This window comes from Watersipora subatra, chromosome 6, assembly GCF_963576615.1.
Source record: "Watersipora subatra chromosome 6, tzWatSuba1.1, whole genome shotgun sequence".
NCBI lineage: Eukaryota > Metazoa > Bryozoa > Gymnolaemata > Cheilostomatida > Watersiporidae > Watersipora > Watersipora subatra.
The window spans coordinates 61,646,751-61,718,839 of NC_088713.1; the positions used below are offsets into that span (position 1 = coordinate 61,646,751).

General features: G+C 38.1%; 1 protein-coding gene across 1 annotated transcript; it reads right to left on the reverse strand.

Moving 5' to 3' along the window:
* Nucleotides 1–4,732: 4,732 nt before the first annotated feature.
* Nucleotides 4,733–56,234, reverse strand: LOC137398431 (uncharacterized). Its single transcript, XM_068084540.1, has 7 exons — nt 56,178–56,234; nt 55,812–55,995; nt 55,309–55,499; nt 52,547–52,717; nt 50,306–50,414; nt 7,857–8,594; nt 4,733–5,395 (listed from the first exon to the last, which is right to left on the reverse strand). The coding sequence occupies exons 1-7, from the start codon at nt 56,232–56,234 to the stop codon at nt 5,244–5,246; spliced, it is 1,602 nt and encodes a 533-aa protein (XP_067940641.1). The 3' UTR covers nt 4,733–5,243.
* Between the last annotated feature and the right edge of the window lie 15,855 nt (nt 56,235–72,089).

Here is a 72,089-nt window from a genome sequence, read left to right on the forward strand (position 1 = left end):
CTCTTCTTTCTCCCTTTTGTCTCTTCTCTTCTACAGCCATAACAGTTATTTTTCTCTGGAATGGTTAAGCATTCCCTCTTCTTTCTCCATTTTGTCTCTCCTCTTCCACAGCCATAACAGTTATTTTAATCTAGAATGGTTAAGCATTTCCTCTTCTTCCTCTCTTTTGCCTCTCCTCTTTCACAGCCATAACAGTTAACTTAATGTGGAATGGTTAAGCATTCCCTCTTCTTTCTCCCATTTGTCTCTCCTCTTCCACAGCCATAACAGTCATTTTAATCTGGAATGGTTAAGCATTTCCTCTTCTTTCTCCCTTTTGTCTCTCCTCTTCCACAGCCATAACAGTTAATTTAATCTGGAATGGTTAAGCATTCCCTCTTCTTTCTCCCTTTTGTCTCTTCTCTTCTACAGCCATAACAGTTATTTTAATCTGGAATGGTTAAGCATTCCCTCTTCTTTCTCCCTTTTGTCTCTCCTCTTCCACAGCCATAACAGTTATTTTAATCTAGAATGGTTAAGCATTTCCTCTTCTTCCTCCCTTTTGCCTCTCCTCTTTCAAAGCCATAACAGTTAACTTAATGTGGAATGGTTAAGCATTTTCTCTTCTTTCTCCCTTTTGTCTCTCCTCTTCCACAGCCATAACAGTTAATTTAATCTGGAATGGTTAAGCATTCCCTCTTCTTTCTCCTTTTGTCTCTCCTCTTCCACAGCCATAACAGTTATTTTAATCTGGAATGGTTAAGCATTCCCTCTTCTTTCTCCCTTTTGTCTTTCCTCTTCTACAGCCATAACAGTTATTTTAATCTAGAATGGTTAAGCATTTCCTCTTTTTTCTCCCTTTTGTCTCTCCTCTTCCACAGCCATAACAGTTATTTTAATCTGGAATGGTTAAGCATTTCCTCTTCTTTCTCCCTTTTGTCTCTCCTCTTCCACAGCCATAACAGTTAATTTAATCTGGAATGGTTAAGCATTCCCTCTTCTTTCTCCCATTTGTCTCTCCTCTTCCACAGCCATAACAGTTATTTTAATCTGGAATGGTTAAGCATTTCCTCTTCTTTCTCCCTTTTGTCTCTCCTCTTTCACAGCCGTAACAGTTAATTTAATCTGGAATGGTTAAGCATTCCCTCTTCTTTCTCTCTTTTGTCTCTCCTCTTCCACAGCCATAACAGTTATTTTAATCTAGAATGGTTAAGCATTTCCTCTTCTTCCTCCCTTTTGCCTCTCCTCTTTCACAGCCATAACAGTTAACTTAATGTGGAATGGTTAAGCATTTCCTCTTCTTTCTCCCTTTTGTCTCTCCTCTTCCACAGCCATAACAGTTAATTTAATCTGGAATGGTTAAGCATTCCCTCTTCTTTCTCCCTTTTGTCTCTTCTCTTCTACAGCCATAACAGTTATTTTAATCTGGAATGGTTAAGCATTCCCTCTTCTTTCTCCCTTTTGTCTCTCCTCTTCCACAGCCATAACAGTTATTTTAATCTGGAATGGTTAAGCATTCCCTCTTCTTTCTCCCATTTGTCTTTCCTCTTCCACAGCCATAACAGTTATTTTAATCTGGAATGGTTAAGCATTTCCTCTTCTTTCTCCCTTTTGTCTCTCCTCTTCCACAGCCATAACAGTTAATTTAATCTGGAATGGTTAAGCATTCCCTCTTCTTTCTCCCTTTTGTCTCTTCTCTTCTACAGCCATAACAGTTATTTTAATCTGGAATGGTTAAGCATTCCCTCTTCTTTCTCCCTTTTGTCTCTCCTCTTCCACAGCCATAACAGTTAACTTAATGTGGAATGGTTAAGCATTTCCTCTTCTTCCTCCCTTTTGCCTCTCCTCTTTCACAGCCATATCAGTTAATTTAATCTGGAATGGTTAAGCATTTTTTGTTAACCTACATATATTTAACTCAAATCGGCCATTTATTTTGCTGCAAAAGCTGATCCATGCTACCAGATATCTGTCACCAGCCAGTTCTTTTTCTCTTATAAAACATAGCAATCGTGTAACACCATTACTCGGTCTAATGACTTGACTAGTTGTTAGTAAACCTACCGAGTGTTCTAAAACATTTTTTATTCATCGATGAGTTGACAATTATTTTTTATGTTTTTTTTTGTAACTTTGAACATCATTACAATTTAAACAAGGTGACATTCTTGATATTCTGTGGGCTGCATTTAATTAGTTTTGATGACGAGCAAGAAAGATCATCCGAGTCATTCAGCAGACTTTTAGATAAAAGAGACAGCAAAACGGTTCAACGAAGTCAAGCACAATGGTGTTACTAAAACCGCAGAAGCTGCTTTATTATAAAACCTCTTTTTGCTTCAAAAATTATAAGTTTATGCTCTCTGTCTAGAATGCCCACTACCAACAAGGGGTATGTTAGTTTCCTTTTAAACACAAAGTTTCTAGTTCCATAAATATTATTAAATATCATGTATACTCTCTCAGAGTGTTTACCAACGTTATGTATCTTTGTTTTTATGGTTAGTATGATAGAACAGCAGGAGTTGTTTTTGCATATCTTTTGGGATTTAACAAGGTAACAATGAATGAGTTTTTGGTTCACAAATAAGTCTGTAAAATTTGGAGTCATCCCCCGACTAATGGCGGTCCAAAACCTATTACCGTCTGTTACATCGGTTATGTCTACTATCCAACCCTTAGAAACTGCCTCAGTAAAATTACTTTCTTATATGCATGAATGTATCAATCTTAATTCTTATTGGTATAAAAACAACCCTGTTGACCGTTTAGATCTCAGACTCAACTTACCTGAGTATCACACAATAACAGCACTGCACTAACATTAAACAAGATAGAAATTTAATGTTTTATGTGCTCTAAAACATCAACATATACAAATAGTTTTATATAGTCTACTTATACTAGTCTTGTACCTTCCTAGTCAACATTATGGAACTCTGTAATTTTGGTGATTCCACGTTATAACTGTTTTATTTTAGACCAGATATTCTCATAACAATTCAATGTAATTCATTCTACAGCCAAAATATTACTTAATTTGCTTTCTCTCTTTCCAACTTTTGTCTCCCTTTTTTATGACGTCAAACTGCTAAAATAAAATAAAACAACAATCTTAATTCAAGAATTCTTATTATAAAAACTTTGCTTTTGCTACCTACATGTAGTTTACTTCCTTACTTTTCATAAAAAATTACAATTTTGAAACAATTTTACACTTAAACTTAAAAGATTGTATTTCTCCCAGCCGATTTTTAATTAAACAATTTCATTCTGACTCTAAATACAAAATTTAAAGAGCTTTTTATGCAAAGGCTTTATAGATCTAGGTAAATCGTTTTGGTTTGTAACAACAGTGGCAGATGTTTTGTTTATTTGAAAAGCGCAACAGCTCTCAATTGCATGGGTGAATAGCTAGCTATGACTGTTGTTGCAGCTTTCCAACTGTCTGAAAATATACTTAGAATGATCAGAGAGTAGTCAGTTGACCTAGTTAATGCTTTCATGTTAGGATAACTCTCTATTTCTCTTTAATTATGGTTGCTGAAATAATTCCCAATAACTGATAATAAACCGTTTAATATAGAATGCCATAAAAATTTTAAATGTGTAAAAGTTTCTTTTTGTAAAACTAAATCATTTTAACAAGAAACTATCAGTATTCTTACAATTTTGTGTTTGTGATATTTTGCTATCAATTTCATTATTGTCCTTGTTGCTGCAGATAGTAAACCCTGTCCTGCTTTTTGAGATTTTGTGCTCATACATGCTTAACATAGCTTTGTTAGAATGTTCATCATAGTTTGATGTTTGCATTGATGGAAGTCAGAGTATAAATTTACTGGCAATATTTTAATCTGCCATGTTTTATTTTGGTCTGTATCACAAATTAAAATGTCTGCCATGGTGCTATTTTTGAAGAAACACCAAAGATTTTATGAATTCTTTCTTTCAGTTGTTTAAACATAATTGTTATCAAACTTCCACATAAGTTCTGGCTTTAAAAGCTTGAAAGCTTTATATTTCCTACAGCGAAATACAATCTTGCACAAAGTTTTACTGTAGTTTATCACATAATAATTTTCTATCATATGCAATTGCATTTGATGTTTGACAAAATCTGATTGCCAGAATGTTGCAAGAGTAAAACCAACTAAAAATAATTGCGGTTAAAAGCTGTTAAACCACAATGGTCAAATGGTTTAGCTGCCATGTTTTCGTGTGTGCGCATACACACACAAATTTTTACCAAAATTTACTTTCAAATCACAGATTATTTAGAACACACATTTGTAAATCAATAGTAATATGAAAGTATAAACATGATTTTAAAATTAATTGAGATTAAGGTGGGAGTAGAATGCATAAAAGTTATAAACTAGCAATTTGTGTAATAATTTGGACAGAGTGATTGTTAGCGGGTCTAAATATCTTGTCATAGTACTCGCAATTACTACATAAATTATCAACTCTTTATAGCCTTGTGGTGACATTACATAACATGGATATGTCTATGCATGTCTTAAATATGTCTATGACCGCATCTATGTCCATTAAAAAGCCCAAAACCTTGCCCATGTCTATGCCCACAACCAAGCTCATGGCCACATCAATTTCTTTATCAAAGTTTACGCTCAAGTTTCTGTTCATGTTTGTTTCCATGCTCATGTTCTAGGTCATGCCTAAGACCAATGGCTATTATCATACTAATACCCATACCCCTGCCCATTTTAATTTCTATGACTATAATAAGTTTGATGTATTAAAATTATTCTACAAATAGTATCTGTTAATAAACAACATAATATAAATAAAAAAGGAAGGTAATCACCATAAAACAATCTTATTCAAAATCATCCAAACAATGAAATATGTTTATCATCCTCATTGCTGATATATAAGTTGTTGATAACAAAGGCATATTAACTTTATGTACAAATATGCATTTAAGGCTGGAACACAGATCTCATGATTTAGAAATAATTATCATGATGTAAAACCAAACACTTGGCATGTTCTGCCACTTTAACAAAAGGAGGTTGTGGCAGCAGAAAAAAAGGTAAAGTTTTAACTTCTGACAGCGCTACATCTAAATAAGCAGTTGAAGATCATACAGTCAACCATTTAGCTAAGAAAGTTGATAGAAGATAAAATATGATGACAATAATAATGATATTGCTAGTGTAACTTCACTGTAGAGTAGCCAGACTTGATGAGACCTGATCATGAATATTGTTATATGATGACTAATAAGAATATGGTCCTTATTTCTCACTCAGTGTATAGAAAAGCAACTTGTGAGTGCGCCACTGAGGTATGACCAAGGTATTACCAGCACCACTCAGGCTAAAGATAGGGTTGCGAAATGGACCTTTGGTTTGAATAGCGTCACCGCTCATCTCTGATACTTTCTCACCTGTAATAAAAGTATATGAATATTTCAATTATTATTACTGTACAATCATCACATCTACACTTATTATATACTCGTATGGATAATTAGTACACAGAGAATGCATAACAACGCTTTTATTAAAAAGCCTATGCGGCTCTAATTTATAATAATAATATTGTGATTGAATAAGCAAATTCGTCTACATTTTGCTATAATAAGATAATTTGCAGGTTTTTTGCGAGAAAATTAATAAAAATTTAGCCGTAGGCTGCCATTAGGCCGCCAAAGATAAACCATGATTACATTGACACATTAAAAAAATTGATCAACTCAAAAAAATAGTGTTTATGAAAGAAAGTCGTTCCCAAAGAGCAACTTCAATTTGCTAGAAAGTAGTCGCAACATCAGAAAGCAACAAACAAAGTTGTCAAGTCATGGGTGGTTTGAGTCATTTATTGTAACTACCATTCCTGGCACACCTTTTACAAGACCACTATAGATGTTACTGCAGTAGTATTCATTTGTATAATTGTTTTGATCCTTTCAAAAACTCTTTTGCATGCCAAAAATGCCATAACATGCCGCACATAGTTTTATAATAATTCATCGTATTTTCATTAATTTATTCTACAATCAAAAATTTATTGGTGACTACATCTGGTAATTATATACTAAATTTAAACAAAGTCATCAAATGAAACTTCAAAAAAAATTATCTATGAAAACTAAATGCAAAATAAGCGTAAAAACAATAAAATGCTGATAAATGGAGTTTTTATGGTCAGCTGTCAATTTTCATCCTTACAGATCTTTTAAAATTTATATTAAGGCGTAAGCCATGTTTTGACTGTACTTTTAAAAGTTGACTTGCAACATAATTTACATTACAGTTATTTAGTAACGCAATATTCACCATGTCTTAATCTGCTGTGTTGTAGGTGCAAAATATGTGAAATCTGATTACAAGCTCTTAAAAGCTAAAAATTGAGCAGGTAATCGCAGCCATCGCGAAAATGCCATAGTCTGGAATCCCTTTATTTTGACGGCATACTCAACTTGATGTTGTTGATGTTCTGACACGTGATATTATTACGTGATGTTATGTAAATAACGTGATGCCAATAAAAGCCTCAGTATTAAACTTTTTGTAGCACTAGTTTATGACCAAAACTTCGCGTTCTACCAAAAAGTCCTCATCAAATATAAATGCTCGCTACTTTACTGTTTTGCTTCAAATTTGTCTAATTTAGTCGTAATCTGATAATGTGACTCATAGTTCCTGCAAAATGGCGCAAACAATTTATGCAGCATTTTTTCGACTTTCACAGGTGACCAACAGGCTCGTCATGTTTGTCAGAGGATGATAAGCAGTCTTTCGAGCAAAGGTTGAAAAATTGAACAAATTTTTTTGGTAAGTTTTGAGATATCAGCGGTCAAAGGGACAGCATTACAATAATGATGATAAAATAGACACGTAGGAACAATAGACCTGGTTTTATTGAATACATGAAGTATGTTTGTAAAAGCATTTTGATGAATGAGGTTGCATGAATGTGTAAACAGAAGCCATCGTGTCCAACTACCTCCTATTTGAGCCGTTTTAGAAAGGGGTTCCAACCTACTGTGTTTTAGTGATGGCTGTGATTAACTGTTCATTTTTGAGCTTTTAAGAGCTTTTAATCACATATCTACATAATTTGCACCTACAACGCAGCAGAGTAAAACATGGCGAATCTTTTGATACCAAATAACTGTAATGTGAATTTTGTTGCAAGTCAACTTTTGAGCAACAAGCCAAAAGCCGGTACCTGAGCCCTGGCCTACTGTGCTTGATAAAATATTTGGTGAGACTTTATTTAGGATGTTCACCAAGTTTACTAGCTAAAATTTGTCACATTTCCATGTTTACTTGTACAAATATATATGTAACATAACCTGTCGTTACAAGGAGCAGAAAGAGACACCAGTGAATACTAGGCTCAATCTGTTAATATGTTTATATAAGCATTAAATACAATAATCGTTATACTGTTGTACATATACTCACAGTTAAAAAGAAAACTGATCCTGACAAAACAACTTAATAACCACTTTGTATTATCTTACTACGTTGGTGAGCTTTTTACTCATATTAAATTGTAAATAGGAAATTATACAATAAATATCTAACATTTTGGATTGCTTTTGAACGAGGTACTGTATAAACAAGGCATTTTTTCCCATTTCTTCCACATCGGAGAACAACTAGAGGAGATCTTAGATCTTTTACTGAATGTGACTAAGATGAAATTTAATCTACTTTGTTTTTAAAAATCATAAAATAAGTTACGATGAATCTAAAAATACTTATAGCAGAATTTTCAAACGATATTTCAAATTTTAATTTTCGGCAGATTTTTTTACTAATTTATAAAATGCTGCATAAGCTAACATGACACTCTCAATGAATATTAATAACCAACACCTCATACGTACAACTTACCTGTAGCATAGCTGAGTGTGTGGATGATATTGCTGTTGCATGCCGCTACTAGTATGTAGTCTCCATAGCACAGCAGACCCAGTGGAGGATTAGGATGGGTGAAAGTCCACATGACATTCCCAGTGTTCATGTTAAATATGAAGACTTTCTTTGTTTCATAGTCAGCTATGATGACATCATCACCATGTCCAGCACATATCGAAACCGGATTGTTACTCAGAAGGGGGCAGCTGATGTTACGCAGAGTCTTACCGGTGAGAGAATAAATTGTTAGTCTCTTGTTAGGAGGATCAGCAACCACTACATTACCTGCTGCTACTGTCAGCATGCTACAGTAATAGCTATGATTAGGGTGCTGCCAGGTTGTGATCACTTTCCCTGACAGATCATAGACACCTACGGTGAGAGGTTTACTATAGCACAATATGTATAGTCTGTTCTCATGGAGGCTGATGGACTCAACAGTATCAGAAGTGGAGATGAATGAGTCATGCAGCTTGTTGTTTTTATCAATTTTACTGACTGCACCACTATACAATCCTACATATGTAACTCCCTCATGCTGACATACTGATACAGAATAGGATGGTAGTTTTATGGATTTGAGTAGAGTTATAGACTTTGGAGGAAGACGGGATAAAGGAAGTTCTAGTGGTTGAGGAACTGCGTGGTGCTGGTTACTGTTAACTACTATGTCATCAGCTGAAACAATCTTCAACTCAATCTCACGCTTTTCACCTAAAACATTAAGAATATAATAACATAATGACATATTTACAACGTGTAACAAAATATTTGTATGCAGGCAGCAAAGCATCTTGGAAAAGAGTCAAGACAGATTACCTAATTATTCTTTTACTTTGAATAATTAAAACTTATTGCTATTGGCTCAAATTATATATGAAAGACATCAAAAAGTTTAACGTATTAAATTGTGTAATATGAAAACAATAAGAATAATAGAAATAAATGTTCTTTTATCGACTGACTAAAATTTAGGGGTGCTAAAAGTTTTTGAGCAACAAAAACACAAGTTGTATAAACAAAGATGCTGCAAAAGTTTTCCTATTATATTTTAACCTGGGAGCAGAGCATTCATCTAAAGACTGGCTAACAATTAATACAGCGCACAAATATTTTTAACGGTCTCTCTAATACATGTATATTTTAGCCTGAGAGTATAAAAGCTTGCATGCAGAGAGTGTACAATTTTTACTAGCTATGTGGGCAAATATACTGTAACAGTATATATTTATGTAATCTTCTAGCCTGAGCGTAGAGTGTGCATATCTCTGCATTTTCATTGCGTTTATCATTTCTGTCAACTTGCAGGCAAATATGGGATAAATTGTAAAGAGTTGTTGATTATTGAAAGGTAAAAAGAAAAAATATCACCTATTTTATCATGGGTTCCTATTTAGTTAAATAGTATGCAAATAGGACCATTCCTGCTTTTCTTCTAGTACCCATTGTTGACTCGTCCTTTGTCGTACTTTTATAGGCTGTGGGTTGATCAGGCAAATAATTCTAGAAAAGAAGTTTCTTTGGCACCCCTTTCAGTGGAAATTTCCGCCGTGATTTGAACTAATTTGGGTATGGAGAATTCAAAACTCAAGAGTTTCCATTCTCACTTCTGTGAGAAATTTGCTAAAAATCATTTTTTTAATGAATTATCTCTCCTGTCAATGAATCTCCTTCCATAGAAGCTTTAGATTTGCAAATTTTTCTCATAATTATTTTGCAGTAAACTATTATACTTATTCATATAGTCATATAGTAGTGCTAAGCACTGGTACTAGTACTCGTTGAACTCGCGGGTTTATCTTCTCTTGAGTATCGGGCAATAGAGATTTCGAGTATTTCGGTCTTTCGGGTTCGTGTTTTGACTTTCGAGTTTGGGTTTTAGTACATGGGTCTGTCAAGTAGTGTGAACAAAAACCCGATCTATTGCCCCTGCGCAATGAGATTTGTTTAACCACGTGCCTGCTAAGATTAAATGCATGAGTACCACCCGATAGAAAATAGTAAAAATAATAACTAAATTCAATAGATTTAGGATAAATTTTAAAACATGTCTGATGTTTGGACATTTTTTGCGAAATACAAAATTACTATTGCTATTGGCATGGAGACAGTTAGATGCATTTTGTGCAATTCAACTATGAAGCATAGTTATGGCTCTACGAGTTCCATGAGAAGGCATATGCGAAAGATTCATTCTAAACAATAGCTTGAGAGGCAAGATGTAGTTGGTACCGTAAAAACCATCAATTAAACTTTAAAGCAGCTAGGGAATCTGCTGCCTCTAAACTAAACAAAATTGTGCATCCATCTCAATCAACAATTGATGACGATGAAAGCCTAAGCAGCGAGGTAACGACAACACCCTTAGTTGTTGCTACCACTTCACAAAGTTTGCCGTAAACTATTTTCAAGTATTTTGATATAAAAACTCATTCAATAGCTAGTGTAGATAAATGGATAAAATTTTTAAAGCTTGTCGCATTTTATTTATGCCATTTTTGTTATACTTTTTCTATTAGTAAGTTCAAATTTGTTATAGCTGCACCTATTCTCATTGATGATGATGACGACTACACAGATCTAACTGCATTTCAAACTCCTATCGTTTGCAAAGGAGCCAAACCTAGTTCTAGCGGTGCCTTTGAAAAAGCAAAAAGGCAGCAATCTATCTTACCATCATTTACGGAACCCTACGGAAGAAACAGTGGTCAACATCGGAAGCTGACTTCTGCAATAACTCATTATATTTGTAAATATGGTGTTCCAGCATATGCTGTTGAAAAAGAAGGTTTCGAAGCAATGATTGCTGAGTTTGATAAAAGGCATGAAAGTAAACAAATATATGATAGGCTTCATGTAATTCCAGCACATGCCAGTTCTGTAAATATCAGTGTTTGGTAGCTATCAGTGTCTGAAGTGGATAGAGATTTATGGGGGTACTTTCTGTCATGTCAGGAGGGTAGTTTCCAGGGCCAACGGCCTTGCTCGCTGCTCACAAGGTGAGTCTGAGAGGGGCGCTGTGCCCTTTCGGTAGAGGGGCGTTCGGGGTTACTCCCCCGTAAAATTTTTAGCATTAATGCCCCTAAATTATGCTGTTTCGGTAACTTAAAACCCTGTGTTGTATCCAGTAAAAAATTATAAGTGGGCTTAGCTGCACAACCTGTGTGCTCTATGACTATGGAGACTCCAGGTTGTGATGTGAGTGAATCAAAAAACCCTATGGACAGTCCACACAGACCCCAGACACAAGACAGTCCAAACTCCAAGCCACCATGAATATTATTATATGATAAGCTCAGTCACTCACTATTTTTTTAAATGCGGACTCTAAATTCATGGCAGTCACTAATTCTTACTCACTTTTAAAGAAGTTATTTATTGGCCCATGCCGTTTCATTATAAATTGAAAGACGTAGATTGAAAGAAACTACATGTAGTATAATAAGCAAGAATTTATTCCAAATTACCATCCAAAACACAAAAGAAGAACCCAAGCAATAATTAATCTCAAGCTAATCGAGGATTCTACAGGGCGGCCGACACAGGGTTCTGTCAATTGAGTCAGTTGATAGAAAACTGATCGGTTGTCAGATTTTTAACCAAACAATCTAGTTGATCTGCTATAATAGCAAAGAATAACTGAAGAGATTAAAGATCAGTAGTGTAATTCTCTCGTCCCAAAAACGTGCACCGCTTTCGGTGTAATGAACCTGAGCTAATATTAGTTCGGGAAGAAAAGGAAAAAACTTTGTGTGAATATTTCACTTCATTCCGATTTTACCGCATTTAATAAGATATGAGCAACCTTATATGAAGCGGTACGCTTCCTAGGGAGTACCCCACTATTTTTTTTAGGGGTACGACGTACTCCTGCGTACCCCCCTCTCCCTTTCAAAAACTAGTAGCTATACATGTAATATTTATAGATTGATAAAGCTGTTTTTGTGTGTGACCATTTTTCATGAAATGTGGCATATTACAATAATATAAATACTGCTTGATATGGGAATATTTGTAGCCATAATTTGTTTTTTATTTAATTAATTATGTTGATTTTCTCTTCCGGTTTAACTTTGCAGCTGCGTAATATTAGGATCGATGTAAAAATCTGAAAATGTGTTTTGGCCTTACATTTTTCATTATTAGTTCACACCAGTAAATTTAATGTTGTTTGCAATTAGTCTTGCTTTTCTATGTTTGCTACGTATTCCATTCCAAGTCGACATCACTTCAGTCGCTTAGGCCATCCCTGAGTTGTATGACAATGTGTATGGCACCATTAAGCAGGAGATTGCCACTGCTCAGTTTTATGCTGCTACTACGGACATGTGGAGCTCACGCACTAGGGCACCTTACTGTGGGTTTACCATTCATTTTATATCTGACTGAAAGCTTAGGTCAAGGTGCTTGCAGGTATGTTTCAACACCAATATGCGGCATCACATTGCGAATTTGTAGCATTATTAAACATGAGTTTTTTAAAACAAGCCTCATTACAGCGCTTATCGCACACCAACTAACAAAACTTTAGACGTGTTTGCCATAATTGGGATTGCTTAGAATTTCAAATTTATTTGCTAATAAAAATTAATTTTAGTGAGGTTCCTGTATTGGTTAGACATATTTTTTAGTAGTATAGCTGAACAAAGTAACTTTTAGTAAATTTTAATCCTACTCCAAACCAAATTTTATATCTTATCTCAACAACAGAGTGATGCAATATGCTACTGTTTTGTAGTTAGTTTTAGCAATAAAAGCTCGAGTGGAAAGTGTTACATTTCCAAACCAAATCAAATGACTGAAAGTGGCAAGCCCATAATTTAAAAAACGCATCATAAATTGTTATATTTTGCTAGGTATTACATGCCCCTGAAGATCATACCTCTGAAAACCTAAAAGCTGGCATCATCGGGGTAATTGAAGACTTGGGGCTGATGAGGCTAAGTTGACTGCTAGCTCCACTGATAATGCTGCTAGCATCATCAAAGCGCGCAGAGATGGAGCTAACTAATTTCATACTAAATTGCATTTTTTGTGACTCCCAAATTCGCCCTCTTGATTGTCAACAATTTATTTTAATAGCAGTTGAAAAGTTTTAGCTGCTATATATATAGATTGACAAAACACAGTTTTTTGTTCATGTTTAGTCTGCTATTTCTATTTACATGTATACCATACTTTTTCGGACTATTAGCCGCTACATTTTTCTGATGTTTTGAGCCATGCGGCTTATATAAGGGTGTGGCTATTCTGGGGGTTTTTTTCTTTCACCGCTAGGGCGCATTAACCGGAATATCCGGTTAGTGCGCTTTTAGCGGTGAAAGAAAATGCGAAACAATGCCTAACGGTACTGCTCCCTTAGGCGCTGAGTTAAAAATCATGGGTTTACGCAGAACAGTGCCTAACAGCACTGCTCCGTTTTAACTAGCAAAGTTGCTGCCATGTTAAAAAGCACTGTCCTAAGTTCTGCGGCCTTTACAAAAGTGCGGCCTATGTATTGTTTCATTCTCGGTTTCTTGAAAATAAAGCAGATGCGGCTTATATAGGGGTGTGGTTAATAGTCCGAAAAGTATGGTAAGTAAATTGGTTCCCATTCAATCCTTGATAAGCACACGACTACAGTGAGTGTTGACTAGCATACCTAGTTGTGATTGTTTGCAATGCATTACAGGTTAGACCAGAATATCATGTTTTGGTCACCGCCTTAACCTAGCAGTTGTAAATGCACTGAAGGGCGACAAAACAATAGATAAAGGCATTTCAAGCTGTCGAAAGGTGGCTACACACTTTGCTCACTCGTATAAGAGTAGTCTTCTAGAGACCGCTCAAGAAGAACTCTGTCTGCCAAAACACCATTTGCTAAACGAATGACCTACGAGACGGGGCTCAAAGTTCGCGATGATCAATTGCTTTCTTGAGCAAGAGTGTGCTGTGAGGAAAGCGCTTTCAGCCGATAAAAAACACTCCCATTTAATACCAACAGGAGAGGATTTGGCTACCTTGAAAGCCATCAGAAGTGCTTTACAACATGTGGCGCTTTTTACTGACATGCTATCAGGTAGGTTTTGTAAACATGTACTGTTAATATAAAGATTGCCACTACAATCCTAAGCACCTACTACTACAAATGTGTTTTAAAAATTAATATAATGCATATGACCAAATGTAATTTAAACATATACTCTGCAATTATACTATTTGTAGGGTCTTTCATTAAAATTAGTTGTTTAAATAATAAATTTTGTGGCCAAAAATAACATTTAATCGTTATTTCAGGAAAAATAAGATTGAAACCTTTTAGTGATGTGGACTCGGAAAAAGCATGACAATGCTTGCTCTTTCCTCTATACTGCTATTGGAGATATATTAGTAAGTAGTCTTTTAGGTTAGCCATATTGATGCCATACTATGATAGTCATCTGCTTAATGCTTTTCTTATAGGTGAAGACACGGTCACAATATCACTTGTTCAACCGACGGTCATACTGTTTAACAAACTTTTAGTGCCCGAAGAGAGTGACGTTGCCTTGACCCGACAGATCAAGTTTTCCATTTTAGAATATATCAATAAGCACCATCAGCACAATGCTGATTATTGGCAGCTGCTTTCAAAATGTAGCTTTTTAGATCCAAAGTGAACAAATTCTACTGGCATTTTAGTGTGACAAAGCTACAAGATACATAGTATAGGCTACACTGCAGGTTCGAAGCTTTTGAAACAGTGCTGTATATAACTCTACAGGATAAAAATAAAATTTTTCTACTGATACTTTAATCATTAGTAGAAAACACAGCATTGTAATATAAAATGTTGCAAAAGTTTCTTTTAGAAATTTTAGATTCAAAGCTACCCACAATGAGAGTGTGACCGATATTATACTTTGTGAGTGTGAACAGCTGGCTCCAGATGTACAAGAAACATTCACAATAGAATCTGCCACCATCAGCTGTATTGCTTCAACAAAACGAAAAAGTTGGGAGCGTATCTTAATGCCCTCACTACTCCGGCTTTCAGTACTGCTAGAGGTGAACGGCTTAGCAAAGAAGTCTCATTATACACAAGTCTACTGACAGTGGCTGAAAAAGACTCCGACTTTTGACTTGGTGGGGCCAGCATAAAACTTTGTTTCCTTGCCTCGAAAAGCTTGCTAAGAAATATTTGTGCATTCAAGCTTTGAATGTAGCTAGTGAAAGGCTGCTTTCAACCGTCAGGAACATTACCACAACCAGGCGAAATAGCCTAAAGCCTGCCAAGTTAATCAACTATGTTTTTTATCCACAAACCTGGCATCTCTGTCAAACAAATCCCATAGCTGAGATTTTTATGTGTTTAATGTTTTTTAAAATGTTGGTAAATTAACTAAAATTATAACACATGCTTTGTCTATATAGTAACTGTTTATTAATCTAACAAAGTTGAAAATTTTCTAGTTGAATACTTTGAATTTTTGCCTGTGCAGGTATTATAACTTCGTCTATTGCCCAACTGAATATGGTGTAGAGCAGTGTATTTCTTAGTACACTCTTACCGTTTTATTGTCTGTTTGAAGCTTTGGCATATTGTAAAGGATCTGACTCCGGTAGCTGAGTCAGCTTTACTTCCTAACAAGGGAGTCGCAACCTGGGCTACTGGCTGACTTTGTCCGAGGCCTGATTGACCTGCCTGTGGCGGTCAAGTCAGTCCAAGGCAAGAACCTAGTAGTCAGGCTTGCTCTGAAAACCAAGCCCCCGGCCTGCCTCTGGATCTCTATCCCAGGCTAGTCCGGATCCACTAATGGCTGGTCTTAAGACTGGATCTCTAGTGCCATGGCACACCCGATCGAGTCTAGACAAGGCCGTGGATCGCCTCTTAGCCTTCTTAGAGTCACCCTGGCAGTTCCGTCTGTTGGTTGTACTGAGCCTGCTTGCACAATCGGTGAGCCAACCAGGCAGGCGTCAAAATAGAGGCAGTTCGTATGAGTATATAGTAGTTTATTATCGATATCTTTAATACAAGTATGCACGAGTATGAGTGAAATCAAGCACACCTTGCCTGTCTATCGCGCTGGCTTATATAGCCAGCGCCTATCGTTTAACTCCGCCTACTGATCTATTTATATCACAAAGGAAACAACATGATGGTTATGTAACAAAAAGGCAGTTCAGTAATACAAGGGCAGTTCAGTGATACAGTTATATAATAATAAAAAGGCAGTTCAGTAATACAAGGGCAGTTCAGTGATACAGTTATATAATAATGAAAGGGCAGTTCAAGCATGCAATAAGGGAAGTTCGAGAGGTTCGGTTAAATGATAGTGCGGATATATATATGAGTGTAGTAAATAGTACATAGGCATGTCCCGGTCCTCCACACTCTCCCCCCCCAATTGTTTGGCCAGGGGTGAACAATTAAGTGATCTCAGTGGAAACGCCGCGCTTGTGTTCTCAACCTCTGAGCTTCTACCCGGCATTCCTCGGCCATCCGGATATGACGTCGGTATTGGTCCTCTTCTCTTCCCGCTCTACGGTTGTACTCTTCTCGCCGGGCCCGTGTGTTCTCGATGGCCCTGGTTACCCTGCTGCTGGTAGGTTCCTTGGTCTTGCCATCGGCTTCGGCGTATACCCCAGCGATGTCGTCCGCATTGACGTGGATCTCCAGGGCAGTCTCGCTTTCTCCCGCTATCTCTGTCTCAGCTCCCTTAGGCGGTATGTTTATTTCCGGATTGATGAGTCTTGTTTCCCTCTGTTTTACCCTTGGGATTACGTACCCTTGAGGAAAAGGCCTTTGGACCCGCTCCTCTCTTCCTCCGGTGGCTCGGCATCGGTTTAAATGGACGCGGAGGTCGGCTGGTCCGTCTCTCCTGTTGTCCTGGAGGGTCTCCGGTTCAGTACACCCCCTTTCTTCTGGTGACTCTGTCCTGGGTCGTTTTTGCCCCATCCTTCTACCTCGTACCCACCCGTTCCCATCCTTTATGGGAAGGCAGGTTCCAAACGGGGGGTACTCTGTCCATTTCATGTATGTACAAAAATCGGTGTACCACTCCTGATCTACTTGGTATACAATAGTAGGGTGTAGTCCGGAGTCCTTGGCTTTCTTTTGGTGCTTGTATATACTAAAGAATGATGATGAATTTTTCTGACATTTGCACCAGTAGCGCCAAAAGTGTTGCCGAATATGTCTCCTTACTACCCTACCGTCCTTGTTTTTGAAACCACAGAGTCTGCACTCTCCCTTCTGGCGGTCTTCCGCGGCCTCCATCCTTGCGTAGGAAGTGGGGGAGTACCAGATATCCTCGGCTACTCCGTCGAGGGTCTCTCGGCTTTTTCTTCTCTCGGGCGGTCCGTTCACTTTTTTCTGATCGACCGGAATCGTTGTTAGGTTTATCGAGCAGGCTTGTACTGGTCCTGGTCGCGGTTGAGTATCCAGTTGGTGCCTCTGGCTAGTCTCTAGCGGAGGGCCACCCTGGAGTGGCTTACCTCCGCTCCTGACTTGGAAACTCTGGCCCTCAGAAGTTTGCCTGGCCTGTTTTGGCTTGGCTTTGTCCTGGGACACCCTGTTCCCTATCATTTGCACCATCCTGGTAGTGGTTATCACCGGTTCTACTGGCCTCGCTCCCTTATAGGCAATGGGTGCGATATTTTCCTTGGCTATAATATTCCCAGGTAGTTTTACTTGATCGACGTCTTGGTTCCCTGCCGTTATCTCAGTTCCCTCCAAGATCTCGTCCAATTCTGTTAATAATACCTGCAGTTCTGGATCCTCGATGGCGTTGGTTTCATCTGGAGTTGGTCTCATATTCGTGATATAGGTTTGTGGAGAGAGCTGGTTCTTCGTTAGTGCGCAACGGTTGAAGTGACTGGAGGCTGTCTCAGTTTCATAAGATGGCCGCTTTCCGGTCCTGTCGTGCTCTTGTTCCCGAATTGTTCTATCGTTCGGAGTCTGCTGTCGAAGGCCTTCATTGCCGAATGGTTCTTCTCCTGTTTGGTTTTCTTCGTCTGCCTCCGTCTCTGTCTCCTTTCCCGGGATATTTCGGTCAGGTATGATTGTATCTGGTTGCCCTCCTCCATGGCGGCTTGCGGCCATCATTTCTTCTAGTTCGGCAACCGACTCTTTTAGAATTGTATATTGAGACATCAGTTCTAAGTTCGTCCTCAGACCTTCCCTCTCGATCAAGGTCTCCAGTTGTTCCACCATAGCTTTGGTAGACTGATACCGTTCCCTGAGTTCGGCCTGTCTTTCTCTGGCTTCCGGTCCTTCTTCTTCAGGGTCGATTTGGTGGCACACAGTCTCGCCGTATCTGATAGGAGGACCCACCATTCGCCGTGGTCTCCCGTCTCGTCTTTCTCCCATACCATTTTTTGTTCTCCTGGGTTCTGTGTTTATTCGCACCTCTTCTTCAGCTGGTGCTGGTGTAGAAACTTCGGGTTGGGGTGGATCCCTTTGTTCGGTGACCCCGGAGTCGGAGGCCTCCTCGACTGCGGTATCGTCTGTCTCTCCTTCTGTCAACTCTTGTCCGGGGGGCTCCATCGGGGGTTCGGAACAGGGCCCGAGACTTGGTTCTTCTGGTTCCGCGTTGGTTATACCGGTTTGCTCTGTTGCCTCCCTAACCCCTCCGTTGGAATCGTGACTGCCCGAGGCAGACTCTCTTTCTCTGGCCAGGACCTCCAGAAGTCGTCTCCTGAACGTGTCACTGTCCATATCCGGGGGAGGTTCCATCCTCTCCTGCCGTGTTGGCGGGGGGGGGGGGGGGGGGGGGGGGGCTCCCTTCCAGTGTACTCTACTGCGGGCAGCATCTCCCCTAACTCTTCCAGCCTCCTCTCTCTTCGTCCCGTGGCACCCCTCATGTTTGGCCTCCTGGAGGGTTCCTTAGTGGCCGGGGCCCGCCCATCGGCCTCTGGACACGCGTAGTATGGTTTTAATCTCTCTTCGTTCTGTACTGAGATTTGTCCTTGTCTCTCTACTTGGTACGTATGGTTGGGATTGCACCTAGTGACTGTATAGGGTCCCACATATTTGGGCTGTAACTTGGGGTTTTCTCCACGTCTACGTCTCTTGTTGACCAGCAGCACCAAGTCGCCGATCCCAAACGATGGGGGCTCTTCGTCGTCCTCCACCCGGATTTTCATTTGGCGGTCTCGGAGAATTTCATACGTTTCCTCCAGCCGGCTAGCCAGTTCCAGTACGTAGGGCTGTACCGCCTGGCCAGTGACTGCAACGGGTTCTGAGAGCTGGTCTGGCAATCGCAGTTCCCTGCCCATCATCAGGTAATTCGCGGTTTCTCCCGTGGCGGAGTGGGGAGTGCCCCGGAAAGCCCTCATTATCTGTGGCAGCAACAAGTCCCACTCTGTAGGCCCACGGCGCAGGAGCAAGGCTCTCAAGGAATCTCCCAGGCTCCGATTGTTTCGTTCTACAATACCATTCCCCTGGGGGTGGTATGGTGTAGTCCGTGTTTTGTCTACGTTCCATAGGCTACATAATTCTCCCATGAGTTTAGACTCAAATTGGGCCCCTTGGTCGGAGTGTAATTCCTCGGGTAGGCCGAAATAACAGAACACCCTTTCGTCCAGGGTTGTGGCTACCACCGGGGCAGTTGCATCCGGGATTGCTAATGCATCCTGCCATCTAGAGAAATGGTCGCTAATCACTAAGATCCACTTGTTCCCTCGGTTAGTCACTGGCATTGGTCCCACCAGGTCGACCGCTAGCTTCTGCCACGGTCGCCCGGCGTACAATCGGTGTCTGCTCCTAGTTGCGTGATTCCCGCCGGTTTTTGCCACTTGACAGATATCACACGTCTTGATGAGTCGTCTCACGTCGGCATTTAGTCCCGGCCAATACCAATTGAGTAGTAATCTTTTTACAGTCTTGTGAACCCCCGCGTGGGCAAGCCTGTGCGTGTCCCACATTACCCGGCTCCGGTCCGCCCGAGGACATAGGGTACACCATCTGGGGTGGCCGTCCGTCGTTAGTCTGACCTCCAGGACGCCGTTTGGGGATAACCTCAGAGCCTCTCGTCTCTTGTGTAGGACCCGGAGCTCGTTACTCCCTAGAGTCAGCTCCTCCTCTGGTAGCTCTTGATCATTTTTTACTGCCCAGTACATCCTGGCCACGGCCTGTGTCCCTTCCATTTGGCTCTGTACCAGCTGTCGAAAATTTCGGTCTCCTGGTAGTTTAATCGCGGCCACGGCGTCGGACTCTCCTTCCAGCAATGCCTGTTTGCTGGGGCCCCCGTCTCGCTCCTCTATTCGGACACACTGTCGACAGTCGTTTGGGCAGACCTGTCGACTCAGGCCGTCGGCATTCCCGTGCTTGACTCCTGATCGGTGCTCCAGTAAGTACGAGAACTCTGATAGAATCTCCAGCCACCGAGCTACTTGGGCCGACGGCTCCCTCCTCCTACACAGCCATCTCAGGGAGGCATGGTCCGTGCGGAGCACGAACTGTTGACCATACAAGTATGGCCGGAAGTGCTTGACGGCTTTTACTACTGCCAGGAGCTCTCGGCGCGTTACACAGTAATTTTGTTCGGCTGGGCTGAGGGTCTTGCTGTAGTATGCCACTACGGTCTCCCTGCCCCCCTGGTTCTGGGACAGGACGGCCCCCACTCCCACATTACTGGCATCGGTGTCCAGAGTGTATTGACTCTTTGGGTTGGGGTACCCCAGCACTGGTGCCGAGATCAGGCCTTGTCGGAGGGTCTCGAATGCCTGCTGCTCTTCTTCTCTCCACCTCCACGGCTTTCCTTTGCTAGTCAATATCGTGAGTGGCTTGGCAATAGTGGCGTAATCCCGCAGGTACTGTCGGTAGTACCCTGTGGTTCCCAGGAAGGCCTGCAGTTCTTTTATATTTCGAAGGGTTTGCCATTCGGCCACTGCTTTCACCTTTTCTGGGTCCGTGGACACTCCTTCCGGGCTCACCACATGGCCAAGGTACCTCACTTTCCTCTGGAGAAGCTCGCATTTAGAGGGCTTCAGTTTCAGCTGCGCGGCGGCGAGTCTCTGGAAGACCTCTCCCAAACGGGCCAAGTGGGTCTCGAAGTCTGGAGCAATTACGATGATGTCGTCCAAGTATAACAAGAGGGTTTTCCAATGGAGCCCGTGGAGTACAGACTCCATCAGTCTTTGGAAGGTGGCGGGGGCCGACGTCAATCCGAAGGGCAGTACCTTCCACTTCCACAGCCCGCTTCTCGTGGCAAAGGCGGATTTCTCTTGAGCGTCCGGATCTAGCGGTACTTGCCAGTATCCACTGGTCAGATCCAACGTACTAAAAAATCGGCTTCCTGCCAGGGCGTCCAGGCTTTCATCAATCCTAGGGATAGGGTACACATCCTGCTGGGTGACCGCATTCAGCTGTCAATAATCAATACAAAATCTCCATCCGCCATCCTTCTTCCTCACCATGACGACCGGGGAACTCCATGCCCCATTGGCAGGCTCGATCAAACCCTTTTCCAGTAGTTCCTGTACTTGTTTGTCCGCTTCTGCCTCCTTGAGGGGTCCCAGCCGGTGGGGGGGTTGTCTGATCGGCCTGGCACCTTCCATCAGGGGTATGCTGTGGGCAACTCGGTCGGTCCTTCCTACGTCGCCATCATACTTGCTGAACACGTCCTGGTATCTGGTCAGAAGATGGGCCAGGCTCTGCTTCTCTCCTTCGTGTCGGCATCCTGGGAGGGCCTGCCGATATAGCTCAACCAGGTGACCCGGGACGGCTTCCCCCGTCCTTACGGTGGCACACCCCACTCCTGATTCGTCGAGGCTCCCGTGTTCCGGCCCAGACCAGAGATCCGTCTGTATGTCTTCTTCTTCCACAGCCGTGTATGAGCCAATGACGTGTCCGGCGCCCAACTCGATCGGTTGACGTCCGGGGTTCAGGCATCGTATAGTGACATCACCCCCCTCTCCAGGCCTGCTCAGGCTGCATGCCACGGGTATGTGTGAATCTGAGCCCTCTATCAATCCCATCGGGACGTAATTTCGGGCGGAGATCTTCCCCGTCACTCTTACCTCCGACAAGGGAGGGATAATAACTTTTTTCCAGGCGTGAACATTGGACACCATTATCCTTCCGTATTTGTCGGTGCAAGTAAGTTGCCTATCCCCTAGGGAAATGACGGGTCGGTCGAATTCAATCTGACACTTGTGGGAGATCAGGAAAGGCATACCCAGAATAGCGTCTTCGCTGATCTGGCTTACGAGGAAGTTCTCCTCTATGGCCACGTCCCTGATCCTTCCGGTTAGCCTTATCAGTCCATAAAACTGGAGCTTGCTACCATCTGCCATGAGTCCGTACCGGTCGTTCTCTTCTAACTGCACCCTCACTCGCTCCGGCATTCTGTCGAACACCTTTTTGGAGAGTAGGTTAGTGTTGCAGCCGGTGTCTATGAGGAACAGGAGGTCTTGCCTCTCTACCTTCCCCGGTAGGAAGTAGCTCGACCTATGGGGTTTTTCCAAGGCTCCAACCCTTGGCCACCCTTCCTCCGTTGCGGCGGTATCGAGCATCTCTTCCGACTTTTTCTTCCTCGGACGTCCCCTAGGCCTGTCCGGTGATGGACTCTTTTCGAGCTGGTCCTCCAGGCTTTCCTCGGGAGTAGCTGGCCTTGTGCTCTCCCCGTACTGGCCTGTCGGACCCGACACCGGACTCGTGGGTTGGCCTAGATTCCCCCCTCGGAGATGGCCGCCTTGGGTCGGCCCCCGTCTCGGGGGTTCGGCTTCATTCCAGCCCCTTTCGTCTCTGGGTCTATGGTACTCCGGTCTCTGGAGATGCTCCGCCATTGCTGGGTCCTCGTTCCATCCCGATCCGGTTGATACGGATCTCTTGGACGGATCAGCGCCGGTGGGGCCATCTCTCTCTGACCTAACCCGTCTAGGCCTACGGCGAGGTTCCCTCTGGGTCGCAAGCTCCCTTCTTCCTGATCTGTACAGCGTTGGTCTCTCGAGAGCTTCAGTTACCCCTGAATGCGCTCTCTGTCCCGACCCTTGCTGTCCAGATCGCTCGGGGCGCTCAGCCCTAGGGGGACCTCCCTTCCGCCCTGGCCTCTCGGGTTCTCTGGTACGTCCATAAAATCTTCGTTTCTCGTCCAGTCTCTGGATCTGGTGGAGGTACTGCCGCTGCGCCTGTTTGGCCGCCCGCGGTGAGTTCCGGGGGCTCGCCTCGCATCCCTCTTCCTCCTCGTCCAGTTCCCATAGACTTTGGTACGGGTTGTAGATGGGAATCGTTTCTACCGGGGGTCTCTTGACCGGTGCCGCGGTTTTAGTCGGATGCTGCCACCCCTCCGGATCAACTCCAGATTCCCTTCGACTTGTATTGTTACATTGTCTGTGTTTTTCGTGTCCGGGTGCCCTTGTGCAGCCAGCAGGTAGACCTACTGCTGCGGGCCGTAGGCGTTTCCCTGGTCCTGCTTATAGGGTGTCCTCTGATTTGCCTGCTTCCGCGGACAACTTCTCCTCTGGTGGCCTTCCTGGTTGCACCCCCAGCATCTCGCCATTTCCTTTTTCCTCGTCCCGCTTTCTGTAGTAGACTGCGGTCGATGGATATACAATTTTAACTTGGCCACTTCTTTGGCTAGGTCCGTCACCGAGGTCAACAGAAGCTCGAGGGTATTCGGGGTAGTTCTAGCCACCACAATCGGCTCTTCGGGGCCCCGTCCTCCCTCGCCCTGTCCTGTCTCGTCTGGCTGGACTGCCCTGACGTCCGACCTGAAAGGTTGGGCTTGGTGAGACGCTATACTAGGTCGAACCTGTAAGTACTCGTTCCCTGCTCTCACGGCTGCCTCCAACGTAGGAGTAGGCACCGCTAGCAGATGTCGCTGCAAATAAACATTGCCCAGCGTACCACAGAACGTGTCCACGGCCATCTCCTCTTTCAGGCGGTCTGACATTTCCCCAAACGCGATATCGGTCAGCTTCTCTATTTGGGTGGCGTGCTCAAATAGTGTTGCTTGCTGGTCCTTTTTTAGGCCCTGCAGTTTGGCTCTGGCTTCTTTGGGCGTCAGTCCAAACCTGGCCCGGAGGTTGTTAAATACGCCGTGTATGGTCTGCCCGTGTCCACAGTCCTTAGCCTGCCCTCGCAGTCTCTCCCGGATGTGTAACAGTGCGGACCCTGGCCCCCAGTCATTTGCAACGACTACATCGTTGAACTGCCGGATGAAGGCCTCTACGTCGCTATCCCCGTCATATTCCGGGGCTCTGAATGTTTCTCTTGGCGCAGGGGGTCCCTGCGTTCCCTGGTTGATGAGCAGTCTTTCCAAGACACCTGTCAGTCGCTCTAGTCCCTCCGTTCGGAGAGCTTCCGGTCTTTCCGCGCTGCGAGTCCGTCTGGTCATACCTGCGTCGTCTTTTTAGTCCCTGTTAGTCGTCCTGTTGTGGGTTAAGCAAATCCCACTGCTGCCACCAGTGTAAAGGATCTGACTCCGGTAGCTGAGTCAGCTTTACTTCCTAACAAGGGAGTCGCAACCTGGGCTACTGGCTGACTTTGTCCGAGGCCTGATTGACCTGCCTGTGGCGGTCAAGTCAGTCCAAGGCAAGAACTTAGTAGTCAGGCTTGCTCTGAAAACCAAGCCCCCGGCCTGCCTCTGGATCTCTATCCCAGGCTAGTCCGGATCCACTAATGGCTGGTCTTAAGACTGGATCTCTAGTGCCATGGCACACCCGATCGAGTCTAGACAAGGCCGTGGATCGCCTCCTAGCCTTCTTAGAGTCACCCTGGCAGTTCCGTCTGTTGGTTGTACTGAGCCTGCTTGCACAATCGGTGAGCCAACCAGGCAGGCGTCAAAATAGAGGCAGTTCGTATGAGTATATAGTAGTTTATTATCGATATCTTTAATACAAGTATGCACGAGTATGAGTGAAATCAAGCACACCTTGCCTGTCTATCGCGCTGGCTTATATAGCCAGCGCCTATCGTTTAACTCCGCCTACTGATCTATTTATATCACAAAGGAAACAACATGATGGTTATGTAACAAAAAGGCAGTTCAGTAATACAAGGGCAGTTCAGTGATACAGTTATATAATAATAAAAAGGCAGTTCAGTAATACAAGGGCAGTTCAGTGATACAGTTATATAATAATGAAAGGGCAGTTCAAGCATGCAATAAGGGAAGTTTGAGAGGTTCGGTTAAATGATAGTGCGGATATATATATGAGTGTAGTAAATAGTACATAGGCATGTCCCGGTCCTCCACAATATAGCATCAGAATTTTGGTAGTTATAAAATAAAAAACAAGTTTTTTCACTAATTATTGCAAACTACAGTAAGTACATATATAGAACAAGATTAGCCTGAAATTAAGGTGCACCGCATATAATGAACAGCACCCATTTTAGTTTCATGGATATTCTACAAGTTTTTGCTCCCAGCTTGTGTCTATAATGAAAATGATATTATTTGTCTGGAGTTGTCTCCGCCATCTGAAAAACTAGTACGGTGAGCAGTAGACATTAAATCTGTATCAACAAACCCGATACCCAAAAAACCCGTAGGCCAAGAAGTACTCGTGCCCACCATCGCTAGCTACTCGATACTCAAAAAACCCGAACAAAAGAGGACAGAGTTTAAACCTGCTGGCCAAGAAGTTCTCGTGCCCAGCACTATCATATAGTCACATGGTAACTTAGTCAAAACTCATTGTATTTCTATTTTCTAGCATTTTATTCTTACGATTGTTACACGTACCTGAGAACTATATAAATGTATATATACATGTGTATACATATACATATATATCTATATATATATCTATATATTTATATTTCTCAAAGTCCGTGTGTCATCATCGGAAATTTGGCTATAATTCTTAAAATCTTGATTTTTTGCCATCTGATGGAATCGAACTCGCAACGGTTTCACATCGACGATCCATGATACAATCCAGTTTATCTGGATGCTTTACCACTGAGCTATAACACCTTAGTAAACCAGTGTGTTTTTATATACTCTCTCATATAACAAATACGCTATGTGCGTACAAACTATAAATTAGCCTTGCTAAAAAAGCTATTTAAACATTGCCATTAAAACTGCCTTTTAACTTGCGACAAATTTAACGGATGCGCGCGTGCTATTTACTCTGCCCTTGTGCCCACGAATTACGATGCTACTGTTCCGAAATATTTTGGAACCTAAGTATATGCAACGCGATGCTTCTCCATATTTTTTTTTCGTTAAAGCTGGTAAATTATCTCGAACTATAAATTTGATGATTTTTGTACAGATTATATACGTTACCAAACTGGGTATATACGTTTCGTCGACATTTCGTACCTTACATACCTGCTATTTATTTTACATCTACATTTAGTTACTAATTTATTTCTGCTGCTCAGGAGACTTTTTCACGGGTACATATTGTTTTTTGGATTCTCATTTGGTACCTTGCATTCTACAATCATTATATACAAACTAAATCATTGTTTGTTTAAAAAACTTTTACGTTATTTCTTTTAGTTCAAATTAAAACATCTTTGTTTGGATGAATATTTTGCAGTTTGTTATTAAACCTTCATTTTAATAGCCATATAGCATGTTACCAAGCGCAATTTCCTTTTCTCAACAGACGGATAAGATGAAGTTCGCAAACGCACACGAAAATCACAAAAGTTCCTATCAGTGCTCCCTTTGTGTACTAACTTACACATCTTTCCTTCTAAACTAAACCAATTAGTAATTCGTAATTAATTTTAAATTTTACAACAAACGTTTTTAAGATTATCTATTAGATTATCTGTAAGATTTATCATGTAACGTTACAAGTATCAGTTATTCCTCGCTATCTTATATTTACACACATTTGCATATTTTGAGAAATATATATTTAGATTTACATTCTCCTATTACATTCTTCAACTTCTTATAACTTTTGAAGTTTATAATATTAGATTTTAGAGTTTGTTTAATTATCGTTATTATTTCACCTTGCATTTTTTGAAACGTAATTTGAGTATCGTGTTTGAAGTTTTAACGTTACTCATTTTCAAATACCGCTATTATTACTTAGTCAGTTTCCAATCTGTATTATTAATCTTAGTCATTTGTAATTAATTTTACATTTTACAACAAACATTAGTAAAATTACCTGTTAGATTGTCTGTTAGATTATTTGTAAGATTTACTGTAAGATTTTTCGAGTAACATTATAAGTATCAGTTATTTCTCAACATTTTATATTTACACACGCCTTTGTAAACCTAGATATATATCCGTAATTAATTTTACATTTTACAACAAATATTTGTAAGATTACTGTAAGATTATCTATTAGATTATCTGTAAGATTTATCATTTACATGATTTTGAGAAATATATATCTAGATTTACATTCTATTACATTCTTAAACTTCTTATAACTTTTGAAGTTTATAATATTAGTTTTTATAGTTTGTTTAATTATTGTTATTATTTCACCTAGCCTTTTTTAAACATAGTTTGAGTATTGTGTTTGAAGTTTCAACATTATTCATTTTCAAATACCGCTATTATTACTTGGTCAATTTCCAATCTTTATTATTAATATTAGTAATTCATAATTAATTTTACATTTTACAACAAACATTTTTAAGATTATCTGTTAGATTTACTGTAAGATTTTTCGTGTAACATAAGTATCAGTTATTCCTCACTATTTTATATTTACACACACATTCGTAAATCTAGATATATATTTTGAGAAATATGTATTTAGGTTTACATTCTCCTATTACATTCCTTACGGTTTTTAATAATCTGTTTATTACATGTTTTCTTAAAAGTTACACATTGTCTAATGTCTCCAAAGAAAAGAACCTGCAGTGAGTCATCATAGAAAAGAGAAAAAAGACTTAGAAAAGACAGACTGAGGAAAGCGGCTGCTAATGCCTTGGAAACTGAGCAGCAAAGAAACGAACGCTTAGCAAAGGCTAGAGAAAAGAGAGGATCACAGACTGAAGAACAACGTGCACAAAGACAAGCGTATGATCAAGAGCAAATTGCAAGTGTAAGATCTTTGGAGATCAATGAACAACGTGCAAAAAGACAAGCGTGTGATCGAGAGAGGATTGCAACTTTAAGATTGTTGGAGACTGACAAACAATGTACACAAAGACAAGCGTTTGATCGAGAGAGAATTGCAACTGTAAGATCTTTACAGACTGACGAACAAAGGGCTCAAAGACTAGCGTGTGATCAAGGGAGGATTGCTGCATAAAGATGCACATTTTGGAGAAAAAAGTTTAATGCAGCATTTTTGTATGACTGCTCCTTTAATTATGAAAGTGATTATTTTTGTTTAATAGGAAATTTGAATAAAATTTGTCACCATTGTCAAGCACTCAAGGGGAAGGACGAAGCTTCAGGCATGTGCTGCGCTAATGGAAAAGTCAAAATACCAGTCATTACTGCACCCCCTGAACCATTTCAAAGTTTAATGATTGGAGATAATGCATATTCTCGCCACTTTCTATCTAACATTTGCAAATATAACAATTGTTTTCAGATGACATCTTTTGGAACTTCAAGAGAAATTCGCGAGCAAGGTTTTATGCCCACTTTCAAAGTGCAAGGACGGATTTATCATTTGCACGGATCGCTTTTGCCAGCTGAAAACTAAAACAACAAGTTTTTGCAAATTTTCTTCATGGGCAATTCTGATGACGAAGTAAATCAAAAAGGTGAAAATGTCTCAAGTGTCAGGCGTAGCATCGTCCATGATTTGCAAAACTTTTTTCACCGCTACAACAACTATGTTCAGGAATTTAAAACATCAATGAAAAATCTAACAGATGACAGTTTGAAAATTGTAATTCGTGCAGATAGGCAGCCAGCTGGAGAGCATGAACGAAAATATAATGCACCTGAATTAGACAAACCAGCAATTGTTATTGTAGGACAGGACTTTGATAAGAGAGATATCGTGTTGCACAAGCGACAATCAGGACTTACAAGAGTTTTTGAAATGCATATATCCTACGATGCGCTACAGTACCCAATCAAATACTGGCGAGGACAAAATGAATATCATCTTACAATTAAGCAGGTGGACCCAAACACAGGCAATGAAGCACAAAGGAAGAAAGTATCTGCCATGGATTTTTATGCTTTTAGGATAATGATACGAAACACAGGATCAAACCACTTACTCAGATGCAGATACCTGCTCCATCAATTTCTGACGGACGTGTACGCAAAAATTGAGAGTGAAAGATTGGCTTATATTAGACATAACCAAAGAAGACTTTAGAGCTGACAGTTACATTCACCCAAGAGACGCTATGCTAAACGATGATGCACAGAACATTGGCCAATTAGCCATTCTTCCTTCTTCCTTTACTGGAAGCCCTCGATACATGCATGAGTATGTCCAAGATGCTATGACCTATGTCAAAAAAGATGGAAGGCCAGATCTATTTATAACATTAGCGTGCAATCCAAAATGGACGGATATCAAAGAAACTCTCCTAGATGGACAAGCAGCTCATGACAGACATGACATTGTGGCTAGAGTGTTTGGGCTAAAAGTGAAACTACTGCTCAACTTGCTAACCAAGGGAAAAAATTTTGGCGATGCTCAATGTTTCCTTTATTCAATTGAATGGCAAAAACGAGGTCTGCCTCATTGTCATCTTCTTCTATGGCTGGTAAAAAATACGCTCATTTCAGGTCGGCTCAATAATATCTGCAGAAATTCCAGATAAAAAGGAGGACCCAACTCTGTACAGCATCGTTACCAAGCAAATGATACATGGACCATGTGGCAACCTCAATCGCCTTTCTCCCTGTATGAAAGAGGGAAAATGCACCAAACAATACCCGTAAGCACGAATTCATGACACTCTGACTGCTGATGATGGATATCCACAGTATAGAAGACGAATGCCAGGGATGGGAGGACATTTTGCAATAATTGAACGCGGTGGAACAGAAATACAAATTGACAACAGATGGATTGTGCTATACTGCCCTCTTCTATCAAAGATTTTTAACACCCATCTCAATGTGGAATATTGTCATTCAGTTAAATCCATAAAATACATTTGTAAATACATTCACAAAGGTAGTGATCAATCAGCTTTTGTTATAGAAAATAACAGGAATGAAGTTACTACTTTTCAAACTGGTAGATATATTTCCAACAATGAGGCTGTTTGGAGGATTTTAGGTTTGCCAGTTCATCAGAGACATCCTGCAGTAACACACCTTAGTGTACATCTAATAAATGGACAGCGAGTATACTTCAATGAGGAGAACACCGAACAACGTGCACAGGAACCACCAAGGACTACTCTAACAGAATTTCTTAAAGCATGCCAAAACGATGAGTTTGCTCACTCCACTATATCATCAAATGCCTACTTACTACACATGGACATCGCAGAAAAAGTGGCAGTCTAGAAAACAAAGAAAAGTGATTGAAAACTGGCCTCACATACGTGCATCAGATGCGCTGGGAAGAGTGTATACCGTTCATCTAACAAACATAGAATGTTTTCACTTGCGCATTTTACTACACAAAGTTACGGGACCTACTTTGTTTCAACAGCTTCGAATTGTCGACGGAATTGTTTGCTTAACATTTAAGAAGACATGTATCAAACGAGAATTACTAGAAGATGCCAGACAGTGGCACAACACTCTTCAGGAAGCTTCAGTTTCAGATTCACCTTCTCAGTTGCGTAATCTGTTTGCTGTTATTCTTATTAGCTGCAATCCTTCCGATCCTAAACAATTATGGCTAGATCATAGAATTTGAAATACAGATAAATGTTTTCTAGCCTGACACTGATAAATCATAGAAAATAAAAAGAAAGATGCAAGCAGCTAAAAAGGTGATTAAAAGTAGTAATGCTACTATCAACAGTTTTACAAAACGAGCTGGTTTACTTCTAAATATTGCACATCTTAACTATTTGTTTAATATATTGGGTTCTTAATCATTGACCTCAACATCGGCATCCTCTCCTCCTGCCACTTCAGCTTTGCCGCAGGGTACGCCTGTGCAAAGCCCTGTGTAAGGCAGTTTTGTCATAATATCGGCACATCTGCTCCCTCACCAGCTGGATTTTTGACACTCACGTAGAAGTGTGCGTGAAATATCAGGTGAACGATAATTATTCTGGTATGAAACATCAATGTATACTCATTGTTTTCCTTACCCAGCATTCACCTATGTAAAGAAGGATATGGTGCATTGGTAAGTTGTCTTTTTGCCTCTTTCCATATCCACGTAGGCATCTGCTACATAATTAGTACAATGCACACATTCTTTCAGCGATTGATAGCAGTTAGGGAAGGACTGACGCCCCAGAAATGGACACAAATAGCCTCTATCTTAGTTAGCCAAGGTCTGTGTCATTTTACTGGGTGCTATCTTTTGGCCCATAGAGTCTGTATGAGTCAGTTTTATCGAGAGAATAAAGTTTCCCCGTAACTTAAATGGTTCTTTGAGTCCTTCCATTGCCTGCTGACAGTTCACATCTGTTTTGATAATGTTTCTGTTACTCTTTTACCTTTTGCCTTCAAATGACAAAACTGCATCACAACCAGAGAAATTTTGTAAACCTATGAGAGTCTTACAATGGTAGATTATCTCAGAGCTTAGTAATCACTTCACTGATATCTATTAGCTACTTCTCTTCCCTCTGTCCAATAAAAAACAGACTCCACAATTCATATTCTTATCATCAGCAAGTGCCACGATAGCAACAGCAATGTCAAAAGATTTGATACCGCATGCACACATGTAGTCATCAGCAGCATGACATGCATTCAACAAAAGACAGTGCGTGTCTGCCTCATTATAATCGCAAGCCAAAGTAAACCTCTCTACAGTAGCGGATTGAGCACAATGGTTAACATTAAGCCGGTAGCATAATCTTGTTGTTATAGTGTAGATTCTCAGGGTATCACGCTTCACTGTAGTCTTCCAGTGTGAAAAAAGAATGTGAACATAACTTCGTTGTTGCTTCCAGACTTTACATAGGCTTTTTAGTTTGATGCCTTCACAGCTTCATTACTAACAAAAAGAGTGCTTTGCAGTTTTTGTCACCTTTTGCTCTACTCAATTCCCTTGATTCTCTTCTTGTAACAGTTGTCAATTACAAAGTCTACTCAAGCAGCCTACATTTTTGCGTGAGCATTAAGCACACCGATAATAGTATCAGCAAGTTGACATAATACATAAGGAATGGCACTGGCAGGCAGCACTTGGATAATGACCATGGCATCCACAAGCATGGCCCCACATCATCAATAGTTTAGAGTCGGTGCATTTAGAGTAGTTTGATCATGTCTGTCATAGGTATGAACTGGTTTTCTGAGAAAGTTTCTAACTCCTTTCCCCTCTGAAAACCTAAGTTGTATTATCCAAAAATTACACTTAGAAGCGCAGCTCTCTGCTTGTCCCTTTGCATAAAAAGTTCCAAGGTACCTCAGGTCAGGGTTGAACAATCTTCTTAATTGATTATGTCGAGGCAAGATTGATTAACATTTTCACCACTTAAGCAGTTATGTATCGAGCATGTTGCAGATACATGTATACTCGTTATAACACTTGTTATGAAAGGCCCTCTCTAAAGCAACTGCATCTTGATCAAAGTATTATACAGTATATGTTTTCCTGTTTGATGGTAGCAGCATTCCTCAATCCATCTGCATGTATTAGCAAGTTGTTTACGCTAAACCAGTGGTTCCCAACTACCTTAGCCAACTACCCCGGAGGTCCTTCTAAAAGTCATGGAACCCTTTACAAACATTATAATATATGGTGTTGATACCAATGCATTGTAAATTGATTTACATTATAAATTAGAATAATATAACAGTCAGTAGATTTGAAATGTTTTTATTTATTTACTTATATAAAGCAATGCTATACTAAATTGCTTTGACTTTTAATGTTCTGTAGTCAGTTTGTTAGTGGGATGGAGTACACTGGTTTTTCATCAAATTCTGAATCTTTTGTGGAAATGGTTGACCAACCGCATCATCTGTCGTCTTCAAGTCCAAGTCGGTTTCGTTGTTTCGATTTGAGAATAACCATGGAGAAAAAAACGGACTCGCATAAGTATGTAGACACAAATGGGAGCAGAGTTCGTAGGGGGTGTTTGGCTGTCTGTGGATATGAATTAACCACGAAAGGCCAAAATTCTTCCATGGTTTTATTTCCATAAACAGCTTTGGCAGATGAGTCATTCTGCAAATCTATGAGTTCTTTTTGCAGCTCATCAGCTACGCTTTCAACAAAACAGCGGAAAGGCTTCTGACAAGGCTCATTTCTGATTCATCCACCTAAGGAAAATAGTGCTGAAACTCCGACTACAAAGAATCCAAGTGAGATATAATATTACTTTGTCATGATTCAGGCATTGAAATAAGCTCTCTATCTTTGGGCTCTAGAATTAAGGAATTAGAAAAATTACCTTGAGCTACCTTTTTCTTCCATAATTCAAGTTTGCATAGGAATGCTTTCAAGGCATCTGTGAACTTGACTAAGTTTGTGTTTCTTCCTTGCATCTGGCATTTAAGTTTGTTAACTTGGTCAAATATGTCTGTCAAGTAGGCCAGATTAAGCAGCCGAACTTTATCCTTTAGCCATGTTTCAATTTCTGCTTCAATGTTCTGTTCACAAAATATCCTAATTTATTCTTGTAGTTTGAATGTCTTTGCAGTTATGTTTCCTTTGGAAAGCCAACGGACGTTTGTGTGATATAAAATAACTTGATGCTCTGCTTCCATATCTTCGCATAGTTCTTTAAGCAATCTAGAATTCAGGGACCCGCCTTTGATATAGTTTACTATGTGAATTACCTGATTGAGGATTGCTGAGAATTATTCAGGAAGGGCTTTAGCAGCCAAAGCTAGTTAGTGTTTCATACAATGTACGCCTTTGACATCTGGAACTAGCCGTTTCACTCTTGCTTGAAAGCCAAAGCTAGATCCTAACATTGATGAAGGACCATCTGTGTAGCAGCCGCATGGGTTTCCCCATGACAGCTTTTTAGTCTCAAAGAATTGTGAAACCTTGTCAAGAATGTCAGAGGTTCGTGTAGTTGTTTTGAGGGCACTGCAGAAAAGGAACTCCTTTTTTATGTTTCCATCGTTGACATATCTAACAAAGGCCAACAACTGAGCACATGATTCCACATCTGTTGATTCATTAAGTTAAATAGAAAACAATTAAAAACATGCAATTTGAATTTCCTCTACCAACTGTTTCTTGATGTTTTCTTTCTTTCTTCTTGATATCTTTCTTTTGGTCACTTTACCAAGATCGAGCTCTACCATCTGCTGAGCACACGGCTTAATTAGCTGATCTCAAATTGTATAAGGTTTTTTTCTGTTTTGCATATTGTAATGCAACTGCACATGATGCTTCAACTACCTTGTCCTGGGCTACCTGAAAAGCTCAGTCAGAAGAAAGTCTGATCTTCTTTGCCATCTGATGGAATCGAACTCGCAACGGTTTCACATCGATGATCCATGATACAATCCAGTTTATCCGGATGCTTTACCACTGAGCTATAACACCTTAGTAAACCAGTGTGTTTTTATATACTATCTCATATAACAGATACGCTATGTGCGTACAAACTATAAATTAGCCTTGCTAAAAAAAGCTATTTAAACATTGCCATTAAAACTGCCTTTTAACTTGCGACCAATTTAACGGATGCACGCGTGCTATTTACTCTGCCCTTGTGCCCACGAATTATGATGCTACTATTCCGAAATATTTTGGAACCTAAGTATATGCAACGCGATGCTTCTCCATATTTTTTTTTCGTTAAAGCTGGTAAATTATCTCGAACTATAAATTTGATGATTTTTGTACAGATTATATACGTTACCAAACTGGGTATATACGTTTCGTCGACATTTTGTACCTTACATACCTGTTATTTATTTTACATCTACATTTAGTTACTAATTTATTTCAGCTGCTCAGGAGACTTTTTCACCGGTACATATTGTTTTTTAGATTCTTATTTGGTACCTTGCGCTCCACAATCATTAAATACGAACTAAATCAATGTTTGTTTAAAAAACTTTTACGTTATTTCTTTTAGTTCAAATTAAAACATCTTTGTTTGGATGAATATTTTGCAGTTTGTTATTAAACAATCATTTTAATAGCCATATAGCATGTTGCCAAGCGCAATTTCCTTTTCTCAACAGACGGATAAGATGAAGTTCGCAAACGCACACAAAAATCCCAAAAGTTCCTATCAGTGCTCCCTTTGTGTACTAACTTACACATCTTTCCTTCTAAACCAAACCAATTAGTAAGTCATAATTAATTTTAAATTTTACAACAAACGTTTTTAAGATTATCTATTAGATTATCTGTAAGATTTTATCATGTAACGTTACAAGTATCAGTTATTCCTCGCTATCTTATATTTACACACATTTGCATATTTTGAGAAATATATATCTAGATTTACATTCTGCTATTACATTCTTTAACTTCTTATAACTTTTGAAGTTTATAATATTAGATTTTAAAGTTTGTTTCATTACTGTTATTATTTCTCCTTGCATTTTTTGAAACGTAATTTGAGTATCGTGTTTGAAGTTTTAACGTTACTCATTTTCAAATACCGCTATTATTACTTAGTCAGTTTCCAATCTTTATTATTAATATTAGTCATTTGTAATTAATTTTACATTTTACAAGAAACATTAGTAAAATTACCTGTTAGATTATCTGTTAGATTATTTTTAAGATTTACTGTAAGATTTTTCGAGTAACTTTATAAGTATCAGTTATTTCTCACCATTTTATATTTACACACGCCTTTGTAAACCTAGATATATATCCGTAATTAATTTTACATTTTACAACAAACATTTGTAAGATTACTGTAAGATTATCTATTAGATTATCTGTAAGATTTATCATTTACATGATTTTGAGAAATATATATCTAGATTTACATTCTATTACATTCTTAAACTTCTTATAACTTTTGAAGTTTATAATATTAGTTTTTATAGTTTGTTTAATTATTGTTATTATTTCACCTAGCCTTTTTTAAACATAGTTTGAGTATTGTGTTTGAAGTTTCAACATTATTCATTTTCAAATACCACTATTATTACTTGGTCAATTTCCAATCTTTATTATTAATATTAGTAATTCGTAATTAATTTTACATTTTACAACAAACATTTTTAAGATTATCTGTTAAATTTACTGTAAGATTTTTTGTGTAACATAAGTATCAGTTATTCCTCACTATTTTATATTTACACACACATTCGTAAATCTAGATATATATTTTGAGAAATACGTATCTAGATTTACATTCTCCTATTACATTCCTTACGGTTTTTAATAATCTGTTTATTACATGTTTTCTCAAAAGTTACACATTGCCTAATGTCTCCAAAGAAAAGAACCTGCAGTGAGTCATCATAGGAAAGAGAAAAAAGACTTAGAAAAGACAGACTGAGGAAAGCGGCTGCTAATGCCTTGGAAACTGAGCAGCAAAGAAACGAACGCTTAGCAAAGGCTAGAGAAAAGAGAGGATCACAGACTGAAGAACAACGTGCACAAAGACAAGCGTATGATCGAGAGCAAATTGCAAGCGTAAGATCTTTGGAGATCAACGAACAACGTGCAAAAAGACAAGCGTGTGATCGAGAGAGGATTGCAACTTTAAGATTGTTGGAGACTGACAAACAACGTGCACAAAGACAAGCGTTTGATCGAGAGAGAATTGAAACTGTAAGATCTTTACAGACTGACGAACAAAGGGCTCAAAGACTAGCGTGTGATCAAGAGAGGATTGCTGCATAAAGATGCACATTTTGGAGAGAAAAGTTTAATGCAGCATTTTTGTATGACTGCTCCTTTAATTATGAAAGTGATTATTTTTGTTTAATAGGAAATTTGAATAAAATTTGTCACCATTGTCAAGCACTCAAGGGGAAGGACGAAGCTTCAGGCATGTGCTGCGCTAATGGAAAAGTCAAAATACCAGTCATTACTGCACCCCCTGAACCATTTCAAAGTTTAATGATTGGAGATAATGCATATTCTCGCCACTTCCTATCTAACATTTGCAAATATAACAATTGTTTTCAGATGACATCTTTTGGAGCTTCAAGAGAAATTCGCGAGCAAGGTTTTATGCCCACTTTCAAAGTGCAAGGACAGAATTATCATTTGCACGGATCGCTTTTGCCAGCTGAAAACTAAAACAACAAGTTTTTACAAATTTTCTTCATGGGCAATTCTGATGACGAAGTAAATCAAAGAGGTGAAAATGTCTCAGGTGTCAGGCGTAGCATCGTCCATGATTTGCAAAACTTTTTTCACCGCTACAACAACTATGTTCAGGAATTTAAAACATCAATGAAAAATCTAACAGATGACAGTTTGAAAATTGTAATTCGTGCAGATAGGCAGCCAGCTGGAGAGCATGAACAAAAATATAATGCACCTGAATTAGACAAACCAGCGATTGTTATTGTAGGACAGGACTTTGATAAGAGAGATATCGTGTTGCACAAGCGACAATCAGGACTTACAAGAGTTTTTGAAATGCATATACCCTACGATGCGCTACAGTACCCAATCAAATACTGGCAAGGACAAAATGAATATCATCTTACAATTAGGCAGGTGGACCCAAACACAGGCAATGAAGCACAAAGGAAGAAAGTATCTGCCATGGATTTTTATGTTTTTAGGATAACGATACGGAACACAGGATCAAACCACTTACTCAGATGCAGATACCTGCTCCATCAATTTCTGACGGACGTGTACGCAAAAATTGAAAGTGAAAGATTGGCTTATATTAGACATAACCAAAGAAGACTTAGAGCTGACAGTTACATTCACCTAAGAGACGCTATGCTAAACGATGATGCACAGAACATTGGCCAATTAGCCATTCTTCCTTCTTCCTTTACTGGAAGCCCTCGATACATGCATGAGTATGTCCAAGATGCTATGACCTATTTCAGACAAGATGGAAGGCCAGATCTATTTATAACATTAGCGTGCAATCCAAAATGGACGGATATCAAAGAAGCTCTCCTAGATGGACAAGCAGCTCATGACAGACATGACATTGTGGCTAGAGTGTTTGGGCTAAAAGTGAAACTACTGCTCAACTTGCTAACCAAGGGAAAAATTTTTGGCGATGCTCAATGTTTCCTTTATTCAATTGAATGGCAAAAACGAGGTCTACCTCATTGTCATCTTCTTCTATGGCTGGTAAAAAATACGCTCATTTCAGGTCGGCTCAATAATATCTGCAGAAATTCCAGATAAAAAGGAGGACCCAACTCTGAACAGCATCGTTACCAAGCAAATGATACATGGACCATGTGGCAACCTAAATCGCCTTTCTCCCTGTATGAAAGAGGGAAAATGCACCAAACAATACCCGTGAGCACGAATTCATGACACTCTGACTGCTGATGATGAATATCCACAGTATAGAAGATGAATGCCAGGGATGGGAGGACATTTTGCAATAATTGAACGCGGTGGAACAGAAATACAAATTGACAACAGATGGATTGTGCTATACTGCCCTCTTCTATCAAAGATTTTCAACACCCATCACAATGTGGAATATTGTCATTCAGTTAAATCCATAAAATACATTTGTAAATACATTCACAAAGGTAGTGATCAATCAGCTTTTGTTATAGAAAATAACAGGAATGAAGTTACTACTTTTCAAACTGGTAGATATATTTCCAGCAATGAGGCTGTTTGGAGGATTTTAGGTTTGCCAGTTCATCAGAGACATCCTGCAGTAACACACCTTAGTGTACATCTAGAAAAAGGACAGCGAGTATACTTCAATGAGGAGAATATCGAACCACGTGCACAGGAACCACCAAGGACTACTCTAACATAATTTCTTAAAGCATGCCAAAACGATGAGTTTGCTCACTCCACTATATCATCAAATGCCTACTTACTACACATGGACATCACAGAAAAAGTGGCAGTCTAGAAAACAAAGAAAAGTGGTTGAAAACTGGCCTCACATACGTGCATCAGATGCGCTGGGAAGAGTATATACCGTTCATCTAACAAACATAGAATGTTTTCACTTGCGCATTTTACTACACAAAGTTACGGGACTTACTTCGTTTCAACAGCTTCGAAATGTCGACAGAATTGTTTGCTTAACATTTAAGAAGACATGTATCAAACGAGAATTACTAGAAGATGCCAGACAGTGGCACAACACTCTTCAGGAAGCTTCAGTTTCAGATTCACTTTTTCAGTTGCATAATCTGTTTGCTGTTATTCTTATTAGCTGCAATCCTTCCGATCCTAAACAATTATGGCTAGATCATAGAATTTGAAATACATATAAATGTTTTCTAGCCTGACACTGATAAATCATAGAAAATAATAAGAAAGATGCTAGCAGCTAAAAAGGTGATTAAAAGTAGTAATGCTATTATCAACAGTCTTACAAAACGAGCTGGTTTACTTCTAAATATTGCACATCTTAACTATATGTTTAATATGTTGGGTTCTTAATCATTGAACTCAACATCGGCATCCTCTCCTCCTGCCACTTTAGCTTTGCCGCAGGGTACGCCTGTGCAAAGCCCTGTGTAAGGCAGTTTTGTCATAATATCGGCACATCTGCTCCCTCACCAGCTGGATTTTTGACACTCACGTAGAAGTGTGCGTGAAATATCAGGTGAACGATAATTATTCTGGTATGAAACATCAATGTATACTCATTGTTTTCCTTACCCAGCATTCACCTATGTAAAGAAGGATATGGTGCATTGGTAAGTTGTCTTTTTGCCTCTTTCCATATCCACGTAGGCATCTGCTACATAATTAGTACAATGCACACATTCTTTCAGCGATTGATAGCAGTTAGGGAAGGACTGACGCCGCAGAAATGGACACAAATAGCCTCTATCTTAGTTAGCCAAGGTCTGTGTCATTTTACTGGGTGCTATCTTTTGGCCCATAGAGTCTGTATGAGTCAGTTTTATCGAGAGAATAAAGTTTCCCCGTAACTTAAATGGTTCTTTGAGTCCTTCCATTGCCTGCTGACAGTTCACATCTGTTTTGATAATGTTTCTGTTACTCTTTTACCTTTTGCCTTCAAATGACGAAACTGCATCACAACCAGAGAAATTTTGCAAACCTATGAGAGTCTTACATTGGTAGATTATCTCAGAGCTTAGTAATCACTTCACTGATATCTATTAGCTACTTCTCTTCCCTCTGTCCAATAAAAAAACAGACTCCACAATTCATATTCTTATCATCGGCAAGTGCCACGATAGCAACATCAATGTCAAAAGATTTGATACCGCATGCACACATGTAGTCATCAGCAGCATGACATGCATTCAACAAAAGACAGTGCATGTCTGCCTCATTATAATCGCAAGCCAAAGTAAACCTCTCTACAGTAGCGGATTGAGCAAAATGGTTAACATTAAGCCGGTAGCATGATCTTGTTGTTATAGTGTAGATTCTCAGGGTATCACGCTTCACTGTAGTCTTCCAGTGTGAAAAAAGAATGTGAACATAACTTCGTTGTTGCTTCCAGACTTTACATAGGCTTTTCAGTTTGATGCCTTCACAGCTTCATTACTAACAAAAAGAGTGCTTTGCAGTTTTTTGTCACCTTTTGCTCTACTCAATTCCCTTGATTCTCTTCTTGTAACAGTTGTCAATTACAAAGTCTACTCAAGCAGCTTAAATTTTTGCGTGAGCATTAAGCACACCGATAATAGTATCAGCAAGTTGACATAATACATAAGGAATGGCACTGGCAGGCAGCACTTGGATAATGACCATGGCATCCACAAGCATGGCCCCACATCATCAATAGTTTAGAGTCGGTGCATTTAGAGTAGTTTGATCATGTCTGTCATAGGTAGGAACTGGTCCTCTGAGAAGGTTTCTAACACAGTTGCCCTCTGGAAACCTGAGTTGTATTATCCAAAAATTGCACTTAGAAGCGCAGCTCTATGCTTGTCCCTTTGCATAAAAAGTTCCAAGGTACCATAGGTCAGGGTTGAACAATCTTCTTAATTGATTATGTCGAGGCAAGATTGATTAACATTTTCACCACTTAAGCAGTCATGTATCGAACATGCTGCAGATACATGTATACTCGTTATAACACTTGTTATGAAAGGCCCTCTCTAAAGCAACTGCATCTTGATCAAAGTATTATACAGTATATGTTTTCCTGTTTGATGGTAGCAGCATTCCTCAATCCATCTGCATGTAGTAGCAAGTTGTTTACGATAAACCAGTGATTCCCAACTACCCCAGAGGTCCTTCTAAAAGTCATCAACCCCTTTATAAACATTATAATATATGGTGTTTATAACAATGCATTGTAAATTGATGTACATTATAAATAAATTAGAATAATATAACAGTCAGCAGATTTGACATGTTTTTATTTATTTACTTATATAAAGCAATGCTATACTAAATTGCTTTGACTTTTGATGTTCAGTAGTCAGGTTGTTAGTGAGATGGATGGTTTTTCATCAAATTCTGAATTTTTGGGGAAATGGTTGACCAACCGCATCATCTGTCGTCTTCAAGTCCCAGTCAGTTTCGTTGTTTCGATTTGAGAATAACCATGGAGGAGAAAGCGGACTCGCATAAGTATGTAGACACAAATGGGAGCAGAGTTCGAAGGGAGTGTTTGGCTGTCTGTAGATATGAATCAACCATGGAAGGCCAAAATTCTTCAATGGTTTTATTTTCATAAACAGCTTTGGCAGATGAGTCATTCTGCAAATCTATGAGTTCTATTTGCAGCTCATCAGCTACGCTTTCAGCAAAACAGCGGAAAGGTTTCTGACAAGGCTCAGTTCTGATTCATTCACCTAAGGAAAATAGTGCTGAAACTACGACTACAAAGAATCCAAGTGAGATATAATATTACTTTGTAATGATTCAGGCATTGAAATAAGCTCTTTATCTTTGGGCTCTAGAATTAAGGAATTAGAAAAATTACCTTGAGCTACCTTTTTCTTCCATAATTCAAGTTTGCATAGGAATGCTTTCAAGGCATCTGTGAACTTGACTAAGTTTCTTAACTAAGTTCTTCCTTGCATCTGGCAATTAAGTTTGTTAATTTGGTCAAATATGTCTGTCAAGTAGGCCAGATTAAGCAGCCAAACGTTATCTTTTAGCCATGTTTCAATTTCTGCTTCAATGTTCTGTGCGCAAAATATCTTAATTTCTTCTTGTAGTTTGAATGTCTTTGCAGTTACGTTTCCTTTGGAAAGCCAACAAACGTTTGTGTGATATAAAAGAACTTGATGCTTTGCTTCCATATATTCGTATAGTTCTTTAAGCAATCTAGAATTCAGGGACCTGCCTTTGATATAGTTTACTATGCAAATTACCTGATTGAGGATTGCTGAGAATTATTTAGGAAGGGTTTTAGCAGCCAAAGCTAGTTAGTGTATCATACAATGTACGCCTTTGACATCTGGAACTAGCCGTTTCACTCTTGCTTGAAAGCCAAAGCTAGATCCTAACATTGATGAAGGACCATCTGTGTAGCAGCCGCATGGGTTTCCCCATGACAGCTTTTTAGTCTCAAAGAATTGTGAAACCTTGTCAAGAAAGTCAGAGGTTCGTGTAGTTGTTTTGAGGGCATTGCAGAAAAGGAACTCTATTTTATGATTCCATCGTTGACATATCTAACAAAGGCCAACAACTGAGCACATGATTCCACATCTGTTGATTCATTAAGTTAAATAGAAAACAATTCACAAGATGCATTTCGAATTTCCTCTACCAACTGTTTCTTGATGTTTTCTTTCTTTCTTCTTGATATCTTTCTTTTGGTCACTTTACCAAGATCGAGCTCTACCATCTGCTGAGCACACGGCTTAATTAGCTGATCTCAAATTGTATAAGGTTTTTTTCTGTTTTGCATATTGTAATGCAACTGCACATGATGCTTCAACTACCTTGTCCTGGGCTACCTGAAAAGCTCAGTCAGAAGAAAGTCTGATCTTCTTCAAGGATGTTTCCTGTCGTTCAAAAAATGTTCTGTCATTAATCACTAAATCAGGGTGTTGGGAAATTAGATGTAATTTTAGCTTAGCAGGTTTCATTGAATCGTTAGTCATCTCCTTATGACAGATCACACGCTGAGGTTTCTCTTTTTTGTCTTTTGTTGTTCAACAGGTAAACACAAACTCTAAACATGAATTGTCATATTTTCTCTTTTTGCTGGCCATGCTAAAATGTTTTAAAATCATATACATGTACATAGCAGCATAGAACAGCTTAAATGTTGAAATATCCATTATGCATTGCCATACTTTACTTACATTTACAGCTGAAACTACCACTGTCTTTGTTTTCTCACTGCTTAGTAAAATTAAATTATAAAAAATTATCATAAGCTATTGATCACGTGATCAAAGCCAAAATAACTTGACAACTTTTACAAGTTACACCTTTTATGAAAAATGGTGGTTATTTTACCGATCTGCTTGTCTCATTTTGTTGTTAAATAAATATAGTTGCCAAATATTGTCACAGTTATGATCAGTCAGCTGCCATTAACAAGCATTCATGATACTAAAAGTTGCCATTTTGAAATGACCCAAATTTGGTTTTAGGTTTAGATTTTGAGTATGAAAACTATACTGCACAGCTTTGCTCGCTGTCCCATATTATTGGCCAGGTCAAACAATGTGACAACAACAAAAGACTTTGTCATGTTACATTAAAGGTGGCAAAATATTAATTAAAAACTAGAGAAAAAAGGCCGTTGCCAGGTGATTTCGGGCAAACTATATTTAACTTCAAGCACATAGTAAGACTCCTACCAGTCTTGGAATTGGTAAAAATAGGTAAGCTGAAAGGTTTTATTTTTCATGGTTCTTAGTATATCGCTGAAATTGAAGAGGGAGAGAGAGAGAGAATTGTGTATTTGCTGGTTACCTGTTTTGTTGTTTTGTACTACTAACCAGTAATCTGGTACAAACCGGAGAATGATGCATGTAGGTGATAAAAGTCTAAACCCAAAAACTTAACAAAACAACGCCACCACTCCGCAGAAATTGCATTAGCCCTGAAACCCAGGCTAGCGCAATCCCAACAGAGCTCAATCGTTAAACCTCGCCCATATAATAGCTGTCGCCTATCCTTTTAGGGTTTTACATCATTGATCTAATAAGACAATAATAGCTGTAAATAACTAGCTAGAAAAAATCAATACTGGCACCAGCCTGTAGACCCCCTCAAAACCTCCTCTGAACTCCTAGGGATCCATAGACCACCAGTTGGGAACCACTGCACTAAGCCATGCATAAACCTGTCGATAGGAGTTTAACCCTTAGAACCAGGGCTATTTTTGTCAATGCGTGTCCGTGTAACCTAGACAATCTGTTCAATGATCCAAAGTTTTAAAAATTTAATTAAATATCTTTAAATGGGCTCATAACACGATGATATTTGGTAAAACACTAGTAAAAAGTTAGGCAACCCACAGCCAATGTCATCAAACATAAGAAAAGAGTACTTCCCCATTATTCAGGCTAAAACTATAACAGTTTGTACGATTTTACAAAACTCGAAAAAATATTTACAGTAGCAGCATATCCATTTAACACTTGTTCATCATCATTTTATGACTCAAAATTTAAAGTGAAATTATAGCTAGTATCATAAAACTTTTTAATCGCCTCAAAATCATTTATGACCTACCAACAAATGAGTCGTATCGATTTTTACACGATATCGTGCTAATAGAATTTGTTATTAAAACGAAATAAGTAGGTAAATATATTTGAAAACTGTTACAAATGGAAGTGAAAATTGTGGTCTAAAATCTTGTGCAAAATTTAATTTAATTGGTTTAGGCTGTTACTTATAACTGCTTTTGTACAAAAAGCCATGTGAAGGCCGGAACACTGGTCATTAGGAATTCTGAAACATCCTACACAAGGCCGGAAAACCAGTCGTTAGGGTTAACTCAGTTATGGGGTGCCATAGTTGGATGTAGGGTGATATGATGGCAATCATTGATGCTGTACCTGTACAGGTTGCGATTTAGTAAAACGTGAAATGCATGATGAATTGCATGACGCTGCGTGATGGCTAAAATGATGACATATCGTCTTAAAATTGCTCCCAATAGCTTACCAGATGCATTTTAATTGATATCCTAACAAACAAGGGAGTTTCTTTCAAAGTTTAAAATATTGTCAAGCTAACACAGATTGAAGGTTTTTAATCATGTGCGGATATGACTGCTGACATATTCTGATAGATTTTAAAGTGTTTTAGCTAATTTAAATACATTTTGGACCGATTTTGACCCTGTTATAATGTGAAGTTTCTACCAGTTGGTTTATTGTATGAATATTGACAGACATAATTTAAGGCGACTGTCTAGTTAGGCTGCTTAATCAGTACTAGTGACTCGTAAGAATCACACATGGACTACCCATAACATTGCTGCAAGGTCACCCATACTCAGTGCACATGTACCACCCTAATGCATTTTTCTAGCTGGTTGAGATGTTTCTCCAACTATGAAAATGAGTGAGGCTCAAAACTGGTTTAAAATGCATTAGAACTAGCTAAAGTTGTCGGGAGTCATATTAACACCTGCATAAAAGAACTTCAAGCTGTATAAGGCTTGAAAATAATTTAAACTTAAAAAGAAAGTCACTGGTTTGTTGAGATATTACTTAAAATGCATATGGTAAGCCATTGGAAGCAAATTGATGGGGATCTGGCATGATTTTAGCCATCACACAGCGTCACACATTTTACTAGACCCGTGAAACTTTGACTGTCAAACAATACAGGGCCCTGCCTATAAATTACTTAATCATAGTCAAAGCAACGAAAGAAATCATATCTCAAATTAATTTACAGGATATATGGACATGCCAGCAGCCACAGTTTTGCTACATGAAAGAGAGCTTTGCTAGAAGTTAATTGTGTGAGTAAAACCTTCTTTCACATATCATGCCTACGTGTTTAAATATAGGTCTTGATGTGTATAAGTGGACAGCAGAATTAGATCTGGTGCTTTTCTTTGGTTGCTCATCTTCATCTCAACAAGGTGTATCACGAGTAGCTGGTTTCCAACTAACTTCATGTTGCCAAACAAATGCCAGGACAAAATTGACTGGGAAATTACGACCACTTTGTTAGCTTAGACCAATAAACCAGAATGAAAACATGCATGCTTTGTACATTTGATACACGAGGGCCAAAATAATAGTTAATGCATAGCTGGAATAAAATTTAGTTATTTTTCAAACTGAATACAAACATTTTGATCAGTAGCCACCACTACTGGTTTGTACAAATTACCATGTCAACATTTTTTCTATCTTAACGATGATTATTAAATATGTAATTAAATGGCACAATAATTGTTTTATAGAGTAATTATAAGTCACATTACCTCACCTAAAATGTTTGAGTCATGAAATATAAGGAGCGCAAAAAATACTCAGCTCACTGTGTTTTGTTTAACAAACTCAATCTTGCTGTTGTTAGACAGTCTCTGAGAGCATGTCTTGTGAATTTGAGAGCTATTGCAGATACGTAAGTTGACGACATGCACCATTGGAAAAAGCGCTTTCAGGATCTTTTAAAGGTTTACTTGCAACAAAATTCACATTACAGTTATTTGGTGTCAAAAGGTTCACCATGTTTTATTCTATTGTGTTGCAGGTGCAAAATATGTGGAAATGTGAATGCAAGCTCTGAAAACCTCTATAACAAACAGTTAATCACAACCATCACAAAAACTCCAATGTTTGGAATCTCTTTATTGCAATGACGCGCTATAATATTTTTGTTATCGTTTTGACTCGTGATGTTATCATATGAAATTAAAGACCGTTAAAAGGCTCAATAAAAAATGTCTCGTAGCACTCGTTTATGGCAAACACGCCGGGTTCTACCGGAAAGCCCGTATCAAATACAGATGCTTGCAACTTTACAGTTTTGTTTCAGCCAGATCTAATTATCTAGTCGTAATCTGATTATGTGACCCACACTTTCTGCCAAAGGGCGAGGACAATTTTTGCAGCATTTTTCGACTATCACAGCTGACTAACAAGCGCCATGTTTACCAGAGGATGATATGTACTCTATTAAGTTGATGTTAACAAACAAAGCAAATTTTTAAAGTAGGTTTGAGATATCAGTGCTCAAAGTGACAGCATTACAATGATGATGGAATAGACGCGTAAGGACAAAAGACATGGTCTTATCGAATGCGTGAGGTATATTTGTGAAAACATTTTGACGAACGAGGTTGCATGAAAGTCTAAATAGAAGCACATCATGTTTAGCTGCATTCCATTTGAGCCATTTTAGAAAGGGATTCCAATCTACGACGCTTTTGTGATGGTTGCAAAAATCTGTTCGTTTTTTAGCTTTTAAAAATGTGGTTGCATCAAATTTGAGTTGATTTTAAAATAAGGTATTTTTTTGTCTATCAGTTGATATGTTGTTTGTTGTATAAGGCGATCTTATTGTCGAAGTATTTGAAGATTAAAATCGAAAAAGATTGATCGCGGTTAAAACGCTCAGGCCAAAAAACATGCCAGGACTTGCCCAAAATGATTTAACGCGTGATACAACCTGTTTCTATCTCTCGTATTCACATCGGCTATTTACGATAAAAGTCTAGTCCTACGTGGCTCCATTGGCAGAGATTTTATCTTGTATTTGCTCATGTTAGCGGGAATAAATCTTTAAATCCAGCTACAGATACATTATTATCAATGTCTCAAACGCTTCAGATAAGGGAGATTACAAACTGGTCATATTAGCTTCTTTTAAATGCTGTGTAAACATCTTAGTACTGACTACCAATTCTACCAGTCTACAGTAATTATGTCAATCAAGTTAAGTAGAATAAGGTTTCTGTATCGGCACAGTTCCGTCGCTACCACCCCGGAAACTAGTTACTTAGTAAAATAAGCATGCTGCATCTTTGAATAGAATATGTGACAAAATCAGCTGCATCCCTTAAAGTCATATACATTGTATAGTAGACTTTATCTAGTCAATATTGGTACAAATTTGTAAAAAACATTCCCTGGTCACATTTGATTAGTTGATTCAAGTACTAAACAGATGGTCGAGCTGTGCAAGTTGTCAATACAGCTCTGCTTACACTTCATAAATCCATGTATCAGACAAGATTTCAGCAGAGGTGTCAACGGGGCTATGATGTATTCAATGATCTGCAAATGATATTTTGCTTCACCTTCAAAAATATTATTTTATTACATAATTTTTACAAGCAAAAAAATTTTCATCTCAACTTAAAGCTTTTATTAAAAAATATTCATTCAAGCTGTGGCCACTCACATAGTTTCAGCTCATACAATAGGACAAATTCATCTACTGCAGCAAACTCAAACAAAACATCATGGTTTATGCAGCACACATTCAAGTTTCTCTTTCCCATTTATGGCATTTTCCACACTGGAAATACCGCTTCGGCTGTTGGGATCACATAAACATCCTGTAATAAATAAAACAAATGCAATAAATATATGTCATTTATAGATATGTCATTCTAACGCATATCTCCTGAAAGCTTTCAAATGGGGAGTTGCACTGTAGGTAGATTGCGAGTGTAATTTCAAAAATAAATAAATGTTTAACAAAAGCACAAGTGCGCCAAGCCAACGATTCAAAGCTTTGGTTCTGGAAGCTAAAAATGTGCATTGATCATTCCATTTTCTTTACTTTCTACAAGGGATAATTGAACATCTAAATTCTAATCATAAATCTAATTTACTAACTAAAATTGCCAAAAAAAGTTTGAAGCAAATATAACTAAGAGAAACGATAAAAAATTATAAAATGATGATTGGTGATAGCAAAAATATAATTATATTAATTAGTACATGTATTCAGTAGTATGCCTACTAAAATTAGTACCTTTAGTATATTCATCAATCTAAGTTGTTGTATCGCTAGATGATATCGATTAAAAAGATGCCGTCAATAACTCACTGTGCATCCGTATCTCAAACGCTTGTACAGAAAATTACATTATAGCTTGAAACAGGAAAATATAATCTGAAAGTAAACCCAACGGCATATCTATAGGAGACTCAAAGCAAAATATAAATTTACCTTCATTCTCCTATCTTCCTCTGTAGCAAAACACTGCTGACACTTATCAGCTCTAACTATAAGCTGCCTGTTACAAACTTTAACCGCCTGATGCTCAGAAAACTCAGAGTCACCTTCGCAGTAACTGGAAGCATTTTTACAATTCTGTTTGTTCGTCAATAAAACGTGTCGACCAAGTAATTCATTAGAGTAACGATGGTAATTAATTTAGTAAATGTCGATGTGATCTAAAAATAGAGTAAAATCCTTAACTTTGAGATCACAGACAACGCATTTTATGAGTGATAACAATTTTTATGACCTCTATAAAAATTGTGTGCTGATGATTGGCTAATGAAATGATCTTATATTTATCGCTCGTGAACTCTTTTCATATGTATCACTCGTTATGTCACGAATGAAGCACCCGCTGGAATCTGAGCTTTTTAAAAGATAGCCCCATTCAAACGGATATATCTCTGGACAGAATTAGTTTACAAAGACAAAATTAGATCAAATTGTAGCTGATGTTTTAACCTTTTATTGGTCTTAATTTCATTAAATCGACCTTTTTGACGCAACCACATCTTTATAAGTTTGTAATCACATTTGCACATATTTTGCGCTTACGACACAGCAGAGTAAGACTTGGTAAACATTTTGACATCAAATAACTGTGAATTTTGTTGCAAATACTGTAAACCTTCAATAAATGTTTTTTCAGCTTTTTAGACGGTGACTAAGTGTTTGCCTTGTGTGCTTAGCCAAAGTTTATCCAATTATTTTCTGAGAACTATTTACGTGGGCTACACAGCCAAGTGAAACCTCAAACCATGAACACATGACCAGAAAATAAATTACAGTTGGCAATTATTTGCCCTTGACCTTTGTAATAAATAGACAAACTGTGACTCACTCCAGAAAAAGCCAATTACAGTTTGGTATGAGATGAGAAAACTTCTTAAAATCTATCAAACCTAAAATGGTAAAGTTCCCCCACTAGTGGGATTGGTAAGCATAGCAACTCATTTGATATGAATTCTACACCATCAAATCTATCTACAAAGTGCAAAAGATTGCCACTGAAAAGAGGTGCCAACAAAAATGCAAGATAAACAGTTTTGGCCCACGGCCTATTTGCGCCTCCACGATTTGCTGTAAAATTTGTCTTGTCATGTTCAGCTAGCATAGCTAACATGTCCTTGAACACAATACAACTTCAAAGCAATAACCAAAGATTGCTTCTTTACTTTTAAGCATAACAGTTTTACTCTGGACTCATTTTAACATAAATAATATGGTTGAAATTTTAGTATAGACTATAATTAGCATCATATATTTTTATTCTTTGAACATACCCGTACCTGTTTGCTTTACTTGGAGTTGTTCTCCCACTTTCAGCTCAGGCAAGTCCTCCACAATAAATTGGTTCATTTGTTCTTCCAGCTTTTTGAACCCGCTTACAACGTCATCCTAAAAGTTTGACTTATTAAAAACACTTTTATAACCTTGACAAAGACAAACATAATGTGTATAAGCCATTGTGGAAAAAAATGGTTTATAGCGGATAAGACAATGTTTTGGTTCTTAGCTGACTAGTAATCGTACATTAAAAAAAGGCTAAACGGTTATTCACAAAAGATATCAACTTTCTGATGATTTTATAGAACTTAACTGATTTGTCTTGATCATTTACAAACATACATGTACAACATACATGTAGATGCATGTAGATGATTACAACATACATGTAGATATGCTCCATGTTATTATAATATAACTTTCCGTTGCCCATTAAAAGTGTGTATTTACTAAATATTTCTGTACAAGTAAAAACTGTAAACAATGTAAATGATAAGAAAAATAATTTGTGTACAAGACCTATTTTTATTTAACACGTACAACATATAACATTCTAAATTTTAAGTTTCATTGCATGAAAATGTGTCTTTGTGTAGTTCAAATAAATTATGAAAAAAATACACAAGGAGTTTATGGAAGTGTGTGCATAAAAATATTACTGTTGCAGCAAAAGCTCGTTGAATGTAAAGTTTTTATTGGACTAAGCTTGTACCTATTGGCACAAGCGTAAAAATGATATTGTAAAGGTCTCCACCAGCCCTCTACTCTCCACAAGACCTATCAGATAACTCAACAAATCAAGTGTTTATTCACAAGAGAATATTACTTGTAAGTTCAAGTACAAACAAGCATGCGGGATGCATTAGAACTACTCAAAACTTTAGGTTGCTTCTACATAAATCGAAAAACATTTATTTGAGCTTGACCTATATTTGAAGGCCACCTCTATTTGACTGCCACTATGAGAGAATTTGAAAAAGAGAGCGCCACCCTCTATTTGAATGCCACCTCCACTTGACTACCACTTTGACAATCTTTGATTTTTCTGAACTCATAATATCAAGTGATCAGCAGAGAAGTGTCCAGAAAATCGTATTAATAATGAATCTTTTACATAAATAGCAATCAATCCTCTGGTCGTTCAACTTCAAAACATTTTGCTTTTTTTGTTATAACTTTGAAAGCGACACCATAACAATAACTAACAACTGTATCAGGCTAATAATAGTTCTTTGTTTAACATGGTCTTGATACTTTGAAGTATCTGTATATAAAACCTGTTTATATTTATGATGGAAGATGAACGACTGGTTTTAGACCAAAGCTTACGTTAAGCGAGCAAAACATTTACGTGTTGCACCTGTGCCGAATGCAACGCGTATAGGTTTTGCTCCGCCCAAAAATGTTTGAACGCTAATACTGACTATTTCAGTGGTACTGAAAAAGATTTCAAGTCAAAAGACATTGTGGAAGGCACTGGAGAACCAAAAGATGTTCCTTCCATCGAAAGCAACAATCAGAACGCAGCTATCTGAGCAAACAATGCAGATATTTTAGTTTTAAGAACATTAATTTTGTTCTGCTTGTAATATAATAATGGTTCATTTATGTCGCTTATTCCTGAAGATATATTTGTAGCATATGATAGATTATCGTTATATATCTTATAAATTTGCACATTTATAGCATCTTATTTGATAGCAACATTGGATTATTCTGATCTTACAATTGATCGACAGTCGTAACTCTTATTCTATTGCCAATGACATGCTAGTTTTGGCTGCAAACTGTAGCAAACATATCAATAAAAAGATTGAATATTTATGCGAGCTTGGTAAATATGAATATAAAAAATGTCTTCAAAAAGAATGAAATAAAATTTGAATTCTCTAACAAATTGCAAAGCCGGACACAGGCCTTAATATCATTGCAGGTTATTTGTGTAATTAATAGGTTATTTCTACCGGTAGGGATATTTCTCAGTTTTACAATGCATATTTATTAAAATATCTTTGACAAGCTCATGGTAAGCTGGCAGAGTTACTGCATCCAAAATGTTTAATACCGCTCTACTAAAAAATTAGGGCAAAAAGTAGGCGACATTCGCTTTGCGCAAAAAAAGGCTAAAATTTATCTTTCCAAAATTCTTATAAGCCATTTGAAAAATAAAATGCAATCCTTTATTTGAACACCACTTCCACTATAGTTTTACTATAAATACTCAAATACGTGTATTTACTTACTGGTGGAGAATGTTTGATTTTAGTCTCCAACATTTCTCTGTGATTCCGGAGACTTCTCCACTTGTCAAGAACAACATCCTCCAAAAAGTCATTTATTTGTACTTTAGATTTCTGCCTGTTCTCAAGCACTTTCTTTTCTATTTCATTATACTGCTCTTTCAGTGAGTGTATCTACAGTTATAGTCAACTCTGATACAAAACATGAATACAAACATTACTAAAAAATGTTTCTCTAGATATATAAAGTTGTAAACTTACTTTCTACTCAGGCAGTTCACAGGTACACTGAGTTAGTTTTTATCTGAATAAAAACCTTTTGCTTTTTACCCAGTACTAGAATAGTGATGACATCACCATTCTATTAGTGGGTAGAAGACACCACTATTATATGGCTGTCTTTCAGAAATCGACAATGACTTGCATCGTAGCAATGCATGTTTAGGTCAATCAGTAGAGAAGAGGTGGCCCAGTTTTCAGTATCTCCCATTTCAAGAACTGTCAGTTTAACCTGAAGGAATGCCAGTGCAACACAAAGCCAGAGATCTGACAGAGCTAGCCAAATCTCTTGACCATTATGCAAAAGACCAAGGTGGATCTTTAACGTGCCCACTTTGTCACTGTGGTAAACAGGTCCTCCAAGTTATGGTCTTGATCCAAAATAGTTAAGAGATCTAGATCCAATTCAGAGTTAAAAGATTGATGAGAGCTTTTTTTGTCAGGTCAGCATTAAACCGGTTTTGAACCACCAACCTCATAATTGACGATCAAAGGCCCTACCATTAGGTCGCTCTGACATCACTATTGTAACAGTGATGAAATCACTATTAAAACAATGATGACATCACTGTAGTTACAGCTATAAACAGTTAGAAGCATCATTCTCATAATAATCTGTGCAATAATTATCATGCATTATTGTTAGGGGCACATTAATAATACCAACATTGTGCATAGTGGTAATTGTATAGCATCACAAATAGAAGCTACAGCAGACACTCATTACCATGTACCTCCTTTGATGTGTATTCCTCATAACGTAAACATTTATGTAAAGTTTTTGCTTGGAGCTACGTAAAAAAGTTCCCATGCTATAAAGCGTCAAGTTAGTGCTAATTCTAAAATCTGACTTGAATAATGACAATCCTGTCGTTACCTTTAAAAACATCGTTTTCTACTTTGTCACACTTTGAAGAGAAAACTCTGGATGTGGATATTTCTATTGATTGATTTTCTATTGCTATATACAAGTTTTCAATCACCATGCAAGATCAAGGTGTCGAGAAAGCTCAGGAAAATTCCTGCAATTTTTCAGAAAGAAGTCAAAAGGCGATCAATTGGTGCTGGCGTTAAAGTGTCGATATACGACGAAAGTCATGAGCATAAGCTGCAGTCTTTTCGAACACTATATTTTGGCCTGAAATTAGACAAAAAGTTAAACATCATCGCATATTTATGTCTAGTAAAGATAAAATTATTTGCGTTAGTTGTGACAAAAAAAGCGTTTTCTTTATTTTTATAATTGGCTGAATAGACCATGCTTTCTATTAAAAATGCAAAGATTAATGGAAGTTATTATTGTATGTAACTAAGGATACATTCCTTCAAATCATTGTAGAATTAACATAGTCATGGACCATGAGTCACTTAGAACTGAAAGGAGAAGAAGAAAACTTACTGATACAAACCATTAGTGCTACAGCTACTGTACAGTCATTTGCTGAAAAATTTAAGTCCAGGTTTTTTGTTTTTGGAAGGGTCAATGAGGTGAGTTAGGAAAGATCTTATAATAGATTAGACAATTCACATGTATTGTACTGTTTGTATAACATGAATTCCTTATGGTATAAATGTTCCCACAACTAATTATTTGCATTGTAAGAGTGTCTACTGTAGTTTGAAACCTGAACAGCAGTGATTTCCAATAATATACTGTCAGGTTAGTCTTAAATAAATGGTTATTAAAATCTGTTCAGTCATTGTACTTCATCTGACAACTGACTTTAAATCTTTGTGACTCATGGCTAGTTGTGACTTATCTAACTACCATTTTCTCTAACATTTACGACTTATAAATAACTCCTAGAAACAACTAGCTATAAAATTTACGGTTGTACATTTGGACTAGGATGAACGTTAAACAATACTGATAGGAACTGTCTACAGGTTTTGAAATAGAATGTTTGAGCTTTTATGAATTATAAACAAACAGGTAAGTAGAGACATTTACACTGCTGATCGGCTTACGAACAATATAAAAATGATTTATTCAGTTAAATTTTTCAGATTATTATGATAACATTTGGATTAAAAGCAGCTGACGCAATTTTGAATAGTAGATGCAATCATTATAATTGGCTGAAAACACTTTCAAAAGATTGGAAAAGCTTTTGAAGGCCTTTTAGTAATAATTAAATTCAATACAATGACAAATGGGAAGAAAAGATTCTTCCAAGTTCAAAATCTTGAGTTCGAGGGCAATCTATCAACATAGAGATCAAGGTCAGCATATCCCACAAAAAGGAAACATTTTAAATATACGCTGTGACACAACTTTACTTCAGCTAGCTTTTATTTTTTTGAAATAGAGAATATGTCATAGTGAGACATCTGTATTGAGCCAGCTCCTAATTACAAATAATTCTATATCTTTCACTATTCTATGATAGGTGTATAACATAGGAAACAAACAATGAGTTGAAAGTGTGAATCAAAAGCTGCAGAAAACAATTAAACACAAACGAAGACTGAGCTAATTTACTAACCTGCTCATCTCTCTTCTTATGAATAATTTTTAGCATATCTTCAGTCTGACTGTCATATTCAGTGACCATTTTGGATATTCGTTTAAACAGCTCTTCAAACTGGTCATCTCTAGCTGAACTCTTAGCAGATATTGTACCTGTCAGAAGGGCTGATGCCAGGTCCTCTAATGGAAGCAAAGAATGCGTAGAACCTAAATCAAGAAGATAACTTCAGATCTACAAATCATTCATAAGAATTTAGGACTTCTGTGAAATGATAAAAACATTTGCGTGTTTGCTTATCCATTGCTTATATTACTTGCAGACAAAAATAGAATTACTCATGCTATATGATATAGTAATACAGCTTGATCATGTTACACTGACAACAGGATATCCTATGATATCATATCGAGTCACTTGGCATTCTGAGCAAGTAGATATCATACTCAAACTAATATCTTGTATTTAACAAATCTAATAGCATTCAAACACTTACGCACACCCACTATAAACCTACGCACCATTGTCACAAGTTGGTAAGTCGGAAACACACTTCAGGCAGCTGAGCACATAGCAGACTCTACATCCAAGAATATATTGTTGATCTTTATGGTTGGGGCAGCTGCTGACTTTAGCTTTTTGTTGTTGAGCCAGGTACTCAAGTATTGTTATCTTGTGATGCTCCTCCAGCATTTCATCATGACCCTGAAATAAGCCAAAATAATACTGCTACTTCTGGCTAATATATCATCCTTTTAATTTTAGAATGTTCCAGAACATTTTATCAATAATATATATATGTAATAGAAATATAGCTAGTTTATTATCAGATTGATATTACCAAAGTTTGTTGATTATGAGGCACTGATGGCACCTAATTTGCCAACACTCAATGAGTAGTTATTCAGACACAGACCAAAGTATGCTGCCTTGCTGTACACCATACTGACTCAATAAGCTAATATTTCTAAACTAAAAAACAAGTATGGCTTTTAAACATAAGTTATCATTGTTTTAAAAATGAAGAACATTAAATAACCTTAAAACCGACAATAAACCAGAGTCATCATAGTTGTGGTTACAAACAAAGTATTAAATATTACTGCACATCCAACCTTTTAAATTTTCTAGTAATTTTAAAAGTCTAAAATTTAAGCATGCGCAACGTGTTTGCTGATGAGCAAGAAACCTTTTATTGCAATTCAATAGTACCTTCTCATTGTATCTTTGTGCAGTTTCATAGTAGGCCTACTATAAAGCTCTTGGTAATCAACATCAGTTAGATGCAAAGTAATAATATATACTAACAACTTCACATAAAACTACTGCTTATACTCTATTCCAATTATCATCTGAAGATCTTAAAGGAAACACTAGTACCTCCAAATGAGCAAGGCAGAACGTCTTACAGCAGTAGGTACAATAGCTGATAGCTTTTTGTCTTGGTGAACTCTTCTTCAGACAAATATCACAGAGTGACTTATCCGTACCCAAGTCATAAGATGGGAGACTGTCCGGTGGCATCTCAAACACCTTGCTACAAAGAATTAGTCATAAGTGATCAAATTTTTGCTACATAGGTCATTCAGTGGTAAGTGATGCCTTCTATGAGTCATTCTATAATTGCGGAGTATATTTCTAAGCTTGTGTGTCGGTAGTAGATCAATTTATGAAGCTGCACCTGTAAAGGGTTGAGTTGAGAGGTTTTATTATCAAAATTAAAGTTGAAGTAGCTAAACATGTTGACACGGCTACACCATTTGATTAAGAGTCTGGTCTCTGTTTTACCTAAACACCATTAGAGATAAACATACAGAATATAACATACAGGAATATCAAGGTAGTCTTTAAGCTGAACAATATATTTCTAACTTGAAGATGAGCTTGCACAAAATTTTGACAGATTTTATCAGAAGTTATCGGTTTGTTTTTATCATCTATGATTGTTTTTTATGTTTAAGTTGAAATGACTGCAATAAGGGTTCAAGATTAAAATCAACAAAATCTGATAGCCGTAAAATGCCCAGATCAAATGAGAGAGCAATTAGGATGTCCATAAGTGCAAAGAGACAGAATAAAGACCAGTACCTCTGCAGCTTAAACACAATAGCTGATATCAATTATAGCAGTGATAGCAACTAGTGATGTCATTTAGCATATGTTTTTCTTCTGAACATTTTAATGACTATTAATTTTAGCTGATTTTAGTTTATAATTGATGTTAGACGACATACGGACAACAGACGGATGACAGACGAACGACAGGCCGACGACTGACGAACAAAATATGAACACTGAGATATATATAAGTAAATATTTTTAATGCGAAGACAGTTATTAATGAGGAAATAGTACAATAGTTTCTGTTTCTCTGAAAGGATATTTCCTATTCAGGTTCAGTAAATTATCAAAAAGCGTTTGAGAATCCTACACTGCAAGACGTAAACAGTTTGTCTGTAAGCGGCTGTCTACAAACCCTGGTGTATTTTAGAACATCATAGCTGGTACTGCTATAACGTCATATGCTCCTACTTACACAGAGTATATATGCAACATGAAATATATGAAATGGTATTGGTGTTAGAGTGTAATTTCACGGACTTGCTAAACATAATAGAGGACAACTCTGTACAATGCAGTATAAACGCTTGGAAAGTCAGCAGGGTAAGCTGATCCATAATATTAATACCATAGTAAACTACAGCTGCAGTACATGTACAGTTTCAGATTTTGAAGAATGTGCATATGCAGTGCACATAAACTGCTGGGTTTACTTCCATGTGCGTCATGGAACTAAATCTGCAGTGAATCTCAGGAAGAACTTTGCAGTAAGAATGCAGTTCCAGTAGCAGTAAGTGTAAACTGCTGATAAAAAAGTTGTAATAAAGTGCAAAATTACTATGTATTGCGCTGCAATGATGTAATGCAGTTTTAATGCATCATAACCCTGGCTATGCGCACTATTATATAATCTAATTTAAATCAACAAATAGTAAATCTCACCCACACCCATTGTTTCCACACAGTAGCAAGTGTTTGCTTTCGTAGTAGGTAGTCAAACAGGTCATACAGTGAATATGGCTGCATGGTAGCACTTTAAGGTTGACCATGGCATCACTTTTACGGCAGCAAAATTCACACTCAACATCTGCTACAGCCTCAGCCATTTTAATATAGAAATAAACACACATGTCTGAGATTTAACTCACTACATATATAGAAGTATAGCGTCATGACTGAAATTTTCATGTGCAAACTATAAAAAAATTTGCGAAAGCTTTTGGTTTGAACAAATTACAAAGTTAGATAAACTTTTAAACTTTGAGTAGTGTTTCATATCCTAGTGAGCAGCATTAGAGAACAACAAACTAATTACATTATTTAATACAAAATTATATAATACTTTAAATACAGATAACAGGAAGAGGTTGGTATTAACTGTCGGGATTATGACATTGATTACCGGTAGAAATTGTATCTCCTGGAGTCTGTAGGTACAGGGTAAATTGTTCCTGTTTCCTTACCATGGCAGCTATTTCTAAAAACACATATTGTTATAATTACAACTAAATAAAACTTAGATATAAACAAGGGTTTTTCTTACTGATGATGAAGGCCTAGCACAAAACTCATAAGTGCCGCCTCTATCAGTCAGCTAAAGTCAATGTAGAAAGGAATTTGCTGTATTTTTTGGTAAAATTTATTAAATTTATCACAATAAGCTGATGCGGCAATCTCCTACATGTTATGTAGTTTCAGCAGTATTAAAATAGGCCTAGTTCTATAAAGTTACCAGAAGCAAGTAACCATACAAAATCAAACTTTCGCAGTTGTAGCACTATGTAAAATGAAAAATACTAACAGGTGTTGGGTTACACTATGGGTGTGGATTACAAACAATGGGTGATACTGGAAACTTATATTTTGAAGTAGATATTAACTATTAACCTAGATAGACATGTACAGAATTAAAATACTTGCTCTCTGCTGTCTAGCCTCTTCCTGTACTAATGAAAACCGTCTCTCACTTTCCTCATATGCCAATGACGACTGTCTCTCGCTTTCCTCTTGTACTAATGACAACCGCCTTTTACTTTCATCCCATAATGCTGTTGTGTGCTGTTTGGCCTCAGCCAATGCTAGTTTTAATGCTACAATCCAGTGAACAAAATAAAATGATCTACTGTAACCTGTACAACAAAATTACTGCTTGAATTTGACAACACAGCGAGTGCCAAACTCATTGAGGCTTACCAATTAGATGCATGCTGATTTGCTAGCAAGTTTTTGATATACATTGCCAATAATACATGTAGAAGAAAAGAGTTCCTCAGTGCTACACTAACAATGGACTAGTAAGCTGTTTACATTTAAAATCTACCTTCTTCCTGTTCTTCAGTTTTTTCCTCTAAAGCTGAGAGCTTCTTCTGACTTTGTGTCTGTTGGGTTGAAAGTTTCTGCTCACTTTCCTTCTGTTGAGCTGAAAGTTTCTGCTCACTTTCCTTCTGTAGAGCTGATAGTTTCTACTGACTTTCTTTCTGTTGAGCTGATAGTTTCTGCTCACTTTCTTTCTGTTGAGCTGAAAGTTTCTGCTCACTTTCCTTCTGCAGAGCTGATAGTTTCTGCTGACTTTTTTCTGTAGGACCGAGAGTTTTTGCACACTTTCAGACTGCAGAACTTTAACACCCTGCTGAGCTTCTGCCAAGGCTGCAAGCAACACTACCAGTATAAGCTAAAGCCTGGTTCCTATATATGCCGCAAACACCGGCAACAGAACTGTAGGGCTATCAGCGAGGAAATGTGAACCTCAAGCAACCTTGGCAACTACGCGCCGAGTACCACTGGTAGTTGCCGGCGGTTAACGCAAGAGTTCACTGCTGTTTAACTTTCGCAAAGAGCCACATGCAAAACCTTGCCAAAATTCACTGTACAGGTGAAGGTCAGAAATTTAGAAATGGCATGGCGAGCAAACATTTTTAATGCGATTATTAGTGATGCATCTTTTTGTGAACAAAAGCCGCCGAGCCTAGAGTCGCAAGTGTTATGCTGCGCAAGATTACCACCAGGGTCTTGCATTTGATACGGGAACCAGGCTTATGTTTCACATGAAGATGATTGGGTATTCAACAATTAGCAAAGTCAAGTTGGAAAAAATAAATGTTCCACTGAGAAATTTAAGTTATAGCAGTGACCGTAAAACCCAAGTTACTGTACTGGTGTTATCAAGACGACAACATCCAGATAATAGAAATGAATACAATTGCTGGCTACATAATGTTAAGAATGAGCTGCACTTTTAGTCTTCTGCTAGTCTACCATCTGAAGAATACTTATTTTTTCATCAGCAAAGGCGAGAGCTATAGTATAGTAAAGGCCAATATATAGTAAGTGCTGAACCCAATGCTTAGATGTACCTTGACCTGTGCAGTGAATCTTTGGATTGTTAAGAATAGAACATACTATTGGTTTTCTGTTTGTTCACCAACTGAAGATCCCTTACCCTCTCATCAGCAACAGTGAGAACTACAGTACATTAGAAGCAACTTTTATTAACAACGTTACAATGGTTACTGCGCATTAAGTTATTGCTGACAGATGAAGAGATTCTACAAACTATTCTCAGCATTCCATAGCAGATGCTGACAAACAAAATAAAATGGATCACCAGAATTTAGTTTAGATTTCCAGCAGAAAGTTGAGGAAACCTGAGTAGGCTCAGCAGTAGTGCATATGAAGTGAGTAGCTGGCATTACAAAATATAACATTCTCACCTTCTACTACTGACTTGAGCTGCCATCTCATCAGTAGCTCTGAAGACTCTTTTTTCCTGGTATACTCGGCATCATCCGATGGAGTCCTCATGTATTTATTATTTATGGTAAGAAAATAATAGACAGTCGACAGAGACACAGATTCTAACATGGCCTTCAGAGTACTTGTTTCCCATTGGCAGGCTGCATGATGCAGTGTAGTGATGATGTGACGGTGTATATTCTGTATCTTTAAGAGTGAGCCTTTCTGTTGTGAGGAAAAGCTATGAAGGAGGGACTCTATCTACTCGTTCCTTCCATTCAATGCAGCTGATGCTCTAGCTGTGTCACAATAATTATTCTTCTCAGCAACAAAGTCGTATCTCCTCTCAGCACTGACAGCATCCAGTAGTAACCCTACACAGTCACTGCTCTTACTCACGGCAGCAAGGTGGAGTGCTGTGCATCCATGCTGCTCCTCCTTCATCCAAAGTAACTCATCCGCTTGACCTCTGAGAGGAGTGAGAAGCAGATGACATATTTCTGTTCGGCATTCATAAACAGCTTTCATCACAGTTGTGTACGATTGATATCTACTGGTTAGCAGTAGGCTTAGCAACTGAGTGGGCTGGGTGCTCTTTATAGCTGTCCTCAATGAGAAAATATTTATCTCTCTACCTCTGATATACTCCTTTAGTAGGTCTTCCATTTTAGCTGTAACATATGTACTACACTTTATTCACTTCTTCATACACTAAAATATGATAGAGGCATGAGTACCAAATATGACACAACTGCTGATTTATAAAGTGGTCAGCCTTAACACAGTGGCTGCATGTAAACCTTTGCTATTTACAGAGTATATAAATGAGGCCAGAAATTTTATACTCAGACAGAGCTAGGAAACAAGCATCAATCTTTTGTCTATTTTCTTTCTTTAAATTAACCAGGTGAAAAACACTAGGGTATAAATTCCGTTGCAGCAGGTAACTCTTTACAGTCTCCTGTATAGAGCACTAAATTTATAGAAAACTAATTACTAAATACAATTATCAGACTGCAGCTGATTTTACACATAATAAAGATTGGAAAAGCAAACTAACTACAGTTTCATACGATTTTATTCACAAGATAAAATGAAATATCTGCAGTACGAAGTTTTTGCTCGTTTGATTGTGATTGAGAAATGAAACCAGAGCCTCCTGCCTTTAACTTAGCCTCATTACATGACAGACTCTATGAGTCTCCTCAGGGTAGAGAGTGGTAGTCCCAGGAGATCAGAGTTATATTATAATCACTCTGACTCAGTGTCTCTCCTCATCTACTCTACTATGCTCAGTATGTACAATATAAATAGATGATAATGTAATATGTACGTTTTAGTTACCTGTTATTTAGTTACTTGCTGCGACTACAGCAGTTTCTTTTTAGCTTGTAGCTAAATATAATTAGGTCATCTGACTTGTGATTGGCAAAGATGAATTATAGTTTACAAATAGTGAACAATGATGAATTGATTGGGTGTTGAATGAAGGAATAGGAGGTATTTATTACTGCAGTTTCATGGTTGGCTGGTTCTGCAGTCTTGTAATTGGTTGTCTTCCCTGGCCATTTCTTAGTTCAAGTGAAGTTCATCTGAAAAAAATTACTAAAAAAAGTCCCTTGCAACGTCAGAGGAAATTATTAATAACCAGTTTGATAATACAGTTTACCTAAATATTTTATAACCTTATTTTACAAAAATATAAGTTATTTTATTTATCAGATAAAATTATAATTCTTTATAATTATATAAAATTATAATTCTTCATAATTTGAAAATGCATAAAAATAATTTTCATATGGCAATGTTTTATCAGTATTAACCTTAATAAAACTTGAGCCATTGTACATGCAATTATATAGAAATCGAGACAAATATCGATTGATAAATTACCTTATTGATTAACTTGTGGATAATTAGCACATTGTTGTTAATTTCATATCATTATTTTTAAATCACAAACAATTAGTTGTTAAAAAGATATTTCAACCGGAGAAAATTTGTCAGGGTATAAGTCAAGCATACCCGCCACTTACCCAGAGCTGGTGGCAAGAGTGCATAATTTAAAGACACTTGCTAGCCAATGTCACTCATAGTAAGTCAGCTAGAGTCAGGTTCTAGTTAATCAAGGCTACTGTTACTCAGGCCGTCTCTAAATACCTAGAAGTCAGCTTAAGGCTAGCTAATAAATAGTTTTGAGGTCGAGGATACCTGAAAGGTTATTAAACTTTCCACAGACACAGATGGTTTTACTTGACATAATAAAATAAGGAGTTGCCTGCACGGCGCCAGAGGTGGTTCTAGTTGAAATTAGTTATTTACGCTTTAATTAATAAAATCAGTTATTTTAAGTTTCCATGAATGCATTATACTATTTAATCTTTTTTTCAAATGGATGATACATTGTGCTATCAGCTGAAAAATCATTTTCTTAAAGTTCCACTAGACTTAGTTAATGATTGCTAACAATCCTCTAGAAACTTATCAAATGTGTTTCATAATTTTTTACTTTATGTTTTCTATCATGTGAAATAAGATTGGATCAAGTGCCTTGTATGCGTGTTGCGCATGTGTTGTATGCATGTTGTATTCGCGTTTTACCGACCTAAGATGCACCGTTACCCAAATAATAGCTAATTAGAACTAAATCTTTTGTTTAACTGGGCTGCTCTATTATTGACAATCGCCTATTTCTTTGGTGACAAAGATGATAGAAATGCAGCAATCAAACATTCATCAATGAACTGCATGGTTGCAAAAAGTGAAGCTCAAATTATTCAGGGATCAAATTTTTTTAGATACCGTGCCTAACGATATATAAAAGCAGTTTGACATTCTCAAAGAACAAGACTATTTTTATGTTGACTCCGTTCAAATTTTGTGACATGCACATTGAAAACTCATATATTGGAAAATATGTGGTTATTAAAGGTGAAACAGCAAGTAGTAAGATGTGACTGTGTTAATATCTTTAGATAGTTTACCTATACTAATATGTAAATCTATTATGATATCCTCAAGTAACACTCTTTAAAGCACATAAATTACATAATTTTTTTATTGTATTTTTCAAGACATAGAAGTCTTGGCTTTTGAATGAGCTATTGTTTGCTATGGTGAGACAGGCATTAGTTGGTGTTTATAGGATTTCCCCAGAGCGCTACTGCAAAAAGGTTTACAGGCATAGTCTCGAAAATTGTGACATCACATTTCTCATATTCGTTGTTGTGTGCTCTTATCGCTTATTTATGAACTACGATAATGACGATGATGACGTCGGTGGCAGGCAAAGGTAGGACAACTCCAGAGAATGAATGAAGATGACAAGGGAATCAGTGTCATTAGTTCACCATGTACATATTATTTCTATGATAAGTACCTCAGACTCCAAGAACCGTACTATATTTTCCAAATGATATTATGCACTAGCTCTTTATTTTTAATGTGATGTTGTTGCGGGTGACAACTGAGACTAATTAATTTCAAGCATTGCATGATCTCGCGAAAGTGTGATTGACATTTTGTCCTAGGGCCATGCAACCGCAGGTCATAATTTAATCTATGTGATTTCATTACCTTTATCAACGACAGTACATTTATTGAAGCATAATTGATTAACCCAGAACATGCGTTGGTATTGGTCAAGCATTAGCACGATCACGGGCATTGTTGATTATCTAGAATCTTAGTTTATTATTAGCGCTCTTTGGGTTTAACAGCACCGATTGTCACAGAAAAACGCAGCATTAATGGCAGCGAAACGGATCGACGACCTAAGGCTAAATGAGAATTATGACGTCACGTTTTGAGTACCTGAACCAAGTGTTTATTTTGCAGAACCTACTTTTGGCACCCCGTTTTACATAGTTCTATTATTCTTTGTGTTTTAAATATAGGCTCGTTTGAAAGTCAAGACTGTGATGTATTGAAATATACAATAAAAATTTACGTAATTTATGTGCTTTAAGTATTATTAAACAATTCCTGTCTGATTATATTGTTTTGTAGCAGTGTAAATATTGTAAAATTATTTCAATTACTTAAGGCCGGAATCTAAATTTTATGTAAAGTCACAGAGTGTTTCAGAAACTGAAAATGCTTAATCAACAAGTCAACACTATCCCTACTATAGCCTTCTACTAAACCAGATAGGTGTTTAACCTTCTCTAACCAAAACAGTGGAATTCTGAAACTGGACCCAACTACTTATCTATCTGATACAACTCTGAAACTACTAGAACAAGCAGGTGGTTGTAGTAGGAACAACACAAACTGTAATAAGAAGCGTATAAAAACTCAGATCAGCGACTTACATAAATTTATCTTTTATTTGGATTGCTAAGATAGAATAGGAAACACTGAAACCTCTTTCATGACATGCGAGTTTTCATACATTGCGCGGAATTCTATGAAGTGTTTGGTACATTTTCAACAGCATCCCAGACTACTCTAAACAGGAAGTATCTTTTTCCTATTTACTCCATCTCAATGTAGTACAAAAGGTGGCATGAGCACCTGCTGCTGTCACTCAATAAGGTTGATCTTATCCTTTGAAGATGCACAAGTGCTTTGAAAAGTTGTTAGTCTTAGTTGTTGAATCCCTAAACATAGGGGGGTGCCTAAAAGGTTCACACACATCATTTGGATTCCAATCATGCAATAAAAGAAATAATATCGGAAGGCTACGATTGTTTTATCAGAAGCTTTGTAATAAGTGTACATGATGGTACACAATGAACAAACCAGAAGTTCATGTCATAACTAGAAGTAAACCACCCTGAAAGGATAATTAAAATCAATCATATATAATCTTTGGAAATAAGTAATGTTTGATTGCTATGATAATTGAGCCCTCATTGTAGTAACAAAGCCGGTAAATGCTACAAATGTTTTCATTGGATTTCCTGCTCATCATGTTTTAGTTATTAAAGCAAGTTGCATACGGAGATAGATAACACCTAGTTAAAAAGCCTATGCAAGCCTATGTGATTGCTTATCAAATATCTCTAATCCGCAGTATGTTAGATATAACTACACTATTGTTTTCACTTCCTTTAGTACAAATACTTTTTTCCTATTTCCGTATGAGCTTTTAAATAAAAATAAATAAATAATAATATATCGTACATTTATATATATGATCATAAATCATATATTATGTTATCATACGTAATATAATTATAATATTTTTAGTATTTTACTATCTTTTAGAAATTTCAAAGAGATTGTAATTTTTCATTTCATCTGTTGGAAATAAAAACTCTTTTATCAAAACAGTGAAGATTGGAGAGATGCTAAATATAACTGAACAAATAAATATCAAATAAATATAGAATAAATAAATATAATGGCGAAAAAACAAACTTGCGCAATGAAGTTGCAACTTTCAAGGTTAATGAAGTTAAATACATTTGAAAAACTACCACCAGTCTTTTCTTGGAACACGCTGAGCCATCTCACTTAAGAGTCTGACGCTACATAAGGATCTACTAGCCATATAATCACAACGTATTTCTCCACAACGTAATTTCATGAAGAGTTCAAAAGGAGAGCCCAGGGAACATACAACTGACTTTAACATTGTTAAAGATCAATGAAGATGAAGTAAAGTATTTATTAATTTATCTCAATACTGACTCTATTGATTTCTGATAACTTCCTTAGAAAGAAAAATTATTTTAAACCATTTAGTCTTAGAGCTAGTATGAAGGGAAGACAAAAATCTCAGAAATCTGGTTATTATTTAGGATGAAAAGATGATTGCATCTGCTACGAGGTTGGCTGCACACAGTAATGAAATGCATTGCTGACACGCAGGGCTGACAGTGGCTGTGGCAACACAATGAAGTTACTAATCAATGCATTGAGTTGAAAAATATATTGACTAATAAGAGTTGACTTCAGCTGTGTAAACACCAAGACCTTATTGCTAGATGTTTCAGCACCTCCAGTAAAATATCATCGAAAATTACACATATATACTATGACACGAATTGCCAACAACTTGTGATAGCGATAGTGTTCATGCAGCTATTTTCCTTCTGATATTGTACTCAAAAGAAAAAAAGCTCCACACCAATGATAAAAATCGGCAAAGTCTAAAAGTTATTTCGGTTCATGAAATAAATACAACTATGTGAATAAGATTTTAAGAAAGAGCCTAGGTCTCAACAACTATTACATAAGTTGTCACACAAAATTGATGCTACCTGCTATAACATCTACTATTCTTTTCCTGGCTGCATGAAACAAATTTTGTCCTAAAATATTCAACTATACTCTCTAGTACCAAAATGTTGGGGCAATGAAATTAATGCAAAAAAACTGGTGTGAAGACTAAAATATACATGTATGTCAAATCTTGCGCTGCAAAATCAGTCTATTGACAGATACATAGTTACGTATTCTTTGACATCTAATATTTGACAAGGACACATAAATTGTGTCCTTGTCAAATATTAGGTATCTTTTGAGCCACACAGTCTATAAAAATGTTTTGATACTAAATGAATCAGCAAAAATTCAACTTGGATAATGCCTTAGAAACAACACAAATGCTTTGAAGAATGAATTTGGCCACTTTTTGGCCATTTTAAAAAGACCGTGGCCTTGTCTGAGTTAGAACATTTTTGAATATTATTAAAGTTTGCAACAATATTACCACTGAAACAAAAAATCACTCTGAGTAGTTCTATAGTTCAATAAAAATCATTTCAGGTCCATAAATCTGAATTCAGTGAAAACTCTTAGCTGTAATGAACCTGCCACAAGTTTTTTTTGATTTGAAGAAACTGTGATTGAAGCGAGACAATTATGCAAATTGAAACTACGCTCACTATAGATTGTAAACACATTTTGTCGTGACTAAATGTTTCTTTCTGTTTGAGTACACATTGTTACATATTAGCTGTGCAGTAAGCTTTCTTTTAGCTGTGCTGTAGGTTTGTACCTGATGTCATACTGATAAGCCATCAGTGTGAGGGCCCATCTCTGCAGTCGCTGAGCTGTTAAAACGGGGATATTCTTTTCTGGTGAAAATATGGCAACCAGGGGTTTATGATCAGTAATGAGCGTAAAACGTCTTCCATATAGATACTGTCTAAACTTAGTCACTCCATAGATGATAGAAAGCGCTTCTTTCTCTATCTGTGAGTAATTCTTTTGGTGCACGCTCAATGTCTTTGATGCATGTGCTAGTGGTCTTTCAGCTCCATTTTCCTCTTGTAGGAGTACTGCCCCAATTCCATAGTTAGATGCGTCTGTTGCTAGAACCAGCGGTTTACTCTGGTCAAAATGGGTAAGTTTGGTAGCCTTGATGACACTTTCTTTAAGAACATGGAAGGCCTTGTCACACTCGTCAGTCCAGTCAAACTCGACATTTTCACGAAGAAACTTGTAAAGGGGGGCTGCTTTGCTAGACAGGTCAGCAATGTATGAGCCATAGTAGTTGATCTTGCCCAAAAACGCCTGAAGCTGTTGTAAGTTCTGTGGTCGTGGAAGCTGTTCAATAGCCTCTATTGCAGAATTCGAAGGAGTCTTGCCGTTCTTGTCTATTATGTGACCTAGGTATTCAACAGCATTCTTAAAGAACTCGCATTTCTCTCTCTGTATGCGGAGCCCATACTCCTGTAGTCTAGCTAAGAGTTTGTCGAGATTAGACCAGTGCTCACTCTCACTGCTACCAGTGACAATCAGATCATCCAAGTATGCTGCAACTCCAGGTAAGTCAGCAATCATTGAGTCCATGCATCGCTGAAACTGTGCAGGGCTTGATGCCAATCCAAAACACATCCTGTTGTAGCGAAACAAACCACATTGAGTGTTGATAACACACAACTTCTTTGCATTATCATCTAACTCTAGTTGCAAGTAGGCATCTGCCAGGTCTATCTTGGAAAAGTGTACCCCGCCGCTCAACTTCTCTAGCAACTCTTCAAGGCTTGGTAATGGGTGTTGATCAATTGATATTTGTTGGTTCAACATCTTGAAATCACCACATATACGCACTCTTCCATTTGGTTTAGAAACTGCTACTATTGGAGCAGCATAATCACTAAAGTCCACATGTTCCAAAACACCAGCTTTAACTAATCGATCTAGCTCTTCTTTTACAGCTTGGCGTCTAGAGAATGGCACTACACGAGGTTTAGAAAAGCTTGGTGTGCTTCCTGGTTTCAAGCGTACTGGTACTTTTACCTTTTTACATCGGCCAAGACCTGTCTTAAAGACATCAGACTACTTAGAGGAGAGTGCAGCGATTTTGTCCCTAAATCCAATAGGGTTACTTCCTGTGACAGTACAGGTAACATCACAACTACCCTGTGTCAATATAGCTAGCCCCTGCTGCGAGAGACCAAATTTGTCACTCCAATCTAGACCAAAAAGGTTTGAGCCTTGTGTTGTGTTTACAACAAGAAGTTTGAGATTTTGTTTTTCCACATCTCCTACCTTCACACTAACTGAACATTGTCCTTTAATCTGTAACTCACTCTGCCCATACGCTTTAAGATGGGTACTGACAGGTAAGAGGGAGGGGGTGATCCAAGACTTTGGTAGCCTTGCAAATCAACTATAGAGCAAGTAGCCCCTGTGTCCCATTGAAACATTGCATCATGACCATTGACAACAGTTTTGATCCAAACCTTTCTATTGACTCGTTGGAAAAGATTATCTGAAACTGCATGTACTGAATGATAAGGTTCCCTTGCATCAGTGAGCACACTTAACACAGAGTTTTCAACTGTCCTAGCAGACTGTTCTGTCTGACTTTGTGCTGCTGTCTTAGCCATACAGACAGCCTCAATGTGACCTTTGACCTCACATTTCCTGCAGACAAATGCTCTGCAGGGACAATTTTATCTGTCATGTTTAATGTAACAGCTAGGGCAAGACTTCAACATACCTGTGGTCTGTGCATTAGCTTGCTGCTTTCCAATGGTTTGTTGACCTCGGCGTGATCTTTGCTTGTACTGACCTGACATTTTGTTTACTGTGTCTTCAATAGCTGGAGAAGTTGTCTCCCCCTTGAGAATTTTATCGGTCTCCGTTGTCTTGATGAATGCTGTAGCCTTCTTAAGAACATCATTAAGAGAGGGACCAGCATCAAGTAGACACTGGCGACGTACATCAGCATGTGGCGTCTCTTTAATGATTATGTCACGAATTTGTTCATCAACATAACTAGTGCCACAGCCTGTGCTTTTGCACGTGAAAGCACAGTGCCGTGCGAGTCCACGAAGTTCTGCAGCCCAATCAACATAGGACTGACCAGTCTTCATCTTACATTGAGAAAATTCAAATCTTGCTGCCTGAACATGTATGGTATCTGCAAAGTGTTCATTAAGTTTCTCCGATAACTCAGTAAATGACTTGCTTGTAATATCCTCTGCGCCAAATAAGTTTGACAACAAGTCGTATGTCTCAGCTCCTACCCAAGATAGTAAGCATGCTCGTTTCTGACTGTCATCTACCACCCGATACACATTAAAGTGCTGATTGAAACGCTGAAGGTACTGGTTCCATTTTTCTTTACCCCTGTCATATGCTTCAAACTTGGGTATGGCGACAGCTACTGGTATTGATGCAGCACTATCACTCTTGGTAGCTTCAAACAAGGAGATAAACTGCTTCTGTAGATCAGCGTTTTGCTGCTGGAACTGTTGTTGCTGTTTCTGCATAGCATCGATCAAAGCTTTTATGTTAGGATCCATAGCAAGACAATAGAAAAATGCTGGCTGTGAGTCCACAATGTTCGTTCCTGACACCAGTTGATGTATTGTAGTTGTTGTATTGTATTATCACGATAAGTCTTGTATCACAGAAAACACAGCTAACAGGTAAGAAGCACATAAAGGAACTGACTTAGTTAGCAAGCCCATAGCTATGGGTTATTAGACAATTATGCGATTATAGCACAGCTAAAAGAAAGCTGACTGCACAGCTAATATGTAACAATGTGTACTCAGAAGGAGAAGGAGAGCATCAAGCTCCTCTTGTATAGTGTGTGAGACCTCAATGCTCTCCTTCTCTTCATCATGGTCAAACTTCGGGTCTGCCCCTATAGGTAACCTGGACAAACCTACAGCACAGCACGGCAATGCAGATGGCTTGTCCAGGTTACCTATAGGGGCAGACCCGAAGTTTGACCATGATGAAGAGAAGGAGAGCATTGAGGTCTCACACACTATACAAGAGGAGCTCGATCATGGTCCCCTTGACGATGAGGCTGTTAAACAAGAAACCATGAAAGACACATCACTACAAATAGTGAAAAAGTGGATACTGAATGGCCTTTGGCCCAATAAGCTTACAGCTAGCTATGAACATTTGCGGCCATATTGGAATATGAGGGAGTCTCTTTTTGTTCATGGGGAGGCTGTGCTTTTGCAACGTGATGACATTACTAGAGTTGTCATTCCACAGGCTCTGAAGAGTAAAGTGTTAGACTTGCTGCATACATCACACTGGGGTGTAGAAAGAGTAAAATAGCTTGCTCGTCGATACGCATGGTGGCCTAGCATCAATGCAGACATAGAACAGCTAATCAAAGCTTGTGAACCTTGCCGAATCTGTGCTAATGACCCAGCCAAGACTTACCAAAGTTGGCCGTCCACCCAACTACCATGGGAACGAATTCATTTGGATTATGCAAGACCTTTTAAAGGTCAGATGTGGTTGGTTTGTGTAGATGCACATTTCCGATATCCGTACGTTGCTATGCTAGATGTAGGAAAAACTACTTCTAAGGACACAATTGGCGTGCTACGACAGATCTTTGTACACGAAGGTCTTCCTCGGACTATTGTTACGGATAACGGCCCACAATTCGTGTCAAATGAATTTGACCAGTTCTGCACCATGCATGGCATTAAACATATAACATCTCCCGCATTCCATCCTGCATCGAATGGAGAAGCGGAGAGATTTGTCCTGACTCTTAAGCAATCTGTAGAGAAGAATTGTGCAGGAGGGGAGACAATCAAGACTGCCCTACAACTGTTTTTAAC

Coding starts and splice junctions, on each gene's coding strand:
- LOC137398431 (XM_068084540.1), bottom strand. CDS start 56,234: ATGGTGTACAGCAAGGCAGCATACTTTGGTCTGTGTCTGAATAACTAC. Junction 55,996..56,177: donor TGAATAACTACTCATTGAGT/GTTGGCAAATTA, acceptor GGCTTATTTCAG/GGTCATGATGAAATGCTGGA. Junction 52,718..55,308: donor ATAAGAAGAGAGATGAGCAG/GTTAGTAAATTA, acceptor CTATAACTGTAG/ATACACTCACTGAAAGAGCA.